Consider the following 60,948-nt stretch of genomic DNA (forward strand, 5'->3'; position numbering starts at 1 on the left):
ATTACTATTTGTATTAAGGAAGCACCTGTAGCTGCCTACCAAAATTAAAGCCAGGCATTTTTCATACTCATGCTTAAAATCCACAGCCAGGATTTAGAAACTCAAATGCGTACACAACATGCATTCGTAGGGATTTCTGCTACTGATGAAGCAACAAGGAGCTTAAGCGTTTGTACCAGTAGACATCAAAAACCTTGACCAAATCAAGTTTCAAAGCAGATTAACGACACGACATTAACAACACAGCATTAAACCCTGGTGTGGACGACCTCAGCCAGGGCTAAAGGAGGTGTTGAGGCGCGGAAGCAGGAGCTGTGTCCAAGACAACATTTTCCCTGCCCTGAAAGGGCTCCGAGCACACCAGCAGCTCCTGCTTGGTGAAGGCAAAGTAACTTGATTGCTCTCTCTAGGTGGAATGGAAATCGCTTCAGCTATGAATGTGTGTGTTGTTCTTCCATTGTATATTGTAGTATTTTGGAATCTGAGCCTGTTATGAACAGAACATAAAATGAGAAAAGAAGGAAGAAAACAACCCCATCGAATACTTCAGGCCTTCCATGCAGCAAGCTGTGGCTCGAGGCCTGCTCTGTGTCCCATACAGACACAGCAACTGGTTCTCACTTTACCCCAGGGTACGTGGCCCATCCCTGGGTTCTGGTGCTTATTTTTGGCCATGCCACTGAGCACAGCTGTGCTTGTGACTTTCCCAGAGCTGTCCCCTCTGCAAGCACTGCTGCTCAGCCCCAAGCTGCTTGGCACTGGGATGCTGCCAGCCCCATATGCACTATGTGTGTGGAGCTCTCTCAGTAACGGTAAATTAGGCATCGCTGTGAGCCCACTGCTGTGACAATCTGGGAATAGTCTCAGGGCTGCCCTGTCTAACAGGAGCTAATCTGTCCCGGCTAGAACACTGCCTGCTCGTTGCTGGCTGGTTTACCTCAACAGAGACCTCCACATACTGACAGGGCCGCGTTACTTACAGCAAATTAGCTCTGGTAGCACTCGTAGACAAACACATAAACAGGCTCTGAAGGAGTTTAGCTGCTGCTTGCTGACTAAACCCAGGTGGGACGGCGGTGGATCCTGTACCTTGATGCAGTACCTGAGCTATTTCGGCTCCAAGCAGCAGCTGCAGGGCTCAGGCTGGCCTGATGAGACACATTGCTCAGAATGGAGACGCACAGCGCGACGGACTGGGTAATTGCTGAAGAAAAGGAATTGCAAGCCAGAAGAGTAATTCTTTGCCTCTTTTGCAAAAATACGTAGGAGTCGTTTCATTCTGAGTTATTACAGCGTGTGCCAGTCAAAGGGAGTGTGCAAAACAGGCTGGCGCGAGGCATATCTCCTTGCTGTTAGTGCTGGTGTTGCAACCAGCTTTCATTAAGCAATTCCTCAATGGCTTCGCTATCTACCTGCCACAGGAAATTAATGTGTGACTGAGACAATCTTCTGGGGAATGTGGGTTCCCATCAACTTAAAAATTAAGTGTATTAGGGAGAGTTTAAACTTCATAAATCTTACGTACCGGATGGTTCCAGACATGCTTTGCTTAGAAGGCAGCTTAGAACTGAGGTAACCTTTACAGAAGTGGATTTGGTTGATCTTATAAGCATATGGGGGCAAGGACTGTTGTTTTCCTTTGTCTTCATAACATAATCTTCTTGTTACATCTCTAGACGCTGCCAAAATAAACACAACAGCATCCAGGCATGCAGAGCTCAGAGTGCAGGGGCTGCCCTGGGTCAACTCTGAGGTGCAGCAGAAGAGCTAGGAAGAAAAACAACTTTCCTTGCTTGAATAACCATCTGATGCATATTTGTTACTCAGCCCTGCAGAGAAGCAGTATGTGGAATATCACTGGTATCGCTGGGCCAAAGTGAGTGTGTTTGAAGCTGAATGTTAAATCCCGAACATAATCACGCACTGATAATCGAAGGTGCTGTGTACATGTGTCAAAAAGATGGCTCTAATGAAATTGGCCCCAAGAGCATAATTCATAATTCAGTGTTCATTAGCCTCCTTGCTTTCATGATTACACTAATCCCAGGAAGGAGACAGAGAGAGATGGCTGAGGTAATCCTACAAGTGATCTTTATTTAAAAAACAAAAAAACTTTACAATCTCCTTTATAATTTAGGGCTAACACGAAACACAAGTATTAAATACAACAAACAACCCCAAAGCAAACCTGAAATGAATCAAAGCATTTTGTTTTTCAGTTCCTTCTCTGGAAAGCCACACTATTTGCTTTTCATTCTTCCCTTATTTAAATCACTTCAGGCTTCTAGGTAGGAAACAGACCTGTAAGGCTTACAGCAGCCATCTCCCACCACCACCAGCAGATAGCTATGCAAAATTTACGGAGCGAATACTTCTTGGATTGCAAGCTTTTAAGGATAGGCAGGAGATATTCAAAGTCTCCAAAGGGATTTATAATGTTGCCAGTTTTTGTGATTCCATCAGTACAAGTCTCTCAAATATTTACTGTTTGCTCTTAAGGCTGCATTTGTTGCAGAGATGTGATTACATGTGAATCTCAGCATTATGCACTTGTTTCTTTATAAAAAGGAATGTTTCTAACCCTTGTAGATTTAGAGGAAAAAAATGGAAAAGATGCCTTGCTTATACCCTGGGGCAAATAGAAAGAAATCCAAACTCCAAGTCTAAAGATATTCCATAAATTTAATCAGACTGCATTTTGAATTATGCCTTTGGCGCGTGATAGCCATAGTCGAGCTGTGTGCTGCCTCTGGATCTCACTTTCCCTATCTTTATCATGCCCAAGGCAGATTGCTGGCTTGATAGCGCCGTGACCACACCAGAGGAGAAGTTCTGTTAGTTATTAAAAGTCACTCAGATGTAAATTCTTAATTCCTAATGGTTTATGTATGTTTATAAACCTGCACCAGGGGAATAAGGTTCTGAATCTCCAGGACTTGTTGTTTGCTTCTGAGCCGTGATGGGAATGGGATGCAGCAGGGAGGTCTCAGCCATTTTTGCTCCTTTGATGCCATAAGTGCTGCTGTATGGAAGCTTCTTCAGAGATGTGCTCCCCAGTCCATATTTTTTACTGCCACGTGGCCAAGGCAGATCCCCTCCTGGCTCCCAGTACCCAGCCCAGTAGTGTACCAAGCCACAGAGCTTTTTACCCTCTGGCATTCTAACTATCTTCTCTAATGTAATTAAACCGATAATTATTCCTTATCCAGAACATTTTTGCTTACTTATAGTCTGTGGAAATATTAAAGTTGATTAAACACATATGCTGCTGGTAGATAGCTCCTCCAGTCACATATGGAGTGATAAAAGGTTAGCTGAGGGAGGACAAAATATAGCGCAACGCTCTGCTAATGCAAAGGGGAGGGCAACTGGAAAATGCTGAGTCTGTCGCAGTGGGAAGAGCACCGACATTCAACAGGAAGACCTCTGCAAAAGGTAGGGCTAAGGTGGGGGGGAAGAGCAAGCCTACAAAGCTCTGAGGCAGCTGGGAGATAATTTCTTTCCTCTTTGGTAGGGGCCATGCATTTGCACAGCCAAAGCTTGTCACCCATCCAGGAGGCTGTCGTGAGGCTCTGTCCTCCCCAGGTTTCAGAGCACTTTGCTTGGTTTCAGGCTGCCCATCAGGTGCGTGCTCCTGGTTTTGAATGAAGTGCAAATGCAGGGAGATGTCAGAGCCAGGCGGATGCCAGATAGATCTGATCTGTCCATCTGTCTGTGTGTATCCATATGTCTAGCCAGCCATTTATTCCTCTATTTATTTGCTCATCTTACATATGTCTTCTCTCAATGCTGATGGAAAAATGGACTCGGGGAGGCAATATTGCTAACAAGTCAGCTTCCCTGCATGCTGGGGTCATTAAGCAAGGCCTGGGTGTGCACACAACCACCACCCTGGCTGACAAAGCTGGTTTGGGGCTGAAAGCAGTTCAGTACTGGCACCAAAGGGTCCTGCTGCTGTGATTTTTTAACTCAAGAGCATCTGTGTGGGCGCTGGCAGCAGTCCTGCACCCACCTCAGGTGCTGCAGTGTCCCAAGCACCCATGGGCTGCAAATAACCAGGAGTGGAAGTTTGTTGTAGCTTTGGGCCTGGAGATAATCATAGGGAAAAGTTTGTGGGCTTTTGTGGATTAAAAAAAAAAAAAAAAAAGAACTTCAGCCTCGTAGGCTTTCACAGAATTTTATTTAACTAGTACAGAAACTAATACAAAGCAAGGCTATTTCCTCGTTCTCTGATCTCATAAACTGGATGCAAACTGCTGAAGGTGGCCACCTTCCTTACCACAAATATATCTGTATGCATCTTAAAAGCATTAGGAAGACTCGGAGGTGAAAGGGACAGAAATAGCACTTGCTTTCACAGTGTAATTGCCTGTATTCTATCTGGGGAAGAAGTGTGCTTTTTCTAATTTGCAGAAGTCACAATCTAAAATGCTTTAAAATGTGCTTCTTTTCTCCCCCTTTCCTCCCATGGAAAAAGTGCTGAGGTAGACTTTTCTTCCCCCATAAACAGGATGCGTTTTATCATTGTGGTGGGTACACTGCAAGCCTGAGCAAAGAGAAGAGTGCGAGTCAGAGACTGACAAAAGCTCCACAGATTGAATTTGCTCCTCTGTATACTGGAGGGAGAGAATAGGAGCATGTTGGTATGGAATGAGGTTTTTGATCGTCTGAAAAAACGGAGGAAGCTGCAGAGGTAGGGGCAAATTTTGAAGAACTAGCAAAAATAAAAGTTCTTTGGCACATGCTCTTTGCTCGGAGCTTATTCCCTTCTAACCACCACCTCCAACTACTTGTTTGTCTTCTGCTGCTGTCAGCAGAGTTTCACAGGAGACCCAGGTTCCCCCTCCTGCCTTTTCAGGCCCAAGGACAAGTTATGGGACCGCATTTTGTAAAACTCTGAGCTGCTGAAGCATGAGATAGCCTGGCTGTCCCTCGGGGCTGTTTAGCTTTTAACATTGAATTCCTGCATGGTGCCTAGTAGAAGGGTTAGGTCCACGGCCTGCAGCTGTAACTAACAAATCTCTAGCTCTTACAGCCTACCTGGAGGATTCCCCTCTTCAAGATTTACTTTGCCTTTCTAGGAAAAACCATGGAGGATTTTCCTCCCTACAGAAGGCCATGGCTATCCACGAGAAGCTCAAATGTGGGTGTCCAGCCTGTAGGTTGGTTGTATTTCCAACATCTCCAGGCCTGAGCCAGCTCTGCCCTCCCTGGTGCCTGGCCCATCAGTGGCCACAGATGAGTTTCCCCCTTTCCTGCAGATGGGCCCTTGCAGGACCCATGATTTGGCTTTGTGACTCAGCCTGTGGTTAAATTGAAAACTCCTCATGACCATCTATCATGCTGTGGTGCACGAATGGATGATGAGTAGATCCTATTCTGGTTCATCCTCTGCCCATCCATCATCCGCTCTGCCACCTGCTGTCCCCGTAATGAGGGGAACAGAGACAGATGGGAGAGCTGTCCCCACTAATGGACAACGACTGACAGACAGATAGACCCCTGGGCTTCACTGCCTCTCAGCACCATTTGAATAAGGGATACGTGGAGGTAATTGAGCCGGCTACAAGTCGGAGAGCCTTGTAGCTCCATGTCGCTAATGTATTTACAAGGAGCCCATGATTGAAATCTGGGCAAGGCTGCGGTGGCCTTTGGATCGAGCTTGTGTTCACAGGGTGACATCTGCAGCGTTAATTGTGCTCAGAACTTGTATGGCAAGTGAGATCTTAAAGCAGGTCCTCTGGTATGCTGTCCCTCGTGTCACCTTGGTCTGTCACCCTGCGCACGCCAGCCATGCAGCGGAGCTGATCAAAAATCTCTGGCAACTTCTTGTTTGTGATCTCAGATCAACGCTGCCGACAACAGGGAGAAGCTCTGCCGTGATCTGACTGTTGTCAAAGAAACTGCGACAGCTCTGCTTTCCTGACAGCTTCTTATAACCCAAAGGCTCGCTCGTGTGCCAAGAGAAGATGTAGGAGGAAGTGTACGGGCACCACCTGCAGCAGAGTTGGCAGAGCCGTCCAACCGAAGTGACTTGCAATGCAAGCACCATTTGGTTTTAGGAGGAACACTGGAAATCCATTGATGTGCTGGAGGGGGAGGTGACACTCACTAATCCTTGTCCCAGATGCCAGCTCCAGCAAGCAGTGGTGCCGAAAGCAGAAGTTCCCAAATGTTTGGGTGGATTCAGAGAGTTGCAGCAGGAAATTCGGCTGGTCCCCATCCTGCCACGTGTGGCTTTCTCCTCCGGTGGCATTACTTCAGGTCAGCTCCCAGCCTGAAGAAGCGCTCTGCCAGCTGCATGCAGGACTGCCCTGCCTTCATCCTGTGCTTCTTACCAAGAGGATTTGGTACCAGCATGGATGCTGAGGGATCTGAGAACAACCTGGTGAGATGGCAGCTGCCATCCCTGAGTGCGCACAGCTCGGCTGCACATCGCCAGCGCTCCTCTTCCAGGCAAGCTCTGCCCAGTGCCGCTGGCAGCTTGCTCCGTGGGATGGATGTGTGGTCAAGGCAGAACAGAAAAACAGTAAAAATCCCTTGCAACCTGCTGAGCCACCTGCAGATCGCAAAGTGTGCCTGATTATATATAAAGCCAGGCCTGATGAGAAGCTATGGCATTCAAGCTGTGCTGGGTCCATTAGAGACATGCAGCCGCCTCCCCGGGTGGGAGCAAATACCTGATTAACTCTGGCGTGCTGTTTGGGAGAGCTGCAGAGCCCTGGGAAACAAGGGAAAGACAAAGAAAGGGATCCATGGTCAATAATTAATTGCCATCCTTGGTGTTTTACTGCAATGTGATTACACTGTTCCAAAGCTGCCTCTTTTTCTCTCCTTGTTCAAGCTTTTTCAAACTCTGTCCATCAAATCCTTTTTCCTGCGAGCGTCTCGGCGATGGCTGTTTTCAGTCCTGACTGAGTACCCAATGCTGTAATAAACACAAATATCTTCCAGCCTTCTGATCGCATCCACTATGAAAGCCACATGAACACTAATTGTCTCCCTGTGTACTACTTCTGGATGCTTTACACAGGCTGTGCTGAACTTACCAGCTTGTTTGGCACCAGCCAGATGAAGCAAGCGCACTGCCAGTTATGCCTCTGTACATCTTTTGCCAGCAGATAATTAGACCTGTGCAAGATGGTCCTGGCAAATAATGATGCTCACCTGATTTAGCAGGAGACACAGGTGATTTTCATCGCAAGATCCATGAACTTTTCAACCTACGCAGATTCTCCCCCAGCCTAGCTGAGGATAACATCCGAACGTCTCAGCAGCGTGAGTGCTTCATTCCACCTATGCTGCCGCTATCCAGCTGAGGATTGTTCCCATTTTATAGGCAGATGTGAATCATACAGAGATCAAATGACTTAACACAGGGAGGAGGTGGTGGGACCAGGAAGTGAATCTAGTTCTTGTGATGCCTATCAACTGTTTTTATTAACTTCTCTGAGTCTGGATGTACATGGTTATTGGTAACCTTTGAGGGGCTTTGCCTCAAAACCAAGTGAAACTGGCAATTTGTCAGTGTTTCAGGCTAAAATCAGGTGCAGTTTGTCATTGGGTCCCATTGTTTAGTCCCACAATAAGACTTCATCATCATTTAGGGACAGTAAATTCCTTACACATAATGTCCCGTAGGCACAGAGGACAGAAAGAGGCAAATTTCCCATTGCTATGATGTGAATCTCTCCCAGCCCATCTTGCAGCACCAGGGTGTTTGAAGAGCTGAAAGCTCGTTCAGATCAATGGGAACCAAGGACAGACCTTGTAGGGAAGGCTGCGGTTGGTTTGATATTGTGTTATGAATAAGGGAGGAGAAAGGTGCCTTTCTGCCTCAGCCGAAGGGAGGATGGGAAGAGACAGCTCTCTCTTTCCCTAAACGAACCCATCTGCAACACTTCCAATTTGAATCCAAATAATATCTGAGGTTTGGGATTCAGCAGCAAACTAGCTTTGAGTCCTTAATCCCAGCGCCTGATGTTTGGGGGTGTTGGGATTTGGAGCTAATTAATTCAGCCACCTGTAATTTTTGCTCAGATGTTCTGTCTGCCTCTTCCTTAGATATATCATATGGTTTGGAAGGCTGCAGACAATGCTGGCCTGAATCCTAATCCCTAATACCTCATTTTTCTTTTTTTTTTTTAATCTTTCCCCTTTTTAATGATTTTTCTTGTTTCTTCCATCTTTTTCCTACAGCCATCTCACTCTTCTGGGTGCCTACTCAGGGGAAAAAAAAAAAATCTGATATTTAGTTAGTGGTTTGGCTCTACCCATATGGAAGCACTGTGTTCCCTTCAGGGCTGTCTGCAGAACGATGCTCCCAGTGTCTGTCCTGGTCTCCCTGGCTGGTTTCATTTAAGCACAAAAGATTCGGTGCTGCCTGTTCCTGTTGGGAACAAGGCTTCAGGTGATAAATATTGCAAGATCTAGAAAGCCCAGGAGTGCTGTCCTGATTTCTTTCCCTTGGCAGTGAAAGGATGGAAGAAGAATGAAAAGATAATTAGTTTGGAGTTTGCAGAAATGAAATGGAAAAGGTTAGTTCATTGCCTCCTAACGCCAAGTGAAAGCTTGGGCTCGCACTGCCCGGGCTGCAAGCTGCTGCAGCCAGGGAATGTCGGTGTGCGTGTTCACAAAATGCTCCCCGCTCTTTTGTCCCTGTAAAAATAATGCCTTGCGATAACCAAAGCTGGAGTCGGTTTTCCCACATCTGTAGAGCCTGGAGCTGTTATTTTTTATGACTGCTTTTCATAGTGCATTAGTGCCAAGCCAGCCCGGCTCTGCCGGGTGCTGCAGGCGCGGGCAGCGGGAGGCAGCTGCAGCCCGGGGCCGCCGGCCAGGAGCAAGCTCCAGGAGCTCATGCAGGGGTTTAATGGCTTCAGCAGCAGCTAAAGAAGGAGCCTGTCCCTCCAGATCTTATCCAGGACCGGAGCCTAATGGGTACAGGAAAAAAAAAATGAAGAGGGATGGAAGATGTCAGAGCAACAGGAACACGATAGCGTTATCGGATGGGTTACCTTCACGGCTAGCTTTTAGGTACCTAATGGAGATGCACTAAACCAATCAACAGCACAAGGCTCATCTCATCCCCTGCCCAGCCGCTATCAGCAGCCTCGTGAGCTTCTGTGCTAGTCGGTCTGAATCCCCAAATCCCTCCCTCTTTTACCTGGGTTTTGTCAGGACAAAGAATTAGGCGTTGTGGGGCTTCCCAGTTCAATCCGTATTCTCCCATGCTGTTAAAGATGATAAAACATCCCCTGACTTGTGTTTGTCATCTCACTTTATATAAATTTGTATCAAACATAAAATCGTACAGCTGCAAGCCCTCCACGTGGGTTGGAAGTCTCTCCTGCAAATTTGTCCTATTGCTCTTCCCTGATTTTAGGTGTGCCTGGTGGATTCAGGTGTGTAAAAAAAAACGCTTTGTCTCCTGCAATCTTAGCAAACGTAAGCTTATATTCTTGTCTCATGCAATCAGGCAGCAGAGCCATGGTTCCTGGTGCTGGCAGCTGTTCATTAATATTGTCATCCATGCTTGGATCTGTCATGAGGACTCAGGTGGAGCACTTCAGTTCTGGTTTTGTCAGACTGCTAACGAACATCGCCCGCTCCCCGTGCAGAAATCTTCCCTTGGAAGGTACGGGGAAGCCACCTGCCTCGTCCCGATTGAAGGGCGAGGGACATCTGCAGTGGTAGCAGCAAATAGGCCAAAAGGACCCTGGAGCTCCTGGGCCACGGCTGTTGTGAATGAGATAAAGTTATAACTATTTAACATTCTTGGGTGGGAAATTAGAATGATCACTTAATCTCCTTAGTCTCTGACTACGGGTCCAGCATGGGAATATGGATCTTAATTGGCATTTTCTTATCAATAAACTCAAGTTGAGGGATTAAGGATAAGGCTCTTAATACAACCTGAATTTTTTGGAAGATGTTTCTGATCTCTGTGTGGTCATCATCGCTGGTGCAGAGAGTGCCTGGGGAGGAGGAATTTAGGAACATGAACACCAGTTCTCAAGGTTCAAGTTCTGTGGGCAAACAATCACACCCGTGCTGTTCTGTGCCTGCACACCGAATGTGTAAAATTGTGTAAAATTGAGGCTGTGCAAAATGACTCAAAGAATCAGCGGCACAGCCAGGTAGGAAATGCAAATGCAGCGTTGCTTCATCTCTAGGTAGTTTGTAGGCATTTTATTGGTATGACAGAGCTTTAAATGATGTTCCATAAAAAGATCCGTGACCGTGTGTATAAATACACAAAGGACTCCTGCTGATGGCTCTATTTTTATTTGCTATTTAAAGTTAAGGGTATGGTTAAAAACTTTGTGGAACAGTGATGATAAGATGAATCCCCTTAATGCATACCAAAGATGCGTTACTACCGTGCACTGCATCTCCTCTGTCTTCTCCTGAACACGGCCTCATGAATTACCCTGCTAATGCAGAACTCTTGCCATCCCAACAAATGAAGAGTGGCAGGTATAATACACCAGCAGCCCGGTCCCAGAGCCCCAGCTGCTGGCTTTGTCAGGGTGACCTGAAGCAACAGCAGGATATGTGGATTGGTGTATTTTTCCTCCGATTAAGCACAAACTCAGGGTTCCTCGGAGTACATTAGTGTGCAGGAATGTCCTCTGTGCAAGCCCGCCTGCCAGCGCGCATCCGCGTCCATCTTCATTTGCGGTGAAAGGCAGAGGTTTGTACCTTCCGTGGTAGTAAATTGGCAAAGACGACTGCAATAACCAAATCTGCAATTCTCTTCTGCTGTGGGAGCCCTACCTATTTGCTCCCTCCCCGTCAGCTCCAAGTTGCTTTTCTCTCCCCGTTATGTCAGCTATAACAATGCATCTCAGCTCCCCTTCCCCGCTGCCCCTTGCTCCCTTGAGCTTTTCCTGTGAGGTTTTTGTATTTCATCCTTTCTCAACTGCGCTTCTGTCCTCTGCCTGACCATCAGCCTTAGAAGCTGAACGGATGCAAGGAAACACAGCTGCAGAGGGGGGCATTGCCATCGCCTTCCTCTCCCAATTGCTAAAATGTCTGGGTCCTGAGCACGACTCCAGTGACCCCTCTCGGAGCCCCGGGATGATTCCTCTGTGAGCGCTGCAAAGCCAGAGCAGCGTGGGGCCGACCGTGGCTGTTTAATGATCATCGCTTTGCAAACGGGAGCTGTGCAGACAACCCTGAGAGCAGGGGTGAGAAGCCAGGCACCCTCACTTGTTTTCATTTTTCATTGCTGTCAAGCAGGAAGATGAGAAGATTTAGCTATTGTATCGGAGCATATTTGCACGCTGGGCTGTGCCTTCTCCTTAAAACACGCCATGCAGTTGGGGACTGGAAGGGCCATGGAGTTGTGCTTGTTTTTCTTACCTTCAGTGGCTGGAAGATAAGATGGTGAGGAGGTAAATTTTATGCCTAGAACTCAGAGCATTTGCCATTATCCTTGTTATACAGGTAGAAGTGGGGACACATGGATAGGCATGCTATGGAGATTGATGTTATTTATTAAGTCAGTGGCAAACCAGGAAAAGCTCTAACTCCCAAGACCAAGTGGTATTAAACCTGGTGGCTTGCAAGGGCTTCTGCTGGGTTTATTAAAAATAGATACATAATTGAGCTAGGGGATGACATGCTTAAAAAGGAAAAAGTGACCTTTTTTCCCCCGTACCCTTGCAATTTCTCCAGAGCTCACTTTTTACAGCTGCTCTTTCAGTGTCCCCCAAATCAGTCTTTCAAATTTTGTTTGCGACAAGAATTTTGAGAAAAAAAATCCCAGACAGGAAACCTCTTCCAGATAGCCAAAACCCAACACATCTTGCTACCTATCTAATTGCCAGCAAAATTAAAGGAGGAGTTATTTGCACTGATACACCGTCAGTATTTACAAGATAACCCATCCCCTGTGCTTCCCGACACCTTGCAGAAAGCCACAAACCCTTTTTTCCAGGCAGTCCAAACCCAGCTAGCTCAGCCCCCAGCACTTGGCTCCGCAGCATCAAACCTCCTGAAATTGCCCTGCTGCTTAATCCTCCATGCCTAGCGTAACGTGGTGCTTAATTAAATATACCGCTTCCTCTTCCAAGTAACGTTGCAGGAACAAATGGAGCCCTTGGCCTGAATGAACAGCCCATTTTGTGCGGTTAACAGAGTCAGCTTGTGTGATGAGCTTACTGTGCTGCGGAGATGGCTGGAGAACGGAGCTGTCAGAGTGTTTTTGGGCACAGAGGGCAGCCTGGGCACCTCCCAGCTCCTCTGGTGCATGCATACAGCACCCAGCCCAGCACCCAGCCCCAGTCTCTCAGCTGGAGCAGGGCAGTGGAAGGGGATCTGGGAGGCTCCGGGTGCTGTCCTCTGCTCTGCTCCTGGAGCAGTTCAGCTCAGGAGGCTGCACTTCGTTAAAACTGTGAAACTGAACAATTAGCTGGGGCTGACAATTGCCTACAGCCTCAGCTGAGTGTAACGGGCGTCTTCTAATCTCTCTATTTATCTCATTGTTAATCTGGCTATCAATTAAAACAATTTTCCAAACTTTGATGGGTTCATTTAGAAACTACTCGGCTAACAATAGAATCATTTAACTTTTCTTTTGTGAAGCTTAATTCGCCTGCACCTTCTTATCAACGCTTGTCATTATTAAAGGGAGTTTGTGCTGTGTTCTCAGAGCTGGGGAGCTCCAGACGCTGAGCTGGGGAGCCGGCACGGGCAGGAGGGGCAGAGCATCGTTTGTGGTGGTCTGCAGATGCTGCTGGAGCTCCTGGCTGCTGCTCCTTTGTCAGATGAGGAAAAACATGCAGCAGAGGCCGAGGCCAGGAAAAAACAGCTGAGGTATGGAGCCTTCAAAGACTGAAAATTGCTTTTCTTCAAAAGGAAAAAAAAAAAAAAAAGCAGCAGTGCCTTTCTCCTGTGGTCACAGTTCAAACCCAGCCTCAGAGTTAAAGACTAAATAGCGTGTAATGCTCGGTCAGTCACGAGGCATTACTTCAGGCCCGTGTTCTGCTGCTCAGGCAAGGGGCATCTAATTGAATTGGCACCGCCGAGGAGCTGCACGGCCAGTTCAGGTGTCACAAACTTCTGCTGATGCGAGGAGGTGCCCGTGGTGATTGAGTGCCAGCCGCACCGCTCCTGCTGCGGGGACAAGGTGCAAGTGGTGGCTCTGTCTGCCTCGTAACGGGGCTGGCAGCTCTGGTGCATGTGCATCGGGTTTTTTTTCAGCCCGATGTGGACCTCATTCCTCCCGGCCATTTCGCACGAGCTGCTGGGCAGGCAGAAATAACCTGCAGCGTCTGCTGGCCTCAGGCAGCGCCCGGAGCTGCAGCGCGGGGACAAGAGCTCTGCGCAGCCTCCGCTTCTCCCTTAGCATTTGATTCAATAACCATGAATAAACTGTGGGAAGAGCTGACCTTCGCAGTGACCCATCCCGCACAAAGCTCGGGTTCTAGCTGAGAGCTGCATTTTTGTTTTTAGCATGAGTTTTAAGCACTCTAATTAAATCAGGGAGCTGGTTTAATAATCCTGGTTGGCTCAGGCAGCAGAGACAATTCGTTCACAGTTGCTTTATTAATGCAGCAGTAATCTCCAGGTTGGGAGTTCACCTCCTTATTCATTCATCCAAGTCTTCGGGAATGGGGAATAGGTTTTAAAGCAGCAGCTCAGCTCCTGTGCTGGGCATGCTCTGGCCGGGAAGAGCCAGCCTGCAGCACAGCGCACAGAAATAAGGCACTTGCCCAGAGAGGGCAGAGGAGGATGGAGCAAGGAAACCACACTGACAGTTTTCCATCAGCGTTTTCTGTTATGCCATTTTGTATTCCCACCTGGCATTGTCCAGGTTCATTAAGTCATGAAGCTGAGCTCCTGGGCACCCTCTACAATTAAAGCTCTATTTTCACCTGTCAGTGGGTTAGAGCAAGCCTAGCAAAACCCCGACCAGGCTGTGAGCTGGAAATCATATTCTGTAAGTCATCTTCTGTGGCTTTGGCTATCGAGCTTCCTGTATGTGGCCTGGATTAGAATTTATCCCATTATCCTCCCTGTAAAACTGATATATTCATCTGATGCTGTTTACATGCACTAGGGTGTAAACCAGGAGCCATCTGATTCAAATTGACAACTACATCACGTTAAATTTGGCATGAGCAAGAGGGGAATCAGTCCCCTGGGTATTTTCAAGGTGTTTCGAGATGCTGCATAATGTGCAAGCGAGCAAGTATACAGGACGGTTAGGTTTTTCTTAGTTCCCTAAAATATATAAAGGGATAGAGATATAAAAAGAAAAAATATGCATTGCTCAATATGTGCAGACCATATAAAAAACGACTCTCAGGCACATATATTTTCTTAGATGACACTGGTTTCTTAGTAAAATATCTGACACCTCAACTGCTGCAAATCACCATCGCCGTGCTGACACCAGTGGAGCTGCATTGATTTACACCAGCAATGATCTGCCCTTTATTATGGCCTCAAATTAATCCCCACGGAGAAAAACTGAAGTTTAGGAAGCTGGGCTAGTTTGTTGTGCATCTATAGCCAGTCGAGACAACTTCCCAAAACTCCGATAAAGAAAAGCATTGAAATGAGGCAAAGATGAGTAATTGACGATCATAACTGTGATTATAAGGTATAATTACAATTAGCTGCACAAGAGTGTTAATCATGAAAATAATTGCGTGTCAGCTTTTTCCAAAAGAAAAGGGAGTGTAATTATGTGGCCCAAACGGGTGACAAAAACACATCAGAGGAGTGCAGAGAAGATGTTGGCGGAAGGGGGACGGGAACGTGCTTAGGGAAAAAGTCCCCTGGATGGTAGCTAGCGCCTCTCAGCAGTTTTAACACTAGAAAATAGGGAGAAAAGGAATTTCTGGGATACTGCGACTGGATCTTTGTTAGGTTGGGGCTGTCTTTATCTCCCTTGCAAATGGCACTGAGATCAGACAGCCCTCAAGCTGCCTCTGCTCTTCTGGGCTCCACTACCAGATGCTTCTTGTTTTGCACCACAGCTCAAGGCTTGTGGCGGCCACCTAGAGTTTGGAAGACATTTATGTAGCTCGTCTCTCATTTCTTAGGGGTTTGTTTGAGCTGGCTGTACTGGGGGCTTTCTTGTGGCCCGTTCCCCCTCTTGCTGAGACTTGTTGCTCCAGCTGGCGCTGGGTGAATCAAATATCGCAGCTCCAGAGCAGGTCATTGTGCCACAGGATATCTGTCAGAAAAGCCAGCCGCCCATTCCCTTACACACACATTGTGAATTATAAAAAGCTCTCTTCGGGGAGTGAGGGTGGCAGGGTCCTGTAATTTATCTTGCATGAAATGAGCTTGTTTGAATGGACTGGAAAAGCCAAGCCATTAATTCAGAATAGCTTCTGGACTCTGCAGGGCTGCAGTTCCATTCTGCATATCCACTGCAGTAAAAATTATGGGATTTTAATACCATTTCCTTTATTTTCTTCCTTTTGTCCTGCTGCAGAATCAGTGCTGGCTGCTCCGGTTGCACGCTCCTGACTGCTTCTTCACCTCACCAGTCGTGTGTGAACAATTGAGTAAGTTTGTTCAGTGTAAATCCTCTTCTTTAAACTCATTAAAGTGTGCCAAGCCTCTCTAAGAGCCCTTTGACAAACTCCCGAGTGGCAAAGTAGTGTTTATTACGATTATTATTACTATTATTATTTTTCTCTCAGCTCCATCTGTAATGTAAACACCATTATGTTTTAATTATCTGTTTGGAAAGGAGATTTAAAAGCGAATCCCGCAGGAACCTGGCCAGCATACACAACAGAAATCCCCTCGAGAGCTGCCCTGGTCGGTGAAATCTGACATAGGAGGCATCGAGGATGCTCTGGCAGGAGCATCCCACACCCCCAGCCTTTTGTCCCATGGAATTAGGATGGAGAGCTGGTGGCTTGCCCCCTCTATAAGGCTGCTTTTCCAGGGCTGTTCCCAGCTCGATGTTAGGGGAAGGTGCTGGAAAAAGGGCGTTTCTCCACCTTAGCTAACGAGAGCATCACCCATTCGGCAGAGAAGGGGCTCGGGAGCTAAAGGAGCATCGCTGAAAGAGGAGAGAGGGAGCTGGCCGTGGTTGCCATGGCTCCTGGGCTCCACATGATGATAACGAGCAGGGATCGAGCAGGCAGCGTGCCTCTGCAGATGCCATGCAGATCACCAGCTGGAGACCTGCTGTTCGTGGCCAGCTTCCCAGATCCCTTTTTTCATCCCTCTCCCCTAAACCAGCTCTGTCTTGCCCTGCAAAGGCAACTGGGAGCCTCTCTGCTGGTTTTCCTCCCCTGTGTTTTAATGAGCAGGATCTGGAGGGGGACGCTTGGACTCACCCCAATAAAGGAAATGGGAAGGATAAGTTATTAGGACAGGTGACCAAAGGGCACGCATATGCGTTCATAAATTAAAGGTGCTGCCAGAAGGAAAGGCACGCTCGGGGAATGAAGTCATATCGAAAACAAGACAGGAATGAATGGTTGCAAAACCCGGAAAACATTTCTCTCGCTTCTTAATCTTGAAGTAAACTCAGCTTCGTGACCCCCTTTGCACACCCTTGCATTGGGACAACTCTGTTTGCCAGCCCTCCTCCGCAGTGCAATCGCTGCGGTGTTTAATGTTCTGCATTTTCCATTACTGCTAATCTCCCGAAATGAGAGGCAGGAGCCCCGGCTGCCTCTGTGCCAGAGCTGGCTGTGGCAGCGGAGCCTCTCCCTGCCCTTCCCCTGTGCTGAACACAGTGAAAAGCCCTGCAGGGAGGATGGACAGTAACGTGTGACAGTTTTCTGCTCTGCAAAACCCTTTTTTCCCTTCCTGAGCTCCAGAGACATCAGCAGTCCCCCAGGAGAAGCCCTGGAAGGTGACTCAGGTGGGACCTTAACGCCTCAAAACTAAAGGGCTCCTGCAGACTTGGCAGAGGTCTTTGTGCCTTGCAAATCCACAAAGCTCAGAGTTCCTCTGGGAGGAATGACACTGGGAAGATGTGAGATGAGAATATTAACACCCCAGGGTTACCAAATAAAAAAAAAAATTGATTTTTAATAACTCTAACCATCTCTTCAGCTTTCATTAGTCTCCTCTTTGGCTTTATAGTGCTGGGCATGAAGAATATGAGGATTTGAAGAATTAACTGAGTTAATGAGGGCTGATTATTAATGTTCAGAGCTCAATAAAAAAGGGAGAGAGAGAAATAAAACACAAAAAAATGAGCTGAAAATAAGGGTAATCTTTCATTCCCCCCAAATGAGAAACATTGAATTATTGCTATACTTAAAGCTGAAGCACCCAAGGAATGGAAATAAATACCTCCTATTAGCTATCGAAGGACCTGTGAAATTTGCTGCAAACAAATGGCCAAGTCGGGGGAAGAAGATGATCATCAGGAAAGGGAGCTGAAGACCGAGGAGGTTTCCCAAAGCGGCTCCTGCTGGGCCAGGGCAAACTGTCCCCATAGGGAGGTCCCAAAATCACCGGGAGCCCAGCATCCTGCCCTGCCCGAGGTTTGTAGGGGATCCTGGGCTCGGGAGAACCTGGGCTATCATCAGAAACTGTCAGGGACTCAGTTCCTCTGAAGGTTTTAGCATTTGGTGCTGTAAAAGACCCATTTGGCACCTGTGTGTGTGTGCCCATTAAGTCCTCATCTCTAACGAGAACGGTGCGGGCAGGACCATCAATTCTCCTGTGTGTTTAGGCTGCAAAATCTTCCTGGTAGGCATTGTTTGTGGGAATATGAACTCATTCCAGGCCTAACATCGCACCCGAGCACAGAGATTAGTGATGGCAACCCCGTCCTCAGCTCCATCCCTGGGTCCTAACCAGCTCCACCCTTCCGAGAAAGCAAAGCCCTCAATTATCTGCGTAGAAGGAAAGAAATACAGAATTGACTGTCATTGCTCCTTCTCCATGGGTGGGATCGTCCAGCATTGTCAGGGCTAATGGTAATTGATGTTTCCTTTCACACCTGCTCTCTTTCCTGCTTTATTAAGCCTCTGCAAACACTGCTGTCCCTGGGGGAACAGTGGGAGTGGAGGAGGAAGCCTGTGGAAGAGAACAATTCCGGTTGTTCAGCACGGCGCTTTGCTAAATTGCATTCGGCCTCTTTTGCAGAGTAATAAAGTGTTGTCTGAAAGGCGGCGTGGAGTTTTAATTTTCTCATTGTCAGTGGATGCTGTAATCACGTAATTAACAAAGTGCGGGAGATAGTCACTGAAGGCGAGCCGAGAAAGCCGGCGCATGAAGCAGATGCTTGGGGGAGTGGAACAACTTCTATTTGTGCTCTTCCAGCACTGGAGACCTTTTTATTACTTAAAAGATGGTGGAATCACGTTTGGATGGCAGGAGGAGTTAGGAGGAGGAGCGTGCTGTGTTCTGCTGTTTGCTCGGCTCTGTGGATGCTGAGCGTGGACCAGGCCTTGGTGCTGGGACAAGCTCCTGGGGCTGGGATCAGAGAGGATCAGACCCCACTGTGCCCAGCAGATCCCATAGAGCATCCTCCTCTTACCTCTCCTCTTTCTGTTCCTGTGCAGGTATTTCAGGGTGAGGAAATGGCATCTATCTGCAGGGAAAACTTTCTTCTCCGGTGGGGATTGACCAAAAAAAAGAGACAGTTTTGTGAAAGAAGATAAAGCATATTTTTAATGTGGAAATGCCTCCCTAAGCCCGGGAACCCAGTAAACAATTACAGCCATGGAAGGACTGCGGAGATTTAGTGATGCAAGAGTGCTGACAAAGGCCGAGCTTGCCCCATTTATCTCTCAGCCCCTCTCAGCATATTTAGCGGGAGCTAAGAAGCACCTTGCAGAATTGGAGCAGGTGGATTTAAATGATGGCCTCTTCTCTTCTGGCTTTTTAATTTCACATCCCGTGGATACTCCCCTCCCTCCTCAGAAACGTGGAGCCCTCTTCATCTCCAGAGATATATTACCTGCCTGTCCCCACCTCCACGCTGCTGAACTTGAGATTTTGTACTTAATGGGCATGATGGCTTTGCTAACTTTAATTAGGAAGAGCTACAACCCAACAGGTTGCAGGCAGGGAGTGCAGGCACTGGGAGGAGCTGGGGCCTGGGGAGCTGGTTTGTGGACCAAAGCGAGCTCAAGGCAACATTGCAGGTCGGTGTTCTTCCTCCAGATGTTTGCTGCTGTGAAGCTCCTTTGACTATCAAGCCCCTTTTAAACATACTTGTTTGCTTTATACCTCATTAACCGAGAAAGAAATTGCCCAGCAGAGGCCATAATTTTCTGCTCCTGACCTCTGGATGCTCCGTACTTCTGTGGCTTTGAAGAAACCCTCAAGGTTTGTAGTAGTATTTATGGTATGACAGCGTTTACAGCCCCCAGCTGAGAATAAGACCTACAGTACCAGGTCGTATCCATCCGTTGTGAGCGACTGTGAGGCACGAAATTTGGGGCTTAAAAGAGGAGGGAGCAAACAGGCTGCAGGGCTGCACAGGAGGGCAGTGCAGATGTGTGACCCCCTGCTGCGGGCACCCTGGTGCCTGGACAGAGGAGAAATGAATGGAGCAATGCTTGAAATCAGCCCCTTATCCAGGCTTTGATGTTTACTGGGATTTAATGGGAACAGCATTTGGATTATGTAAAGGTTTGAGACAGATCGTCAGTGGGACTGCCCCTACAGTCGGTGAAGGGAAGCAGTTGCAGTTCTGCATAAATCATCCCTAGCAGGCAATGCTGATACTCGATGTTACGCCCCTGAATCGTATGTGATGTGTGTCCCCCACCGAGCTGGTAGTTTGGCCGTGCCTCTCAGTGCCTCATTTAGTGTTTCTGGTGCAGGGCCAGGAACTAAAGACCTCCAGCATCTTGTTTTTACCCCTAAGATCACATCTGTGCAAAATTGATGCCAGGTTTACTTCCTAGCACAAATGCACAAGCTCACTGGAGCGAATCCCAGTTCGCATGGGTGTAAATGAAAGGAATGTTATTTCTGTGTGCTGCACATCGTCCTTGTTAAGATTTTTTCCAGGACTGTCCCTGTCTGCAGTTGCCCTTCCAGATGGGGGAAGAGGAAACCTCACTGGCAGCTACAGCAGCGCAGAGCTTGTTTCATCTGCAAGTCACTGCTCGCACAGCCCGCAGCCACCCACAACAGTAATTATTCACAGCTCTTTACATTCCTTTTGTACTTCTCCACTGCAATTTTAAATCACTCCATCAGTTGTGACAGTTTATGAGGGCTGATGTGGCTCATCCTCTGGAACAGACAAGTGTGGATTGGAGTGATTTTTCCATAAATTCCATTTTATTTTTCACCCTGTGTTTTCCATGACCCTCAAGCCATTATATATCAACTGCTTTCTCTCTTTCTCTCTTTCTCTCTTTCTTTCTTTCTCTCTTTCTTTCTTTCTTTCTTTCTTTCTTTCTTTCTTTCTTTCTTTCTTTCTTTCTTTCTTTCTTTCTTTCTTTCTTTCTTTCTTTTTCTTTCTTTCTTTCTTTCTTTCTTTCTTTCTTTCTTTCTTTCTTTCTTTCTTTCTTTCTTTCTTTCTTTCTTTCTTTCTTTTTTTTCTCTCTCTCTCTCTCTCTCTTTCTTTCTTTCTCTTTCTCTCTCTCTCTTTCTCCCTTTCTCTGTCTTTCTTAACCTTGAGGAACTTTTGTCAGCAGGGCTGGAGCCCAAGTTATTTTCTCATATCACCCAGTGTGTTCGCAGCTCCACTACTCCCCCACAAATGACAGGCTCCATATTGTACCAGGGAAAGGTAAATTGTTAAGTGCACAGACTTCTGTTAACACAATAGCTGACAGAGCGCGGTCTCTTTGAGCTGCCAGGCATCCATATGATTTTTAAACAGCTGTCACTTAGGTGCCTTGGAAGGATGAACAGCACTCCGAAAGCGCTTAAGATGCAGGGTAAGATATTTGCTTATGTAGCTCCTGTAAAATGATGAGCCCTATTAATTAATCACTCCCCTTCCTAGGTAGATGTCAGAATCAGACAAAAGCCAGTCAGTAGAAACAGGAGCATGAGTGTTGTGCAAGAGAGGAGCTGGCGGCAGCAGCAAGGAACAGGAGGAGGTGAAGGAGCAGTGCTGGGGATGGAGGCAGCACCCATGGATGAAGCTCTGCCAGAGCTGACCGAGCTCCTACAGTTAACCTGTGACAACTTCCTTAGCTTACCCACGGCAATGCAGAACAGAAAAAGCCCTACTGAAAGTTAACAGGCTATGCCACTGTAAAAATAACCAAGGCTGTGTCTCTGTTGGTTTCTTGTGCTGTTACCCTACAGGTGGTCCTGCTCTCACTGCACGTCTGCATAAGCAAATGCAGGACAGGGTTCCTCTTCAGACAAAGGATTATGTTCAGATGTAAAACTCAAGTAATAAATCGTTTCCAGATGCACGGCTAGGTCAAGGGAAGGAGTCAGCAATCCCTGGGCAGTTTTATGATCTAATTTAATTTCTCAAGTGTGTCAGTCTGTGGTTCGTATAGTCCCTGACATATGTGCTTGGCCAAAACCTAGAAATAGGAGTATGTGGGTGGCAGAATAACTCCAGCTGATACAGGAATATAGACTTTATCAGCAGAATGAAATCATTGGCCTCTTATTGGTTTGAATTACTTAAGCTGTCCTCTCCTACCAAGTCGGATCTCAGGCTGATATATATCAGGTGAGGATCTTCCTCATGGCAGCATTATCAGCAGAGAAGGAACTCCTGACAAATGTGCATTAATTATCTAGGAGGAAGTGTTTGCAGCTACACGCACAGCTGAATTTTGCCTTCAGGTGTGTCTGCTTGGTCTCCATTTAAAACGGGAGCTGCATCAGCAGAGCTGAAGGCAGAATTTGTGCTGGTGTGGTTAGGAGCAGCAAACCAGATCAAGGTGTAAATATGGCCAGGGCCTTCTCTTATCAAATTCATTTACAAAAATGTCTAAGCTGAGCCTACATTTTGTTCAATATCCTCCCTATATTTAGGTGCATAGAGAAGTATTTCAGGCTTTGTATTGAGGGTTTCTGTCCTCTTTTATCCTAGAAAACAGCTGTATGAGGCCACACAAGTGCCTGAGGAGGGGAATTATGCTGTGTGATGGCTGGTGAGGTCACATAACACCACAAAAGCTGTCATTTCTCTGCAATTGATTTCCTAAAGATAACTTGTGGTCTGTGTGCAGTGAAAGCTAATTTAAAATAGAAAGATGAGTCTTTCCAACACACCTTGATTGGCAATTGTGATAAATTCCTATAATTACTATTGACTCTACAGAGGGTTTTCATTTGTTAAAGATGTTGCTGAAATGACAGCCCAGAAATGGAATAAAACAAGCGAAGGAGAAAGTTGCAAAAAATGCCTGTCTTTGCAGAGTTCCCTGAGTAAATCTACAGCGAGCCACCAGTCTTCCTTCTCTCTCCCACCAGCATCTCACTTGTCATAGTCAGATAATGCACAGTGAGGTTTTTTTGTTGTTTTCTAGCCAGGTAGTTTCTAACATGGCCGTTTATTATTCAGTCCTTGTACTAGAACATGGAGCAATGTGCACTTAAATCACATGAGTTTTAGTCACAGGAATGAAATATTTACAAATGTGAACTATTTCGCAAGTTCCTCTAGTCTCTACCAAGCATTGAGAAATTATGAGCGTCACCCAGAAATATTTTAATCTTAAAAAAAAAAAAAAAAAAAGAGGTTTAGCAATGCTATAATACATCATCTTCTGATTTCTGATTTTTCTAGTTGCTCTTGCTTCGTGTTTTCAAGCTTTTGTCGTTCCCTCTCTCCCTTTTTAAGAAAAATCGAAATTAAGATGTTATGGTCCTGGCTCTGATGCATTGACTTTAGTGAGACTTGGAAGGAACCCAGGAGGGAGAGATCTCCAGAGCTGTTTTGCTGCCATTAAGGGACCAAAATATGGGCCAGGTCACTCAAAGAGCTCACGCTGGATACCAAGTTCTTTTAACAAGCAGACCACACGTCTGTTAACTTGATTATTCCCTTCCCTGCTCTTTGGAGGCACCCTCAGAGCCTGTGCTGCTTTTTAACCCCTTGCTGGTTAAGCTACACAGGCCTGGAGCTGCAAAGAATGCCACTAAGCACAAGCAAACCAAAGGGGCTGGATAATTTCCCTCTGAAAAGAAAACTACGTGTTTACATCTGCTATTTGTTTCCGAAAGAACAACAGTTTGTAAGTGACAGACAGAGGCCGTATCTTCTGCGTGAAATGCTCAAAAGCAAGCGGGAATTGTATTGGCCACACACAAAACAGCACCTCTGCGTTATAAATTTCCCTTCCCTAAATTGGGCCAATTGTGTGGGTGTGGAAAACTCAGCCAGAAGCCGTGTTTCTTGGAGTCGAGAAGGGAGTGAACACAAAGCAACAGAAAGGGAAAAGAACAGCAGGTGAAATGAGCGCCTTGTAGGAGTCCTCCTCTCATTACCGCAACAATGCTTTGGCTTGTGCACTTCTGCTGTTGGGCCTTTCCCCTCCTTGGAGACAGAACACTTAATGATAAAATACCCCCTTTGTTAAAGCAGAAGTAATATTTAACAGCTGCAAAGCAACCCGTTCGCACTGGAGTGAGCTTCCTCTGCCGCGAAGGAAGGGGGAAAATGTCAAGGGCACAGCAGGTGCCGCGGGTGCCTCCCGGCCTGCGCCTGATTGCGGCTGAGGGGAGGTTTATCGATCGCTTGTGCCCAGGTCTGTGGGCAGACTGCACATCCAGCTCTACACACGTGCTCTGTGGCACGTACAAATCATGGTACGTGGCACGTGCAAGTCATGGGACATGGTACATATGAGTCATGGCCAGGAGAACATGGGCTCCCGAGAGGTAGGGCCTAAGCTCTCCTCTCACCAAGCAGTCCTGGAGCTGGGGCAGGTGTGTCCCCATGGCCCAGTGTACATAAGTGGTACATCTACTAACGCAGACACTCATTATTACCCACTTTAAAAAAGAAAAAAAGAAAAAAAGCAGAGAAGCCACTGTAGTTCTGTGTTCTGTAAGAGTTTTGTGGGCAGAGGAAGTGAACTTCTGGCACTGATGGACATTTCCAAATCGACTCTGGTGGGCCTCTGCTGGAGCGCTCAGCACAGGGATTTCACAGACTGAGGCTTTTTGGAGGCTGGGTTACTGTTCCCAGTCAGGGCCTGCATTCAACACTAAAACCTCTGTGCTGAAGAGGAGAGGAAAGCTTCCTTTACCTCCCCAGGCCTGTGCTTGCAGACCCAACTGTCTCCTTCAGATTTTCGCTGGTTTTGGTGGTCTCAGGTACCTGCACCATCGAGACCAGCCCCTTTCCACTTCTTTCTTAACCAGCTCCCAGCCAGCACAGCCCCACGAGTCCCAGCAGAGTTACTGTGCTGTCTGCTGGTGTAGGGAACGGCAGAATTTGGCCTGTCTGGCTGCTGACGATGCTTCCCTATCGTTCCCAGTTCCTAAGTAATTACAATAGCTCTGCATTGCTGTCAGACATAATATTGGCCCTGTTCTCCTCCTCCTCTGGGATTCCAGGAGCATATCCACGGGTTCCAGATCCATTCTGCATTCTGGCCAAAGCCTGGCGAGCGCAGTGTGTGTATCACACCGGTTACCGCTACAGCATGAGTAATTTGGGGAGGAGGGAGGTGAGGGAGCAGAAAAAGAAAGCTTCTCCAAATCCTTCAGCTCTTCACTTGGACACCGTGAATGAGATATTTAAATACGTTGCCGTGGAAACAATCAAAGAAGGGGGTCTTTGTGTGTGTGTGTGTGTGTTTTAGTAATCCCAAAGGGGGTGTTTAATTGGAATCAACCACAGCTTTTTAACTGTGTTTTAAATTGGAGAGAAATAAAAAGAAGAAGCTGCCAGAAAAGGAACATTAAATAAAGGGGGGGAAAAAAGCCCACATGAAACAAGATGGGGGGAGAAAGGGAAATCAAAAGAATAAATTTACTGTAACTGGCAAAGGATTCATTAGGGTTACAACAAAGCTCAGTTCAATTTCCCTCCTATTGACATTAACGAGTTTGATGTAGGTCTAGCCTGAAAGGCAGCAAGAACATCTTTCTCTCTCTCCCCCTCTGCCTGGTCCCAGGGGACCGAGCAGCTGTCTGAAAATTGCTCCACACAGGGGAATAAGGTTTCTTTTCTTCCCTCCTCGCATTTTTCTTCGTCCAACCGCACCCGCTCGGAGCGGCGCCCTAGGAGCCTGCCTCGCCACTTGCACTCGTTGCAGCATCTCCTCCCTCCTGGACTCTGACATGGACGTGCCATTTTACTGCTGATGGATCCGAGAGGTTATTTATTGCTATCCCCCGGCTTGAATGCATTGGGCTATTACCATGGTTATTTTTGGTTCCAGCAACAGCCCCTCTGGGCTTGTAATTAACTATTATTATTGTTAGTCCTGGGGTTACTATTTCAGCTAAAGGACGGTGTTAGTACAAGAGCAACCTCACTGTGAGTAAGCTTATGCTCAAAATTTGGGAGATTTTTGCACATTGAAAAGGCTGATCCTGAACTAAGGGCAGCGGCAGAGGAAGCCTAACAGTTTCAAGAGAAAATGTGATAGGGTATGAATGAGATCTTATCTCAGAGAGCTGAACTTCATGGTCCAGAAGGTCTTTTCCAATCTCTGGCTCTTATGTTTTATGCTTTTTGTATTAAAATGAGGTGTCAGAGGGTCAGAATTACAATGCACTGTGTATTCACTCATTCAGACACAGAATAGAAGCCGGTTCCTGACCCTTGTGTAAAAAGACAAGATTACATTTGGGATGAATTCTGCGTGGCTGGAGGTGCCGGTACTTGCACACCGAGGAAGGGGCACTGATTCCAGGTGCCAGGATCAGGCTCTTCTGCCCTGCTGCAGGGAGCCAGCACGAAATTAGCACAGGAGACAGTCACCGGGAGGAGTCCAGAGGCACAGCACGAGGAAGGGACTTATTCAAGGTCCAGTTTTACTGTTATTTTTAGATTGAGCATATTTTACCACCCTCTAGAGAGGAAATGGGAGACTGCTGCTTGGTCCTGCTGTATTTTGGAAGGACTTGGAGCTGACGTGACAGAAGTTACACGTTTTTGTCATTATTAATAATCACCTACTGTGCTCATCAGCGCAGTTGTTGGAAACTGGGAATGCCCAGGGAGGTGAGGAAATCAGCCCAGGACCAAACTCAGCCCCAGCTGTGTGTAACTTTGCTGTTACTCCGAGAGGTCTGTGTGAAGAGGCCGTGGCTGAGATGGAGCACCTGGTGCTTGGTGCCATCCCAAAAAAAGCCGTCCACTTGGAGACCCTGGCACACTGTCAGGAGCAGCTTTACCTTACAGACTAGAAATCAGGGCATGCTGAGCTGCCATCAGCTGAAACAATTCTGTTTTGGCAATATTTTCCCTTCCAGCTTGGCCATTCCTTGGCTAGAGCTTCCAGTTTTCAACCACGGCAGCCCCAGGTCCTAGCTCAGGTGCACAAACCTCTGCTTGCTTCTTCATTTTCACCATAAACCAAACTCCTTCTGCCAGCTTTCCCCCTCGCTCCCCGACTCTTTGCAACTGGCACCTTCCTTGAAGAAGAATAGCAAGAACGAGAATGTATAGCCGTAATAGATTTTCCCCACCGGAGTGTACGCGAAATTTAAGGCTTTGCTCTGGACACTGAATGGTTGGTCATTAACGCACTTCGAATCAGCAGCATAAAACAATCCTCATAAGTGCTCCTGTGAAAAATGGTGGCAGAGATCAGAAGTGATCAGAATGCAGACGGGAGCTGCAGCTCTGGGCGTAAAAATGATTAATGAAAAATCCCCGGCATCCTTTCTTCTCTTTGCAAGGGAGGAAGCGAGCGAGCTTGACAAGAACAACGGCTCCTCGTGTGAGGAGGATAATAGCAGGAATGATATGTCTCCAGGAGATTCCCAAGGCCTTGCGCACACGTAATAAATTGCCCTTGTCACTTTTGGGAAACTTATGAAGAAAGATCACCAAAGCCAGCGGAGGCAATGAGGGAAAAGAACAAAAGACTCAACCCCAAAGAGCCCAGCCTTGCCTGGGAGGCGCACCGGCTCCGCTCACCCCTCGCCTCCGTTTGCTCAGCAAAGTGTTTCTGAAGTGAACAGAAGGAGTTGGGTCCCCGGGCTCATAAAGTATCTGTCAGCGTGTGACAGCAGTAAAGGCAAGGCAGGGGCTGCGGGATGCAAAGCTGAGCATCTCAAACCCTGTTGGAGAGAGCAGGGGAGCTGCTGGCAGGCCCCCGGTGCTGCCGGGTGGGCGCTTGCAGCCAGGGACCCAGGAGGTTGCCTGGGATGTCCTGGTAGGTGAGGGCTCTGGCTTCACAGAGCTTCCTTTCTTCCCAATTTCTGTCATATTCCTTACATGAATGGTGTAAATCACTTATTCTCTTCATGCCTCAGTTCTCAGTTCATATGAGTTTGCATAAACCCGCCGGTGAGGCACGGAGGGATCCAGAGGCGGGGGTCACACTGGGAAAGCTGCTTTAATTTCCTGCTCTGCCTCCAGCTTCCGTGTGCCGTCGTAAATCACTGAAAGCAAGAAACATGAAGATAGATGGACTTTGCAATGCTCGACTGGTGCTGCCCAAAGCACACGGGGACTATCTAAGAGAGTGCAATCAACATATCTCCAGGCTGCTATTTGGGCATATGCAGGAAAGGCAATTTAGCAGAGCAGGGGTCCTTTAGGCAGTGGCTCAGAAGTGAGATAGTTTCCCTTTGTGAGTCATTCTGGTAAGACTTAGGACCCTGCAAGTGATCTGTGTGGATTTTTCCCTTAGTGGCTCAGTGTCACGATCTCTGTATTTTAATAACGGGGATGGCAGCACTCGCTGTTAGCCCTCTTTCCCCTGGGCATTCATTTGAACACCTGCTGCAGGTGGCTCGTCCTCCCTTGCTCCAGCACCACCAGCCTCAGCTGTGAGGATATTGCCATCAGTGCCTGCCAGGTGCATGGAGAAGATAAAGGCAGGTCCTGCATTAATGGCTGCTTTTGGGATTTCTGCTGTAGCTTCAGGGCTGGCTGTGAACGGAGGGCTGGATGGCAGCAGGTAAAAGCACCCCTTGGCAGAGCAGCGTGGCCACGGTCAAGCAGATGCCCCCAATTCTGCTTTGTTGTCCCACTGAGAAAAATGAAGGGGAGTGTTTTTTGCTCAAGCACCGGGTCTGTGTGGGGAGATAACAGCCTGCTGAGGCCAGGCTAGCACTGTTGTGAGTGAAAAGCTTGTTGCGGAGGTGGAGGAAGAGCTTTGCTGCACCTGGGCAGCATAAACCAGGCAGGAGGCACTGCACGGTGCTGACTGCCCTCGCCAGGATGGCTTCACCTGGCCACGCTTATTTACCTGCTGTCATATCCCATTCATCCCGGCACTTTATGGGGGGCAGGCTCTGCCCTCTGCTCCCAGCCTCAGCCAAGTTCTTTCAAGGTATTTGCCTTCCTGTGAGCACGCAGGAATAATAGCGGCCGGGAGCAGGGTCATTTATTTGGCCTTTCATGCTCCAGCGTGATGGATGAGGATGCTGATAAATAGCTGCCTCCACCAGAAGGACTATTTTTGGTCCTTAGTTCCCATACGTGGCTGTGTAAATCGTCTTCCTGCTCACCTGCCTCATGAACAACTGTTAAAGATCTCTGAATGCCAAGCCCAGGGTTAAAGCTGTGCCTTAGGATGGGAGCTGGGGGTTTTCTGCTCCCTTACTGTAAATAAAAGTGAATTTCTTCCCTGCTTGCAGTCAGCTCCTTCCCGTGGGGCAGGGACTCCAGGGGAGCACCACGAATGCCCTTGGGGGAGTTTCAGGGCTTCATATTCTGGCTGCAGCAAATCCTGGGGGATTTCACAGCCCGTTAAGTGCCTGATCCCTTGGCACCTCCCAGCTCCCGAGGCGCCCTGTTCCTGAGGGACCCAGAGCTGCTGGAAGCACCAGGCCCAGGGATCACAGCCGCATATCCCCAGGAGAAGGGCAGAGGGGAAAAATAAACAGGGAAAAATCAGAGAAAAAATTGGAAAAGGAAAGCTCTGGCATAGGAGCGGTGTGCAGGAGGCTTAGTTTCAGGGCTGATTTTCCTTCAGCTCCCTGCATGACTTTGCAGCAGTCAGTGTGCAGAAATATGTGCTTTAATTTTCTCTCCTGTTTCTAAGCATATTTTCCATTATTTTCTGTCTTGTCTAAGCCAGACAGGACTCAGGATAGATTTAGATACCTGCATTCTGTGACTGTACGTTTCCTAGTGCCATGGGACACTGATTTCATTTGGATTTCTAATTTGTTTCACAATACTGTGGAATAATTAGAATTATTAAAGCTAAAATGTTCTTTGCTGCCTGTTTCCACTAGGCGAAGCAGCTCAGACTGTCACGTCTTTGGGGAGGGGAGAGGAGGAGGTTTGTTTTTTTTACTGCCTCACAATCTTTTGTCCTTCGCGACCTTTACTTCTTTTGCTAAAATTAACATTTCTGCTAAAAACAGAGGTGGGAAATTGGTCCCTCTTCCCGCTGCACCAAACATTCCTGCCGAGGAAATGTTCCTCCTTTCATAGCCGTGCTACGTGGCATATCGGTCGAGGTGATCTGCCCTTTCTCAGGCTAAATCATCGTCTCTAATGTTTTTCTTCTTTCATTATTACTCTCCTCTCCTTGAAACACGAGTACCTTCTGTGTTGACTGGAGCATTACTGTCTCTGCTGGTAGCAGATGGAAAGCCAAGCTGGAGGTACAAGTCGTGTTACCATAAGAGCCAGCAGCAAAATGTAATGGTTTCTAATGTAACCCTTCAAGTCATTGACAGAGCAGTTTCTCATTTTTTGTTAAGAAAAAAAAAAAAACAACAACCCTGAGGCAGAACTAAGTGTGCTGGTAAAATCCTGCCTTCAGATGTTGGGAGTTTTACAACTGGCATTGATGGATCTGGGAATTTTTAGCCCTTTTATTGGAGTAAATCAATCACTCGAGAGATTTCCTGGGGATAGGCAGGAAAGGATTTCCATACTGCAAAATCAAGCAGCAACATTTTCAAAAGGAAGACTACTTCTGATAGTCTAATTAGAAACATCAGTTTGGGGTCTAATTGGCGGAAGCAAATCAGGCCCAAGTCATCTTGAGCGCATGCAAGGAAACTCAGTTTCTGTTTATTGGGACATTGTGCATTGTGCCTGTGTTTGCTGCAAGAAAACAATTAAATGACAAAACATTTTTTTTTTTTTTTTTTTTTGCTGTTTATTAATTTTAAATATTTGGTTTGGGTTGACCCAGTGTGTTTTTTTCCTCTCTGCTGATGTTTTCTATTTGACCATGAGCTGAAGTTCCTGGGTGGGTGTGAAGCTCTCATGGGCAGCAGTGGCATCCTGCATGGTAACCTGTGTAAGGTTTCTACAGGTTTTTGGGAGCACCTCAAATAGGGGATGCTCTACAGGTTTTTGGGAGCACCCATGCTGGGGCTGTTCTCCCCCAGCTCAGATCTTCCATCCCTCGCTTCCCTGTCCTGTACCACCAGCTGCTGTTAGAGCAAACCCAAACTCAGGAGCCGAGAGAGGAGCCGATTCAAAGTCCTTTCATTTGCAAATTCAGTGCTGTGTCATTGGTACATCTTTCGGAGCCCTGTAGCCAGCGTGGGATTTGGGAAGCTCTCTGTATTAGCTCGTCCCACACCCCGAGCCTCCTCATTCCCTATTCAGAGCTGCGGCGAGCCTTTGTGCTCCCAACGCCCAGCAGCCGCCGTTGCATCTCCGTTCGTCGACAAAGAGAAACCTTATCTTCTGATGGACACATACAGCACGGGCTGTGTGACATTTAAATCTCCCTTTGTCGCCAGCTCGGATATTTGTGCTGTTAAAAGAAGACCGTGCAGCCGGGTGATTTCATTACTGCAAATGTTATTACAGTGAAAGCCTGCTTGAGACGTAATGTCACTGAAGGGAAAATATGATCTAGCAGCGAGTGTGGCCTGCTAAAGGGTGCTGGGATTCATCACAGGCTGAAAGAAACCTCTCCAACATCAGACCTGTTAATGGAACAGCTTTTTTCTTCATCAAATCAAACCAGCCACTTCCTCAAAGCCCTAAGGCTAGGAATTAAAAAGAAGATTGAAAGGAATTAGGCACCCAACTCTCGCTGGCTTTCTATTTGAGCTCCTAAGCTCTTCTCCCTGCTTTAGAAATCGTTGCCGGGCTGTTGGGGCGCTTAGTGCCACAGACACAGTGAATAGAAACTCATTGTGTTAAGAGTAGCTGCAGACCTCAAAAAGACACCGCTGCTGCATGTCGTGCTCACAGCGATTAGTTCTTGCTCCAAGAACACCAAGGAGAGAAATAATCACGGATGGGTCCTGGCCTCTCTGAAGTCAGCACGAATTTACCAGGGACCTGCCCCCAGCTCCCACCCTGATGCAGATATAATTCCTTGTTTTTTTCTCCAGAGCAGATTTCCCAAAGGCTTTTGGATTTGCAAGGGCAAGAGTGGAGCTCCTGGAGGCAGAGGTGGCGCAGTGAGGGCTGCAGCTCTGGGAGCGCACAGCTCGAGGTGTGCGGTGCAGAGGTGATGCTGGTTACAGAGCGTGGCCGTCCCAGCACACCTGCCTTCGAGGTGCAGGTTTCCAGTGCTGATTGGCTCTATTTCAAAGATCTCTTTGCTATGCAAGATAGATGTGACCTTCATCTTGAAAGATTAGCCTTTAGAAAGCGCGAGTAGCTCAGGCTCTTTGCTAATGGGGATCGTGGCTGGCTCAGCCCTGGGTAGTTCTCTCCCTTCTGACATCTTTCCGAGCATTTAAACACAACGAGGAGCAGGTCAACAGCAAACCTCCCACCAGCTTTAAGAAGGTTTGGACTGTGCCCCAGCCTGCTCTCCTAACAAGATGTGACAAGCTGAAGTGAGCAGTTAGACAGAAAGCATCACGATTTCACAGCAGACTTTGCCAGCAACTTGCTGGGCTTTTCGACTATTTTTTTTTTCTTAGTGATTTTTTTTTTTCCCCTCTGTATGCTATAGCAACTCAGATCCATCCCAGGCTGCTCCTGACATTAACAAGACAGGGGATGACAGGCAGGATGCGTCCACGAGCAATTCAGAGTCTCCCCGCTAAGTAATCATAAACACTGCAAGTTTGCAACAAAGCCAGCAGCTGTCTCCCTCCCTCTGGACAAGCGCTGCTTCCTCGCAAATTGAGGCTCTGCAGGTTTTACAGCTGTCGGACAATGAGTCTGGTGCTGTTATTTCCTCTTCCTTTTTTTTTTTTTTCCTTCTTCCTTTCTCTTTCTTTTAATGGAAAATATCTCAGCGTTGCCAGAACTCGAGTGGCCCCCTCCAGCAGTGAATCGATAGAGCCAAGTGATGAGGCTTTAACTCCTGGCTGGCGCTGCCGCAGTGGGCACGGAGGAGTTGTGTTTCCTGCACATCCTCCCTTGCAAGGGTTTATTGCCTTCGATCACATTTCTTACAGGGAAGCAGGCGTCTGTTTTGGGGCTGGGAGAGGATTTTACAGCGCTCGAATGCTGCCCAAAAGGTGCTGAGACTGGAGAGGCTTGGGAGAGCCCCGGGAAGGCTGTAACCTCGAGCTTTGCAGTTTGCTTCCAGATTGCTGGAGCCCCAAAAGAAACCTTTATCCCTGCCCTAAACTCAGGCAAAAAGAGAGTGAAGATTATTACTTTATTGCTTTGATCAAGAGTTGGTGCTACCTTGGATATACTGGCCTCATGACCTTAGAAGCCTTTTGTGGATAAATTTTCAATGATTTTTTTTTTGAGGCAGCCTGCAGCAACCCCCATGGATGCAATGCTGCATCCGTGCAGCTAGGGAAGAGTGTGGTGGATTTACCTTCAGTGCCAGGAGAATCATGTTTGTCCAAATCCTGTCCAGTGCATTGCTGTAATGCAGCTCTGCCATCCTGCACGACCCCTTTCAACAACGCCACCTTCCCACCCTGACCACTAATGTAAAGAGGTTTAATTTTCTGTGGTTATTCCGCAGCTCTCTCTGCCCTCTGTGCTCCCTCCGTCTGCCACCCTCCTCTGCGGCGGGTCTATCAAATGGCACACGCTGGATGAAATACATATTCTTTCTGTTTATGATTGAGTGTAATAAACTCTGGCGCCTCTGCCTTCCAGGTGGCTTTTGGACATGCAGCATTTAGTGCGTGAAGTGATTGATCTCTGATCTTTAAAACAGAGCTGTGAAGACCGCGGCGAATTTGCATGCGTGTGGAGTGTAAAGCCAGGAAATAGCAGCTCTGAAACTCTCTAACCCCTGCCCTTTATTTCCTTGGGCTGAGTTTTCCATGTTTGACAATGTGCGTGGTGGTGATTTATGTATAACCAGAGCAGCCTCCAGTGGTTGGAGCTGTGAACTTTTCCGAGCTGCCCTTTATTGCAGCTCGCTTGCGGGTTTTGCAGAGCCCCAAACCTCGATTTCTCCCTGCTCCGAGCTCTGGCTCGGTGAAAAGGGACAGCTGGGAGCAGCGGGTGCCCTGCTTATTCTGCTGGGAGCCGATTCCCCTCCTAATGGAGCTGAAAGCAGCTGCTCTGTCCTCGCTGCTGCATGCAGCAGTTTCTGACACTAGATGAGACGTGGGGACGTGGTGGCTGCCTGTGCCAGCATCCCACCCCTGCTGTAACAGCAGCACCCCGCTGCAAGCCAGTCTGCCTGCTAGGGGATGTAGGAAATCCATGCTGGTGCTGTCCTTAAGCTGTCCAGCCCTACAGCACTCGGTGGTGGTGCCCGTGGCTGGGGAGAGCTGGTTCTTACCTCTCCTGGGTGCCCACAGCTGGGCTTTAGCTGCCCAGCACCAATGGCCCTGCTCAGGGGGCTCAGCATCACTGGGTGATGAAGCCCAGAGGAAAGTGGGGTTGCAGGATGTTTTTGGGGCTGGTTCTGCAGCTGGGTACATCCCTGGGGAGCAGCTTTGAGAGTCACCGCTGGTAGGAGAGAGGTTTCAACCCCCCAGCGGTGTTTGTGCCCCCTCCAAGCATGCAGACCCATTGCTTCGGGTCGCCTCCTGCCTTCAAGGAGAGATGCTTCAGAAGGGAGAAGGGACACGCCGAGCCGATAAATGCTATCAGGGAGCAAAGAGTGAGTCAGTCTCTGCTACAACACCGATGTTTATGGAAAACAAGGAGAGGAGGCGAGGCAGGGAGGTCAGCTGCGTGTCTGAGAAACTTCCCTTATAAAAAGCCCGATTGCTGACACCTCTTGCTGCAGCTGCCCAGGCATTCCGAAGTGTCTGAGACTTCATTATCTAAGAAGCTGTCACTGGCTTTGCTGGGGACTTCTGGCTGCTTTACAAAGCAATTCCAGTATTATTATTGGAATAAAAACATACCAACTACTAATCCTCTGTTTAAACGGCCAGTAAGTTCCCTGCGGGCAACTCTCTGCCAAAACGTTTATCCAGCTAATTTTATTCCGTGTTGTTTTCTTCTTACTCAGATTTAACCTTTTGTGACGAGGGTTGTAGGCGCTTCTGTGTAGAAGCGTGTTTTTCAGACTACTGGGACCGTAATTCCTTGGTGTGTGGCTGAGGGATGTGCAGGCATCCATACCCAGTGTACGGGACAGGGCAGGTTGCTGGTGATGCTGGGTTCGTGCCCAGAGCTTCTGAGGTTGCATCTGAGACCATTACAGATTCAGACGAAAACAAGACAGAAAATGTTCCCGTTTAATTGAACAGGAGGGAGGCAGGGAGCGCCACAAACCTTGGGATGTGGTGTTTGGCCTGGAACAGCGTGTTTCGACTCTTCCTCAGATTGTTTTTCCCACCACACTCCTACTTTCTGATTTGAGTCAAACTTTTAAATCGAACGCCAGCACTTCTAAGGGGATGGAGAATATTCTGCCTGGAAAATGCTTAAGTGAAATATTGCAGCGCTTCTGAAATGAATGGTGTCATTTAGAGAATGTCAAAACAAAAAGCTTCGATTTTTTGAACTTTTTATTTTTTTTTTCTAGGGGGAAAAAAGGTATTCCCTGACTTTGACGTGAATTTGTAAATAGATACCACGTATCTACACACACACACACACACAGGCTTATTTTCTTAGCAAATGAAGAAAATGTCACCAAGCCCTGGCTCTGCCAAACTGACCCTAAGCGAGGGGGTTGGACGGGGTCGATTATAAAAAAGAAATGAGGGAGCATCCCCTGGAGAGAGCCACAGAGCTCCGATGTAGGTAACCATGTCATCGGCACCACTTTGTCAGCTTTTTCTCCTTCTCTGCATGCCTGTGGCTTTTGGTTTGCGGGAGGAGGAGTGAAAGCAAAGCTGGCAGCAGCGTTTCGGTGTGTTGTTGCTGCTGCTGCTGTTTTCGTCCGCATAGTGATGGGCACCTCCGTGTGTGCCTCTGCATGCCTGCACGCGGTCTCCGACTCCGTGCCCGTCTCCCTCGTTCCTCCCTTAGCCACCCATGCACGGCGTGCTATAAACAAACCTGCCTCTGGACATGCCACGGCTTAAAATAGATGTTCATACATCAGCCGTTCTCCAGCGGCGGCGGCAGCAGCAGGAAGACATGGCCGACTGGATCTGCCTGCCACCCTCGCTCTGAGCAGGGGAAGCCTCAGCCCTCGCTAAGGTAGAGTACGGGGAGGGCGTCTCCTTCCTCCCCGTGTCTGTCTGTCTGTCTCCCTGAGCCTGTGCTCGCTCGGCGATGCCTCTTGCTCTGCGCCCAGGCAGCTTCTGGCTGCTTCCCCCCCTCCCTCCGAGCCCTGCACGGCTGCCAGGGGGGCTCGGGGACAGCCAGGAGCCTGCTTGGGAGAGCAGGGAGCGAGCCCCCCCCCAGGCTTGGCACCCACAAGGGGGGATGCAGGTGGGGTTTGGGAGGGATTTGGGTGCTGGGGGGGCTGTTTGGAGGACATGGATGGGGGCAATTTCTCTTCCCTGCAGCACCTTGTGGGGCTGGCACAGCGGTGTGCTGGGGGGGGGGGGGGGGATGCTGGAGGCCAGCTCTGGGCCTGAGTTTTGTGAGCTACATCCCTCCATAGGTGTGGGCTGCTGTTTTACCAGCCGGCTGTAGCAATCCGAGGGGCTGTCTGGCTCTTTACAGCCTCGTGCTGGGGGTGTGGTGGTTTTTCAGACCCCTCTGCTGCCCATTCCCTAACGCTGCCCGGGGCTGGTGGCGCGTGGCTGTGCTGCAGCCAAGGTCACCCAAGGTTTAAGGGCCCGGCACGCGGCCGTGCCAAATGCCATTTCCAGGTGGGTTTTGCCAAGTCGGGATGCCCAGCGAGAAGGAATCCAAAATTCATCAGGGCAGAGGGGGTGGCCCGTGCTCTGTGCTGGGGGCGAGCAGCATGGGCAGCACCCCAGGGTGCCAGGCAGCAGGGTCTGAGCTGCTCCCCCCGCAGAACAGGGAGCGGGGAGGGAGACGTGCAGCGTCTCCAGTCTCCCCCTGAGCTGCCTCATGCCCTTGCAATGTTTTCCTCCTCCGTGCCTTGCCAAGAAATGGCCGGAGGCTGCTTCCTTCTGCACTGTTGGCTGCTGGCCGGCGCCTTGGGCGAGATGTCCGAGCAGGCGGGCTGAGGGCAGCCAGCCCCGCACAAGGGTGCCAGCGCTGGGTGGCTGCGGTGGGACGCATTTTGGACACCTCCCAGCCCCTCCAGGGCAGAAAGGGAAATGATCTGCTCGATCTGCTCGTGTAGGGGGGCTCTGCAAGCTGGTGAGGCAGCAGCCAGCGAGCAAAACCAGGGGGCTCTGCCTGCTGCCTGGCTGCAGAGATTGTCACTGCTCCGAGGCTGGCCAGGGAGGTTTCCTGACAAATATCGGCATCATCTAAAGGGCTGAGAGCAGAGCCATGTCCCAGAGGATGGGCTCTGCAAAACGAGCTTTCGCATCCCCTGAAATTAACTCTTACCCACCCCAAACCTGTCCTGGGTGTTCAAATGCAGCAGCAGGACTGCTGTGCTCGGAGGGGTTAAGGCTGCCTCTCCCTCCCCGCAGGCTTTTGTGCCTGGTCCGCAGGAGTCTGGGCCCCAGCCAGACCCCGCGTGGTGCCATATGGAATCCTCCACCTGTTTGGGGCTTTTCCTCCCCGATCCTGGTGGCTTGCCCGGAGCTGGCCGCCTTCCGCTGCTTCTGATCACAGGTTGGCAGCCTCAGTTCTCGAGCTGGCATTGTCCCGCTGGCAGGCAAAACCCCCGAGCCAGCTCAGGAGGGAAGGTGGTCCTGTACAGAGCATCTCCTGCCAATGTGGCCTCAACCCAACTCGTGGGGCTGGAGCAAAACCTCAGCCCGTGGAGACTCAGCAATCTGGCTGCTTCTCCAGCTTCCCTGGCACCGCAAGCTGCTCCCCAGCAGCATCCCTTCTTGGAAGGGAGCGCAGGTGAGCGTGTCTCACAGCAGGAGCTGCTGGGAAGCTGGCTCGACACAGCCCTCTCACCATGAAGGTCAGGTTTTTGGCTGCTTCGGGCCAGCATTTCTACAAAAGGGCTGGAGCGAGAGGTCCCCGGCTCTTCTAACAGCATCTCCTCTGCTTCTGTGCCAGGACCGTGGGTGGCAGCAGCAGCAGAAGAGACCTCCAGGCCCCCCGCCGGCCTTCACGACCCCACAGGTATGCCTTGTGGGTCTCGGCAGCTCCCATGGCTTTCCTGTCCAGGTTCTCCAGGAACGGCACCAGGTCGCCGAGCCGGGGCTCGCGGGAGGAGCGCAGCAACCACCCCATCCTCAGCGTCTTCGAGCTGGAAAGGCTGCTGTACACGGGGAAGACAGCCTGCAACCACGCCGACGAGGTCTGGCCAGGCCTCTACCTGGGCGATCAGTATGTATCGGAGGGGGGCAAGAACGGGGGGCTGAGGGGTATTTGAAACGCGGAGGGCCGGGAGAGGAAAGCTGGAAGTGTGAGGGAGAGGAGGATGCGATGGGTTGGAGGAGGAAGGACGTGAGCACAGCTGTGCTGAGAGATTGGAGAGCTGCTGTGGGAGGAGGTGGTGTGCCCATGGAGTCTGTGAGATTGACTCTGATGAAAATGGACAGCCCTTACACCATCTTTGGGATTTTTTTTTTTTTAGCGTTGGACGTTTCTAAACTCGCACACCTCTTCTCTGTTCCTCCCCGCAGAGATATAGCAGCCAACCGCCGCGAGCTGGCCCACCTGCGCATCACCCACATCCTCAACGCCTCGCACAGCAAGTGGAGGGGGGGCGCCGAGTACTACGAGGGCACGGGCATCCGCTACCTGGGCATCGAGGCCCACGACTCGCCTTCCTTCGACATGAGCCCCTACTTCTACCCTGCCGCTGACTTCATCCACCAGGCGCTGAATGAAGGTCAGCGGTAAAGATTGGCGGGGTGAATTGGGGAGGGGAGAAGCTCCCTTTGGTGGGTGGAAAGCTGGATCAACATCCTATTGCTATCCATCCATTGGAGATGGGCAAAATTAGAGCACTAGCCCCATAGATCACAGCCTCAGCCTGTGTCCAGTTCCTATTCAGGCTGTTTTGGGATATCCTGATGCACTGACACCCTTTCCCAAGGGGAGGACCTCAGTGCATCACGTCCCTATTAAATTTGGGGCCCTACATCTAACCCTGGAGGCTGCACACCTGCAGTGCCAGGCTGCACCATGGCAAACGGTTGGGTCCTCTTTTATTTATTTATTTGTTAATTGGGATGTTTGGTCTGCTGTGACACAGCCCCTGTGTTTTGCCCCCTCCCCAGGAAGGATCCTTGTGCACTGTGCTGTCGGGGTGAGCAGGTCGGCCACCTTGGTCCTCGCCTACCTCATGATCCGCCACCACATGCCCCTTGTAGAAGCCATAAAGACGGTGAAGGACCACCGCGGTATCATCCCCAACCGGGGCTTCTTGCGCCAGCTGGTCGCCCTGGACAATGCCCTGAGGCTGAAGAGGAGCTCGTGAAGGAGGATGAGAAGGGGTTGTGCGGTGCTCCCCTTTCCCCCGTGCCCGCTGAGTGATAGGGGTAGGCCTTTCCTCCCAGTGCAGATGCTTGGCAGCTAAATAGGGTCCCGTGCAACCGGCCCCCCCCTCTCAGCTGAGGGGGTCCCCAGACATGCGAGCTATTCCTAGTGGTAAAGTCTAGGCCCTCAACCTGCAACCTCAGCACCTCGGTAGGCCTGATGTATCGCCTCCTTCCCAGCCTGCTCGCTCCGAGATGCCTCTGGAGGGACTCAGCCCCACGTTTCAGGTTTTTCCCTACCCCGTTTGGCTCCAGGAAGCCTTCAAGGGTTGGCTCTCCCACGTGGCAGACGCATTTGCCAAGCCGGTCCCGTCCCTTCCTCCCGGGAGACTGAAGCTGTGTGTGTTCCTCGTCTCGTTTCCCATTTGTTTTCGGTCTGTGTAGCAATGTGAAGTCGGTCTGGTGTGTGGGCTCTGGCAAACGGGCCTTTTGTCATCGTGTTTGGATGTCCTCCACGCCTAGTGTTAACCTGTGAAAATAAAGACAGCGCTAAGGAAGAAGCCTGGCCGTCCCTCGAGTGCTTTGGGACAGACTTTTTGTTCGGGCCAGGATCTGGCTTGGTGGAAAAGCCTTGCCTTGGGTGGCACCCTATGGTGCCCACCCTATGGCCCCCACCCCTCGGGGTCTCCTGCAGGCTCCCCGGCATGGCTGGGGGTGCTGACGGTGTCCAAAATCTCCTGCATGAGGCTGAGAGACACTGGGAGCTTCAGCAAAGCTCCCAAAAGGGCTGGTGAACAGGGCCACAGGCTGCTTTGGGGTGGAAGAGCCCTTAAGGACCATCTCATCCCAACCCCCTGCCTGAGCCCAGCTCACCCAAAACCCACACCCAGCCTGACCTTGGGCACTGCCAAGCATGGGGGGGGGGCACCCCCAACTCTTTGGGGCACCCTGTGGAGCACCTCACCGCCCTCAGAGTGAAAAAATTCTTCCATAAATCCAACCCAAATCCCTGCTATTTTAGTTCAAAGCCCTCACCCAGGTCCCAACCCTGCACCCCAAAACAGAGACCCTCCCCAGCTTCCCTGGAGCTTTCCCTTTTGGGGGCCACACACCCCCAGGGGAAGCTGTTTGGGACCAAGGGGGGTTCTATAGGGCCGGGGGGGGCTCTATGGGACCACGGAGGGCCCTATAGGGCCGGGGGGGGGGGCTCTATAGGGCCGGGCTCCCCACACTGCGTGCGACATGCAGCCCCTTCACCATGCCCGGGGGGGGTCCCGGAGCCCTTCACCGGCCCCCCCTTTAACTCGGGGGCGGCCCCGGGCCTTGGGGGCTCGGCTTGGGGCGGGGTTTGGGGCCCGGCCCCGTTCCCCGGCTCCCGGCCCGGCCCCGCTCCCGGCCATGGCCCCGAGCCGCGCACGGCGGAGCCGGCCCGGCCCCGCGGAGCCGCTCCCGGATGCCCCCGTTCCAGTGGTGCCACGGTGAGAAAAGGGTTTTTTTGGGGGGGTCAGGAGGGGGTTTGGGGGGTCCTGGGGGGGCTGCGAGGGGTTTAGGGGCGCCAGGAGGGGGTTGGGATAGGGTAGGAGGAGTTTGGGGGGGGTACAAGGGGGCTGGAGGGGAAGGGGGGGGGTTGGGGTCAGGAGGGGTTTGGGGGCGTTAAGGGGGAGGCAGGAGGAGTTTGGGGGGGTACAAGGGGTTTGGAGGGGGCAGGAGGGGGTTTTGGGGTCAGGAGGGGTTTGGGGGGTCAGGGGGCTGCTGCTCCTCCTGGGAGATTTGGGGGAAGCAATGCCTGGGAGCAGGCAGCCCCCCACATCCACCCCAATAAGTTTTGCCCCCCAGGCAAGGGGTGCCGTGCTCTTTGGGGTCACCCCCCTGGTGTCACCCCCCTGGGGCAGGGGGAAGCGCTGCTGAGGACCCTGGCAAGAACGGGGGCCGGTGGTTTCAGTCCGATACCCAGTAAAGAAGTGAAGTTTTCGCCTCGTCCCAATTGCAGCTCCTCTTTCACATCACGGCTCCTCCTGTTGCTCAGCCATAGTTTGGGGCATTTTGCAGGTAATTTGGGACCTGGCTACCCCCGCTGCGAGCTGCCTGGCACAGGGGAGCCTTTTGGAGGAAGCCCCTTCCCGCATCACAGCAAACGTGACCTGGAAGCTGCATTCAATTTTGCGATGCGAAGCCCACGGCTTTTGTGTGGGAGGGGAAAGAATGGGTTTTATTTCATGACCTGCTGAGTTTTCCATTCCTTGTGTTGAAGAAGAATTGGGGTGAGGGAGAAGCTCGGCTCAGCAAAAACCCAAAAACACAGTGCCCGTGCAGAGCTCGTGTCTGTCCCGGTTTAAAATCCTGCCTGGAGCTGGGGGGTCGCGGTGGTCGAAGGTGTGCTGTTTGACCCCAAATGCTGTGGGGCCTGGATGTGGGGGGCATTCTTTGGACCGTGCATCCGTCCTTTGGTCGTTTGGTGGCAGAAATTATCCCCGGGGCTCTCAGAGGCTCAGCTCAGCACCGAAATCCACCAGGCAGCCTGAACCTGCTGGGGTTGGAGGTGGCGCAACCCCCAGTGCCCCGACAGGTCGGGCTGCACCTTTCCTGCTTACACAGGGGAGTTTTTGGGGTTGGCATGAGAAAACACTCCGCTGGCAGGGCGCACCGCCTTCCCGAGCAGCCCTCGGGTAGCGAGAAGGGTGAGAAAGACATCGTGTGTCTGCAGCCCTTCTGCAGATGTCCTCTTTGCTCCTTTTTTTCACCTAAATAATTGTTGGAGCAGCTTTCAAGGCTCCTGGCTCCAGGTGCAAAACCGTCCCCGGGTGGACTGAGGCTGGTGACAGGGTTGTTTCGGTTTGGGTTTGGTGCCCCTCAGGCCTTCATTGTATTAAAACCAGCTGCCTTCTGTTCCTCCCGAGCTAAAAATATGGAAAGCCTTTGTCAGGAGAAGGGGGTTGTGCTAATTAAAACCACAGCCGAGCCAGCGCCCAGCCTGCTGCTGGGGGAAGCTGGAAGGGGCCGGCCAGGGTTGGGGAGGCCCCGGATTTGGGGAGGGGGTCGCATCTCCCCCCTGGGACCTGGCAGCAGCTTCGCCTCCCAGCCCGTGGCTCTGCCTGGAGCTCGTGGGGGCTGGAAAGCTTCTTTAGCAGGAATGAGCCCGGCTGAGCTGGCGAGCCTAAAATTAGCCTTGCCAGCTGTGCTGCGGCTGGCGGGGACGTGTTGGACCGGCTCCTCTTCGGTACAGGGCCGGGACTTGGGGCTTCTCCTCTTCCACCTCGCCTTTTCCCCCTGCTGCTGCTTCTGCTGCCCCTCGGGTGCCCGTGCAAGGGATTTTTAATGTCCCATCGACAGCTGCTGCCAGCCCGTGTCCCCCCACCACACACCAGCATTACCTCATTGACTTGTTTGTTTTTTGTTTTGTTTTGTTTTTCTCATTCTATTTTCCGAGCATTTCTCAATCATTTCCAGTAGGGAAATGGAAAAAAAAAAAAAAAAGAAAAAAGAAAAAAGAAAAAAGAAAAAAAACCAGCTTTCTTATTGTCCTTCCCTGCACCTGGTGGTCTCGAGAGCAGGAGGCAGGGAGAGCAGGACCCGGCAAACAAATCCTCCCTTTCCCTGCTGTGTGGGTGAGGAGGCAGAGGTGGCGTGGCCAGCAAAAAAAAAAACCGTTTCCTACAGCCCAGACGCCTCTCTCCGGCCACGCAGGGTTTGGCCAGCACACCACGTGTAAACTCTGAGTAAATTCCGCGTGCACGAGGACGCAGACACCCGGCAGAAGCCCAGCTGGGAGCACCACGGGGCCGGGGGCATCGGTGTGCGTCCTGCTGCTCCCCAGGGACCTCACCACTTGTGCAGAGCTTTCTAACGCCGTGCCCTGCCTGTCTCTGCTGTCCCGGTGGAAAGCAGTTTTCCTCCTCTCCTGAGAAGCAGGCGGAGGATTTTAGCGGGCTGTAATTAAACCCAGAAGTGTTTCTGGAGGAGCTTTTTGATGAGCTGGCCCGGCACCCTCTGTTCCTGCGCTGCGCCTCGCGGGCAGATGCTCCGCAGAGCACAGCTGGGGCCTCCGCTCTGCTTTGAAGTCCCGTGTGAGCCCGATCTGCTGGGAAATCAAAGCTCTTGTGGGGTCAGCACCGTTTCGAGACAAGCAGCAGCGCTCACCCACTGCCAGACCCCGACTTTGCATCAGCCAGCAGTGGGTTTGGTGTCACCTCGCTGGGTGGGCACCCTGCTGCCCTCCCCGTGCTGCCACCACCCCGTGCGGTGCCCTCCTGCCCCGTTCGGTCTCTGTGCCACCCAGCACAGCCCCGGGGCTGCTCCTGGCTCCCTCCAAGCACTGACAGGCACCAGCTGCTCCGGCTTTCCGAGCTCCATCCCTCCCTAAATCCCCTCCTGGCTCCCCTGGGGCCTCTTTTCCTTCCAGACACCGGGACTCTGCCTCTCGTTTGTGCTGCTGGAGAAGGGTTTTGGGACCGTGGAAGCACAGAGGTGGCTGCAGCCACTTCAGGGACTCTTTTCCATTCTAACCGCTGACTTCTCTTTCCTCCCCCAAGGGTGCTCCTGCAGTCTGGGCCTGATTTATACCCCTAAACCCTGCACGATGCCCCCCATCACGTTCCAGGACCTGCCTCTCAACATCTACATGGTCATTTTCGGCACCGGCATCTTCGTCTTCGTGCTCAGCCTCATTTTCTGCTGCTACTTCATCAGGTGAGCCGGGCAACCCCCTCGGGGCCATCCCAGCCCCGTAGATGCCTCCGCCTTGCCCTCCCCCGTGCCCCATTGTTCTGCCCCACACCCCAGGAGCCTTTTGCCACGGGGATCTGACCCCGCAGCGGGGCCAGGCACGCCTGCAGCCCCCGTGGTCCCCGCGGTGGAGCAGGGCAGGAAGCGCAGGAAGGGGCTCCTGTTTTCCAGGGGACGTTTCGGAGGGCTGCATTGTGTCGGGCAGGGGGAGGAGCGGCGCTGCACGGCAGAGGATGTCTTTACATTGCCCTCCCTGCTCAGCCAGGGCTATTTTTAAACTCGGAGGCAGCAGCTGGCCTTTCTGCGGGCCTCCAGCCCTTCTCTGCGGGATGCCCCAGCTCTCTGTTGCCAGCCTCGCATCTCTCAGCCTCTCAGGGGCTGCAGAAGGACATTTCGGGGCTTGGCGTGGAGGAGAAGCGAAGGCAGTGAGGTCCCCTGCCCCCTGTGCCTTGCTGGGGCTCTCTCCGAGGGAGCTTTCCCTGGCGCCCTCGCCTCGGCCAAGGTCGTGGCGGGGCTGGGAGCTGCCGGCGGGCGAGCTGGAAATCGAGCGCTTCCTGCGCCACCAACGACTTCCTAAGGCAAACAATCGGGGCCGCCGGCTCTTATCACTCCCTGCTGCTGATTCCTGATGGCTCCCCAGCGCTGCGGGACCAGGTCCTGCCCCAGCACGGCTCAGCCCTAAATCCCATCCCCGGGCTGGGCAGCGCCGCGCTGCCCTGGTGCCTCCTGAAATTTCGGGGTTGTGCTGCTCCCAGGTGGCTCTTGAGGGTGTTGTAAAGCTCACGGTGCCTTTTTCTCCCCCCTTCTCCAGCAAACTGCGGCACCAGGCTCAGAGCGAGAGGTTCGGGTACAAGGAGGTAAAGTCATGGCTGTTTCCTACACGCACACATCGCTTTGGGGCCAAGCGGGAGGCGGGGGTGCAGCAGGGACCGATGCTTCTCGTCCCCAGCTGACCTGAGATATTCAAAGGCAGCGTGATGGGACACTGCTGCTGCTGTGCATGAGCTCAACCTGCCCTTTCCTGGCTCATTTTGGATCCCATTGGCAAAATCCCAATGGGATCCAGGCCTGGACACGCAGTCGCTGCCCATCCAGCCTGGATTTTTGCCAGCTCAGTGCTTGTTTGCAGTGAATCCCACAGCCCAGCTCGGTCCCAGCTGCTCCTGATCCTGTCTCCTTTTCTCCCGCAGGTGGTTTTGAAAGGCGATGCCCGGAGGCTGAACGTGCACGGGGTGAGCGCAGAAACCCCTCTGGGGCTGGTGGGGATGGTGCTTTGGGTCCCCATTGCTCGGCGAGGCAGGACAGGGACGTGCCAGCACCGCATGAAACTGGTTGGAAATTGGGGAGGGAAACTCCCTGCCAGAAATTCCTGGGAAGAGACCCCACCACCCAGGGCTTTCCCTGGCCACAGCATCACAGCAGGAGCGGGGCTGTGCGTGGGCATTTTATAGGGTCCTGTGCGTTCGCACCATCCCTAACCCCACTCTCATCTCCCGCAGCAGACCTGTGCCGTCTGCCTGGAGGATTTCAAGGCGAAGGAGGAGCTGGGGGTGCTGCCGTGCCAGCACGCCTTCCACCGAAAGTGAGTACAGCGCAGCGGGGAGCGGGGATTTCCTCCCCACGGGGGTTTTTCAGCCTCACGTTTCCCCCCCCTACACCCTGCAGGTGCCTGGTGAAGTGGCTGGAGGTGCGCTGCGTGTGCCCCATGTGCAACAAGCCCATGGCGGGGCCGGCACAGCCCCGCGCCGGCATCGGGACGCTGCTGGACGAGCTGGTGTGAGCGGCCCCGTGTCCCTGGGGGGGACGAACGCTTCGTCTCGGAGGATTCGGGATTTCGGAGCTGGGGTTTTTAACTCGTGGGGGCGCTGCGTTGGTTTGGGGGCGGTTTTTATGCTGCCCCTGGATGCTCTCTGCCGGGACCCCCTGGGCTTGCTGACGGAAGGCAGAGCCCACGGCACTGGCAGGGCTGTGCCCCCGCTGCTCCCCGCGTGGGGGTGTTTTTGTAGCTGCCCCTTCTGGACTTTGAGGCTCCCGTTTTGGGGAGAGATTGTGCGGTTTTGTGTAACGCCATGATTAAAAGGACTGTTTCTCAGCCGGCTGTGGGCACTCGGGGTTCCGGGGTATTTTGGGGTGGCCGAGGAAAAAAGCTTCAAAGGGTCATGATAATCAACGATCTCAAACCACCCTGATTTTGGACAAAAAAGTATTCAAGTGACGCCATCGGTGACGGCAGCGACCCCCCGGCGCTCAGAAGGGACTGTGCCACGTCGTAACGCAGGGCGCACACGTCACGCAGCCGCGTGCCGCTCCCATTCATCATGCGCTATGAACCGGAAGGATCGGGCTTTTGTGTGCCGCGCCCCATCCCAAGGCCGCGCCACTGATCCCTAGGTCAGGGCGAGCTGCGACATCCCAAATTTTCCACCCTTTTTTAACTCATTCCGGTATCCATCACAGCTCTGTGCTCTCTGCTTCTCGTTTTGAGCCTTTTTTGGGCCAAAAAACACCCCGTTTGTTGCCTTATTACCCATGCTAATTTATTCACGCAGCGCCACGCCCACTCGCTCCCGCCTTTACGACAGTTGTGGTTTTGCGACGGCTGCGAGCTTGGCGGCGGCGGCGCGCTTTACGGCGGCGGGTTGTGTGTGAGGGGAGCGCTGAGGAGCGTCGCGGCTTCTCCCTCCTGGGGGCGCCTTAAAAGACTTAGGGGAATCTTAAAGGGTTTGGAGGGGGGGCTTAAAGGATTTGGGGAGCGCTTAAAGGGCTCGGGGAGCCAGGGAAGGGGTCATGGAGCTCGCCGGCTTCGTGCCGCCCCCTCAGGTACCCGGGGAGCGGCCGCCCCCAGCCCCGCCGCCGGCCGAGCGGGCGCTGCCTCAGCCCCGGCCGCTCACCCCTGAGGGTCCCGGGGCGCTCAGCGAGCTGGGGGCGCTCCTGGAGGCCTCGGGCAGCCGCCGGCTCTTCGGGGACGTGAGCCCCGGCACGCTGGGCGAGCTGGTGGCCTCGCTGAGCCGCTTCGCGGCGCCTCCCGAGCAGCAGCAGGAGGCCGCCGAGCTGCCCGCCAAGGACAGCGCCTACGAGGCCGTCGCTGAGCGAGCGGTGGAGGTGGGCGCCGTGCTCCTGCGCCTCCTCGCCAAGCTGGAGGCTGCCAGGACTGAAGAGACTCCGGGTGAGCCCGTGGTGGGACCGATCCTGCGCCGTGTGGCAGCGCCCATCTATATCTTCGCTGTGACACACGTCGTGGACCAACCCTGGACAAACGCGAGGTCTCGGGCGGTGGCCAGGGAGCTGCTGGAGTCGCTGGTTCGGGCTGCAGACTGCGGGTCGGTGGCGGAATTCCTGCGGGGGAAGAAGGAGGACGAGGAGGGGAGATTCGCGGCTGTGATGGGGCTGCTGAAACAGGAGCTGACCAAGTGAGTAAGGAGGGGAGGGCTGCAGCGGAGAGGGTGGCGTGTTTGGCCGGTCTCCACGGAGGAAATACTGGGAGCTTCGGGGAATTGTGCTGGTGCAGCTGTGAGTGCACATGGTAGGAGCACTAGGTGATAAACACGGGACCAAGAACTTTGCAAACACCCCGATAATGGGGCAAGAGAAAGGGAAATCCTGTGACTAGAGGGACGAATTACAAGAAATGAGAGCTCTGCAGTTCCAGCATTCACTGAGTTTGTGCTTCTAGAGACACGTGGAAGCGTAACCCTGCCACGAAGCACGTCTTCTCCTGGACGCTGCCTCACGTCACGCGGCCCTGGCTCAGCCACTACCTGGAGAGCGTCCTCCCCCCGTCGCTGCTCATCTCGGACGATTACCGTGAGGAGAACAAGATCCTGGGCGTGCGCTGCCTGCATCACCTCATCCTCAATGTGGTAAGGGGCTGGGGAGCCACATCCCTCTGTGGGTGTTGTTTGAAGGAAGGGGGTTGGGTGCCTGTTGGGTTTCCGAACTTTTCTTTCTGGTTCTTGTATTAACCTTGGGATTTTGCCCTGTGCTTAATAGCATGAGGCACGGGAATGATGTTTCTCTCTCTCTTGTTGCAGCCAGGTGCTGATCTGTGCCAGTACAACAGGGCTCAGGTCGTGTACCACGCGCTCTACAACCACCTCTACTCACGAGAGGCCCCCCTCCTCCAGGTAGGGCAGCAGAACTGAATTTTTAGCAGCCTCACAGTGCTGTGGATCAATCCTACACGGGGGCTGCAGGCAGTAGCAATCTGCCAGGTGAACTGGGGGGGTTGTGAGGGGACTTTTAGGGGATCACCCAGGCATCCTGTCCCGCCCCAGGCAGTGCTGCTGTGCCTGCTGGACTTGCTGCCTGTCCTGGAGCAAGCTCAGCACCGGCAGCAGCATCAGCCCAGAGCTCCCAGCCGCTATGACGAGGTGCTGCAGCTGCTGCTGACCCACATGGAGGCCGAGCATCGCCTGGCACTGCGGCGCCTGTACGCCAGGAGCCTGCCTGCCTTCATGCAGAGGTGAGAGCAGCCCCCAAAACCCACAGGGATGTGGTTTAGCCCTGGGGTGTGCCCCCTCCCTCAGTTTGTGCTTTGTGGCATCAGGCTGGGCATCCTGGTGGTGCGGCACCTGAAGAGGCTGCAGCGAGTCATCGTGGGCTACCTGGAAGTCTGCGACGGCCCCGAGGAGGAAGCCAGGCTGGGAATCCTGCAGACGCTGCGGTGCACCATAGAGCACGCCTGGCCCAGGTGCTGCTCTGGGGGTGAAAGATCCTTAAGGAAGCTTATCCTAAATGTTACGTCTCTTCCAGAGCCAAAGTTAGTGTTGTTTGAGGGAAAGGGCCCCAAAACCTTGAGGGGAAGCTCTCTGACAGGGAACAGTTGTTAGCATTGCTGCTTTCCTGGGAAAACCTTGCCCAAAAGTTAAGCTGGGCCCTCATGCTTCTACAACAGGAAAAAATCAGGTGAAAATAACTTTGGCTAAGAGCTGAATCTACATTCATGCACGGCAAAGCTGCATAATAAGCCCTATGCTGCTAATTAGGGCCCTGTGCTGGCAATTCTCATTATTCCACCTCCGTTTCCCTCCCAGCCCAGCTGCAGTTTAGCTTCACACATCACTGGCTGGTACTGGCTGTGCTTTACCCAGCTCACAAAGAGCATTTCCAATAAGCTGCACGTTCTTGATTCCCTTCTCAGGATGCCCTGCAGGCTCCCCGAGCTCCTCCAGGCCCTGCTGAGGATGATGTGGGATGTCCACACCGACCAAGGCCTGACGCCGGAGCCGGTGAAAGCTGCCCTGCTGCAGGGGGCCACCGAGTGCCTCATCCTGCTGGATCGCTGCTGTGCGGGACAGGTGAAGGTGAGCTGGGGACCTCCTGCTTCATTTCTGCTCTCTGCCCCCTTAAAGGAAGCAGCAGGACACTACATGCAGGAGCCTGCTTCAGTAAAACAAGATTTCCAAAGATTTCCACCCACCCCGGGGTTAGTATCTGACCTAACTGATGGGTTAGTGACCTAACTTCTGTTCCAGATCCTGCTGGAGGGCGTCTACAGCAGCTGCGAGGAGAGCTGCATGCGGGACTGCCTCAGGAAAGTGCGAGAGAACACGTGAGGAGGCACGGCTGATCCGCTGCTCGCCGGCTTTGTACAGTAAAATATTTATTTTTAAGTTGCCTTTCACATCTCTGCCCCGTTAGCCTCATACCTGCCCCGAACGAGGTTTGGTTGTGCCTCTCTGAGCTGCCTGCGGGTTGCAGCAGCGGTGTTCTGAGGCCAGGTTCTTTCCTGGAGCACCCTGAGCTGAGCCTCCTGTGGTTTTGGGGAGCCTTCTTCCTAAAAATTGCACTTTGTGCAGAGCTGTCCAAAGTTATTGCAACTGCCTGGGGTCAGGACAGAAACCCGGACATCCTGAAACCCTCCTTTCCTTTAAAAAAAAGAAAGTTTTACTCTAAAATATTGGAGAAGTAACTTCTGATGGTGCTCAGAGGGGTGAAGCTGGAGCAGATCCAGAGGACAGATGTGGGGTGTGCTGCTGTTCAGTAAAAAAATACCAGTCCGGGAGGCAGTCAGGAGGCTTTACTCTTGGCGGCTGGCTCTGTTTCCTTTTCATACTCGATTTCCAGGTGGGGACGTTTTCTTCTAGTTGGCCCTTTCAGGGGAGTTTTCCCTTTGGATTTGGAGTGCACTTTCTTCTCTGTTTCTTCCTCTTCTTCCTGCTCCTCTTCGCTACTCGTCTCCAACTTATCCATGTCCTGAGAAAGGAAGAGGTGTGTGTAGTTCCAAAACCTCCACTTTCTGCAGAATTACCCAATCCCACTTCCTAATTCCTGGTCCCAGCCAGAGAGCCGGGGTGCAGCAGAGTAGCCTGACTCTGTCTTGTGCTCCTCAAACCCGCTTCCACCAGCTCTGATCCATCACCAGGCTGGTGGAGCTCACTTCCAAACAGCTCACAGCTGGTGTTTTATTTACCTCAAAGTCACTGATGTCGCTGTCATCTGCTTCCACAAACTCTCTTTCATCTGTTTCCTGTAAGAAACGAAGCCGGGAGCTCATCACAGCCCTCACCAGCAGGGAAAGATCGAGCGTGACGCTGCGGGGGGAGCGTTACCCTTACCTCCTTGTCTTCGTCTTCTTCCTCTTCCTTTTCCACGTCGGACTCGCTCTCGCTTCCTTCGTCTTGCTGCTGCAGAGCTTTGTCGAAGGCGTGGATAGGGAAGTTGTAAATGTCCCCGTACTGAAAAGGAAAACGTTCGGTGAGGTGCTGAGGGGAAACAGCCCGCGGTGCTGGGGTCGTCTGAGGCCTGCATCAAGCCAGGCTCAACTGGAGGTTCCCCCCTTCCTAATTCTGAAACATGAGCTTCATAGAAAAGACAATTTTCTATTCTAAAAAAACAAATTCACATTTCAGGGGCTCTGCCTTTTGGGGAACAAGTTCTCCAGGCTGCTCCAAACCCCCTGCCTTCCCTTTGTACCCAACCGTGCCCCCTCCCCGCAGAAGCAGCGGGACAGAGGGCAGTGGGAGCACTTTTCCTGCTGTGCTCTGACGGGGGTGATCCCTACCGTGTCCTGCTTCAGCCTCTCCAGCAATTCCTTCTCGATGGCGTTGTCCAGCTGAGCGGCGATCAGGGCTTTCTCCTACCAGAGCAAAGAGGCCTCGTGTCAGCGCGCTCAGAGATGCGAGAACAGAAGCAACAAGAGGAGATGGCAGGGAACAGTCACGTTACCTCTCTTCTTTTCTCTCGCCTTTCAATCTTCCTGCTTAAGGGAACGATTTTCCTCCTGCAGGGAACAAGAACAATTAGGGAATCCTTCAGCCTCCTCTGTAGCAGATGAAAAAATGCTCACTCAGGGCAAAAACCACCGGCTGCATCCTCCGAAATGGGGCTGTTCTAGCTCAGGTGCACCTATCACGGCACCTCACACCACAATTACATCGCTTTTAACTGGGTTTCTTTACAAGCCTGCCAAAACCTGCACCCTGCAGGAAAACAGCGAGTGCCTGGAGGGGCAGTAGAGCCAGGGAAGGGCTCTGCAGGCAGCAAACCAAGGCGGGGGCTCGCTCGTAGCGGCGCTTACTGTCGCTTCAGCGTCAGCTTGCGGATGCGGATGAGGTACTGCGTTATCTTGGTGAAGCGCTGCTTGCATTTGTGCCGGATGAAGCGGGGCCAGTAGATGAGATTCTCGTCTATCTCCTCCAGGGCTTTCTCATAGTTCTTGCTCAGCAGGACCTGGGAGGGGGGGAAAAAAGGATTAGGGTTAAAATGCGGAGCAGCAACACCCCAGGAACATCTCTGTGCTTGGGAGGAGGTCAGAGCAGATGCGGGCAGCAGCCTGCTCGCAGCTCACCCGCTCCCACAGTCGGCTGGGAAAAGGCGCCCGCTCGATCGTCTTCATGTAGAGGTAACAGCGGCCTGGAGGGAAGAGGAGAGGAGCAAGGTGACCCCACAGAGGCACCGAAGCCCCATTTACGTGGGGGGGGGGACAGAGCCAGGCGCTCACCTTTCTCCTCCCTGACGGTGGCATACTGGCTGTTGGCCAGCGGGCAGGAGGAGCGGTTGCAGAGCCCGGTCAGGTTGTACTCATTGCGGCAGAAGCCCTGCGTCTTCGTCCTGCAAATGATGAGGGAAACGCAGCTTGCAGGGAGCGCGCTGGCAGCTGGGGGCACCCAAATTCCCAAATTTGCCCCCCCCTCCCCGCCCCGGAGCACATCACCCCATAGACTCACCTGATCTTGTAGGAGCAGAACTGCTTGTTCCCCAGCGTGTCCCAGACAACCTGCGGGGACAAAACCTCAATTAAAGCCCCCCCAGCACCCTGCACCCCCCGACCCTATTACCAACCCTATTACCGACCCCCCCCCAAATCCCTCTTTCCCCCAGCCATGCTGTAACACAGCACCCCCCAGCCTAATGGGGCAGGGAGAGGACACGGAGGGCCACCCCCTGGCTGCCCCCAACCTCCCCTTCTCCCCCCAGCCCCACTCCCGTTAATCCCGGTCCCCCCCCCCCCCCAAAATCTGCCCCCACGTGGCTGGAATGGGGCGGGGGGGGGGGCGCTGCCCCGGCCCAGCGGCGGGGCGGGCGCTGATTGGCTGCGACGCGGCTGCCTGGCGGCGCCGGACGGAACCGAAGCAGGCGGCGGACGGGACCGAAGCGGGCGGCGGACTCACATCGTCCGAGTGCATGCTGCCGGCTCCGCGGCCGCGCGGCCATTACCGGAAGGGGCGGAGCCAGCAAAGTCTCGCGAGAGCGGCGAGGCGGTTGCCATGGCAACGGGGGGGTGTCATGGCGGCGGGTTGTTATGGCGACGGGGTCGGGGTGATACAAAATGGCGGCTGGCGCTGCTGAGGACGAGGGATTTCCTTTGGGTCTTGGCGAGGCGGGGAAGCAGGTGGAAAATAAAAATAGCCACGTTGATTTAGGGCAGGCTTAGCCTTAGTCATTTCCAGTCAGCCTAAGAAATATAATTTCATCCCGTACGTGCAGGGCGAGGGTTTCACATTCTCTACACAGGGTTCTCTGACAATAGTCTTATGACCTTTGGTAATGAGTCATGAGGTACCAAATGATGATTAATTTTAATTATTATTATCCTGTTTCCCCCTGGCAAAAGCATTGTGCTGCTGGGGCTCTAGAGCAGAGATAACTGTTCTTTTTTGGCAAGCGGAGTCACCTTCCATAAACACCTGCTCCTTCAACGCAGAAATGAGTTCATAAACTGCCAGCTGTGGAGCTGGAGAAGTTACAAGTTTTGAGATTTCACTGAGAAAAAAAAAATAATAAAAAAAAAATCACGTGAATTCCTTTGACAGGTTTATAATTATTTGGTGACTTTTATAACCTAATTCTCCCTCTTTACATCACTTCCGTATTAAAGATAATTTATTACACTTCATTTAGTATTGTAAACAGTGCAGCTGCTCTCTTTCTAAACTCAGGGCCAGGAAATTGAAAAATGGCAATTAAATCAACCTACTGTACTGCTTATTGCGGTGGCTTGGGGTCACAGACAGCCTGTTACCCCATCTCCTCTAAAGGCTGAGATTTAAAAGTGCTCTGTTAGTCACTCGTACAAGTGAGCTAAGTAGCTTTGTTGAATCTCTGTCTGATTTTAAAACTGCTTTCAGCCTTATTTCTACCTGAATTTCTTAAAGGGTTCTTAAAGTTCATGAATGGTAGAAGGGACACACATGAAGCCATAAACAGCAGATAAACGGCAAAACACATAAAGCTATACCGAGACAACAATGAACTTCTTTTTTAGCTGTCTTCAGACGAGCACGGAGCACATTAACAGTACGAAGATATCTTTATTGGCAGTCTGGCAGTGACACAGGTGAAAGAAATGTTGCTAATTATTTCATTTCATTTTTCTCTGGTGCTTTTCTTTCAAGAGCAGTAAGCACCTCAAAGATATTTACAAATGCCACTGGACTCATCTGGGAGAGGTGTTGGTCTTATCCCTTACTACGTGGGCAGACTGTGCCCAGGACAGTGTTGTTTTGCAGGACAGGATGATGCAGTTCTTTTCATCCTCCTAACTTTTTTACAGATGAGATGTGATTTGGGTGACTTGCCTGGAAATCACGCAGCAAAGGAGCAGCACAGCTAAACAGACAGAGCCTCCAAATCCTGGGTCCCTGGCTCCTGATGTTCTGTAAACATAAGCTTCAAACAGGACACGCATCCTTGCTGCTGCTATTCCTCATTTTCTGCCTCCACGTCACTGTCATCTGTGAGAGGGAAGTCTCGCAGGGGCTTCTGAGTGGTATAGCTTTTGGTTTGCATGGGGCATTCCTGGTTTAGGATGGCCTGGATGAAGGAGAGAAGTCATGCTTCAGTGAGAATGGTGATTAATAATAAATGGGAGCATCACCGCTTTTAGAGAAAGCCAAAGCAGCCAACGTTTGCCCAGGGAACACAAGCTGTGAGTTAGAAGGACCATAGCTCCAAACGTTTCTGGTTTTGTTGTCTGATTGTTCTGTCCCTTCACTAAGGGCACAGTAGAGCCCAAAAGGGAAGACACAGACCCTGCCAAATTCATTCTGATCTGCCACAAGCCTCTGGATTATCCAGCCTCTATGCTTTAAGGGAATAAACCAAACTTAAACTCACGATCTTCTCCTCCCTAGCAGGAGGGCTGCGCAAGTACCAGCAGAGAGGGGCGTAGGCAATGTTGAGAACTCCGATGACGACCATCAGCCAGGGAAATCCCACAGCTCGCACAATCGCACCGCCTGTGGATGGACCTGCATGTTTAAAAAGTAAAAAAAAAAAAAAGCTCAGATGACAGAAAAAGAGCAAAATTTGCCTCTCTGGTTTGGAGGGGATCTGTTACTGTGGCAGACTCAGTTGCTGCCAGCGAACAGGGGGTGGAGAGAGGGTGGAAAATGGGGTGAAGGTGCACGAATTGGGCCATACCAATCGCAAAGCCCATGCAGAAGGCGACGTCGGCTATGGCGTAGACATTGCCATAGACCGAGGTGTGGCGAAGATCCACGAGGTAGCCCATGAGAGGCATCATGGAGGAATCCACCATTCCTGCCCAAAGCAAGGACAGCCTCGGCAGTCATCGCCTCCTCCGGGCTGCCTTTGAAACCCGAATGCTGGCAGCTTACCTATGGCAAAGCCCAGCCCGCCGTTGGGGCCGATCAGCCCGTAAATGCTTTTGGCCAGAGGCACCTTGGAGAAGAAAGAGAGAAGGCGTGAATGGGGCCAGAAGGGCTCTGAGGGGAGGGAAACGCACCCACGGGTGCGTGCTCTGAACGTCTGGTTGCAGATTTGGGGCTTTGCTGTCCCCTCCCTGTGGAGGGGATCGTCCATGCGCTCACCCACACACCCCTGGTGATTCTTCCACAGAATATTCTTAGAATTTTCTTGTGCTACTCACACAAAGGAGACTGATCCCCACCACGGCCATGCCGATCAGGGAGCACAGCCACCTGCAAGGAGGCCACAGTTAGCACACGGTGATGCTCTCGGTGTCGCAGCACCACGAACAGGGTCCGTGCCAACACAGGGCCAGGCCGAAATCTCCACCTTCCACTTACCGGCCCATTTTGTTAGCCAGGACCCCAAAGAGGTTGGTGCCGATGAGGTAGGATATGCTGGCAGGAAGGAAGGCCATCCCTAGGAGAAAGAAGGAATAAAAAAAGAGTGTGTAATCCTCCAGGAAATACGGGGAATTGGCAAGAATTTGCAAAAGCTTTCCCTTCACTGACTGCCTCTCTCATTTGGGGAACCAGCAGCGAAATCAGAACTGTTCACTGCTTTCAACCTCCTCTCCTGTCAGATCTTCTTCCTCTTCCACCTCTATCTCCCTGCTTTTGGCTCACCAAATACAGCAGAATAAAACTGCTTTAAGCGTAAAGCTCAGTGCTCATCATGTAGCCAAATGTAAATATTTGAACGGCGTGCTGATTTACCAGTTGTTTATTTTTAATATAGTCTCCCACCGACTGGAAATAAAACCAACCAGCTGTATTTCACTAAGACAACTTCCTTATGGAAACACCCAGATTTAGGTTTAATTTTCTTTCCCCTCTTTAACAGGACACAGTGAAACCTCTCACCCCAAAGATTCCCCTCGAGCTCAGCTCAGCCCTGGGACGCTGCTCTGCCATCGCCCACCCTTGCCCCCTCACTTGCTCAGGCGAAGCATCCCGAGCTCTTATTGGGATGGATGCTCCTTCCTGAGCGGAGAATAACTCGATTAGGGGCTTTCTCAGCCCTGCTGCTCCCAGGCTGCAATTCAATTTGGGATCTAAGTGTAGCCTGGGGCATCCCCCAGGTCATTCCCCAGCCAGTTGGGTTTTATAACAATCCGTTTTTATTTTTGCAGCAAAGACAGACAATGCTATCTCCAGATCACATTTTCGAGGCAGCTGGTAATTCGCATGTACCATCCTGCCCTCTGTGGGACTCTCGAAATGGCCTTGTTTTACTCAGAGCTGCCTCTGCAAAACCCATCTGGCTGCCGTGACTCCAGCCCAGCATGGCACAATTCTCTGCCCTGCAGAAGAGAGGATTCAACAGGCTTCATGTGCACAAAACTGCCTTTCTTCTGCTGTTATTGCTGTTGTGGGGAGCCCGATTCTATACAATTTTTTCAATAATAGGGAAAAGCACATTGTGCAGCTACCACTAAGGACACTTCCAGCTGAAATTGGAGCAGCGCACAGCCTGGTGTCGCTCACTCCGTGCAGCTGAGGGTGTGTGTTGGCTTCTTTTTAAAATGATATAAGAGATTACGGCGTCCATCTCGCCGTGCAAAATGATACAGGAGATTATTCAAGCCGTCTGGCGGTGCCAAAGCCGGAGCTGCTCTAGCTGAACTCGACCGAGCAGCCGTCGAGGAGCGAGGCCGGCAAAGCGAGGCGCCTACCGAGCTGCCATTTCGGGGAGCACATGGTTTGCATCATCCAGATGGGCAGCGTGGGTTCCAGCATGGCCACCCCCATGTTGGAGAAGCAGAGGGCTCCTGGTGGGGAGAAAAAGGAGAAAGGCTCTGATTCAGGCTGCTCCTGCTGCTGAATGGGGCAGGCAGGAGCCAATGGGGAGATTTGGGTGCGGAGAGACCTTACCTGCAGCCACCAGGATGTAGGGATCCCGCAGCAGGGTGAGCACCGGCGTGCCCTGGGTGCTCTGGTGGAGATGGAGGGGTCACGGGTGCCGTGGGCAGGGGGGACACGAGCTGCCCTCCCACCTATGTGGCTCACAGTGCCTTTCCCCTCTTCTCTTAGGAGGGAGGAAAGCGTACTCACCTCGGGGGAGATCTTGGAGGGCTGCAGGATGCAAAGCTGCAAAGCTGGGAAGAAAATGCTGCTGTTAGCATAGTTCTGGGAGTGGCGGCACTTCAGGCCACGTCTCCCGCTGGCTTTTCAGCAGCAGAGCCCCCAGGGATGAGGGAGCTGTGCCCGTGGGACACTGTGGGGGGAGCTGGGTGCCAGCGCTGCCCCTGAGGGAGCGCAGCAAAGCTCCCGTCGGCTGAAATAGGAGCAGGAGCCAGCCAGCGTGCTCCAAGTGGTTTATCCGGGCACAAAACGGATCTGGAAATGCTCGCTGTCGGGCTCAGAGCTGCTCACCATCGAGCCACAAATGGAGCATGGCAGAAATTAGACGTGGAAAAGAATAGGATGAAAGAAAAAAAAAAAAAGGATTTCAAGTGTGGGGAACTGATATTTCATTTTCCTAAGGCTCTTACACACTTCATTAAAGATGTCTCACATTACATGTAGGCAAAGATGGTAACTGTGACTGTAATTTAATTAGCGTAATGCTTTCCACTAAAAATGCACATTTCTGCTATCTCTAACTTTGCTGTTGCACTCTGAACGCTGTCACGGCCTGGATTTATAGTACCTCTCTCTGAGAAAACACAGATCCCTGTTCGCACCGGCAAAGTCTGATCCCTGTGTGGCACGGTGGAGAGGCTGCAGGCAGCACCACGTGTGCCTTGTACAGAGAGCACTCTGCTCGCAGAGCTTTACTGAGCGTGCTATTCAAGCCATTAAAGCAATCAAAGGGTTTATTAAGTAATGAGGGACTAATTCTTCCTGTACTGCTATGTCATGCATCTGGCGGTAGGAAACATATGATTTAGCAATAACAGAATAACCCGTGCTGGTGCTAGCACCCATGCTGCATTCATCTCCCTCTGCCTTCACATGAGCCCTGTGAGATCCTTCCCAAGACGGCAGCGTTTGTATCTGCCACGGGCTTTGTTTTTTTGGTTGGATTGAACCACCCGGCTCCTCACCTCCATCCAGCAGGGCTAAGAAGGCCAGGACCAGGAAGGGAGAAGCTTTCCCCATGAATTCGTACATCACGCTTCCGAAGGGGGCCCCGACTGCAAGGGAAAGGCTTCGTCACACAGCAGCAGGGGCCAGGCATGGCCGTGGGGCTGAAGGATGCTCAGCCCACCAAAAGCAGCGTGTGATGGAGATGCTGCGGGTGCAAAACCCCTCGGGAGCAAAATATCCTTACTCAGCACACCCAAAGCCAAGCCTCCGAGAGCGATGCCCATGGCGTTGCCCCTCTCGAAGTCGTCCGTGTAGATGCTGGCCAGCATGCCCAAGCCTGGGGGCAGAGGGAACCCAAAATGCTCACTGAGCTAACGCAGGCACTGTGGTGTAGGGCAGGAGCCGAGGCTGGGTGTAGCAGCATGCAGGGAGCTCAAACATTCACCTGCCACTGATGAGAACGAGGAGCCGACGCCTTGGAGAGCTCGGGCAATGAACAGCAAGGTGTAGGTGCCGGAGAAGGCAAACACTGTGGATGAAGGAGAAACAGAGAATCAGGCAGAACCACAGATCTAAAACCCTGCCAAGGGTGACAGCAGCCTCTGTTTGCCCCCAGCCTGGGTGCTGCTGGTTGCTCGTCCATTCCTGCCTCCAGTTTCTGAGGCAGCTGCTCTGCTGTCTCTTGTTTCTCATGCCTGGGCACACAGCAGGGGAATTTGCTCTTGTTCTGCTTTTATTTCGGATCGGTAGCCTGGGAAAGAGCCCAGCATCCTGCTTTGTGTGAAGGGCAAACCGCAGGGCAATACTCACTGACTGTGGAGAGGAACATGATGATGAAGCCGATGAACATGGGGATGTGGTATCCGATCCTGGAACGGGAGAAAAGAGGCAGGATCTCACCGGGGGTTGCTCGTTTCCCGGTGGAGACCTGGCCTTGCTGCCCAGCCTTACCCCACACATCTCTGAGGGGCTGTAAGCACCTCCTGAACGTGTGGCTGGGGACAAATGCCACCCCTAAAGGGCTGTGCTGAGGGGGTCTCGGATGTACCTGTTGGTCAGGAGGCCCACAAAGGGGTTGACCATGAGCTGGACGAGAGCCTTGGAGGCAAAGAGCAGCCCCACGCGGACGTTTTCGTTGGCGAGGAACTCCTCGCCCTCCAGGCAGCCCCTCGGTGGTGGTGAGGGGGTTGTGGGGGGCGGCAGCGTGTGCCCGTTCGTGGTCCCATTCAGCGGCTCTGTGGTGCTTCTGGAGCCCAAAATGGTCACGGTGCTGTTGTCAAAATAGGAGAACACGGAGGAGAAAGGAGAAGCCTCCACGGCTGGAGGAGCCGACTCAGGCTGGCGAGGGGCAGCGGAGCTGTTAGCACCTTTGTACTCTGTTGTGTAAAGGAAGGTGGGAATGATCGGTACTGGGAAAAAAAAAAAAAAAAGAGGGGGTTGTTAATGATTTTAGTTGGTTTTGTGCCAGCTGAACTGGATGCTGGCTCAACGATGATGCCCTGGCAGCCCCCTCACCCATCCCTCCCCGTGGCTCTCCCCTTCCAGCACAACCGCAGCCGTCCCTGCATGCAGAACCCCCCCGAGGTGGCCCGCAGCCCTACCCACGACCGTCAGCAGCATGTTGTCCAGCAGCAGGGCCACGAACACCACTGCCAGCGCCAGCCTCCGCGACGTCCTGCCCTCCGCCAGCCAGCGCCGGGGCGTGGGGACGGCACCCGGGGTCATCGCCGGGGGGCTCGGTCCTCTGGCTCCCTCCCGGTGCTCAGGGCTGGGGGCGTCCCGACACCTTTGTAGGAGATGCAGGAGGTTAGCACCTCCCGAGGGTTCAAGGCTTCTCCCTCCTGCCTAAGATCACTCAGTCTTTGTGCCCTGTGAGCGCTGGTTTTGCTATGAAAAACCGTATTTTCATCAATCTCACATTTAAAGGCATCACGGCCAAGAGGCGCAGCGCTCTCTAGCCCCTTTCCACTCTCCGGAGACATCTCGTCTCTGCTTCAAGGCATCACTTAAGTCATCTTTCAAAGACTCAAAGCACAAATCAGGCCAGTAGCTTATCTGTGGTAATCTCTACATCTTTCCTTCCCTGTTTGTTCTTTGGAGATTAAATTAGGTCTCAAAGAAAATTCATTTACCTTGCGTGTCTTTTCATTTGACCTAATTGAAATGTCAGGGCAAGATACAGGACTTGAAAGCCTAACATATGTGATTAAGATCAGGGCTTCAGAGGGGCTGAGAGAAGATCACTCGCTCGGTCACACCGAAAACATCAGAGAGAAATTTGCGCTAAGCCACCCAACCAATTAGCCCTTTACGTTTTTATAGCTGGTAGCAACTTGAGCGACTAAGCGGCAAAATGAACAGAGCTGAGCCTGAACTATCACTCTTGCCAGTACTCCTGTGGTTTCCTGAAATCCCAGGCAATGGTATTTATCAATTTTCAATAAAAAAAGCAAAACAGAGCAAAACCTCCAGACCCTCCATCATCTGACCTGAGTGCCACACGAGTCACTAAGCTGGTAAGAGCAAAGACAAAATAATAGAATGAATGCAGGAGAATAGAAATATACATGTGTAAAGAAACAGGGAGAGAGGAGGAGTAAAGAAAGTAGGGAAAATAAAGACAAGGAGAGTAAAGAAGCCCCCAGATCGCAAGGCACAGTCCTGTTGCATGGAGCAGGGTAAAACAGCCCCTTACCCCTGGGTGCATCCCGGAGCGAGGAGCTGGTGGCGGCGGGCAGCGGTGTGCTCTGGAGCTGCTGCTCCCGGAGGATTTATCGCTGCCTTTTATCAGAAGAGGATATGAGTGTCCCTCTTCCATGGAGATGTAATTAGGAGCTCAAACAAGTTTCCTTCAGCCCTGCAGCTCCCTCTGCGTCAGAGCAGGACCGGAGGGACGGGGGGGAGAGGCGGCAGCGTTTATCTCAGAAGCATTTAGCCAGGCTCTCCGTGATGCTCATCTCCCTGCCAGCCTGTTTCTGAGCACACCGAGCCCGCTGCCTGGGGACCCTCTGTTCTGTGGGGCAAGCCTGATCTGTCCCCATGGAATAACAGCGTGTGGAGTCACGGCTGGGAGGAAAGGATAACGTCATTAAATGACCCTGGGAAACGCAAACTTAAAACAGGTCACAGGGATTTTGGGTTAACTCATCTGTCACTCAGGGAGCCCGATGTGAAGAAAGAGAGGGGTTGCACCTTCTGTCCCACCAGGGATGTGGTGAAGAAGCCACACCAGCAGTGGGGTGAGGAGGGACTCCCTGTGAGGGTGGGAGATGCTTCTGCAGGATACCCA

At 51.7% G+C, this 60,948-nt stretch overlaps 5 protein-coding genes, 1 long non-coding RNA gene and 1 other non-coding gene across 13 annotated transcripts; 3 read left to right on the forward strand and 4 right to left on the reverse strand.

The window, feature by feature from the left end:
* Positions 1-9,934: 9,934 nt before the first annotated feature.
* On the reverse strand, positions 9,935-12,720 carry LOC137845331 (uncharacterized). Its single transcript, XR_011090170.1, has 2 exons — positions 12,065-12,720; positions 9,935-11,376 (listed from the first exon to the last, which is right to left on the reverse strand). It is a non-coding gene; the product is annotated as an uncharacterized lncRNA (long non-coding RNA).
* A 15,131-nt stretch (positions 12,721-27,851) lies between these two features.
* DUSP26 (dual specificity phosphatase 26) lies at positions 27,852-39,314 on the forward strand. 5 transcript variants are annotated; one of them, XM_068662307.1, is made up of 5 exons: positions 27,939-27,971; positions 35,306-35,479; positions 37,385-37,657; positions 37,957-38,165; positions 38,557-39,314. In XM_068662307.1, exons 2-5 carry the CDS (start codon positions 35,367-35,369, stop codon positions 38,754-38,756), a joined length of 795 nt encoding a protein of 264 aa, XP_068518408.1. In that variant the 5' UTR covers positions 27,939-27,971; positions 35,306-35,366; the 3' UTR covers positions 38,757-39,314. The 5 variants fall into 5 exon arrangements, with proteins under 5 accessions (XP_068518411.1, XP_068518409.1, XP_068518408.1 ...); XM_068662310.1 differs by lacking the exon at positions 35,306-35,479 and having other exon boundaries at positions 27,852-27,971; positions 37,496-37,657; XM_068662308.1 differs by lacking the exon at positions 35,306-35,479 and having other exon boundaries at positions 27,859-27,971.
* A 760-nt stretch (positions 39,315-40,074) lies between these two features.
* RNF122 (ring finger protein 122) lies at positions 40,075-45,568 on the forward strand. Of its 2 annotated transcripts, none has more exons than XM_068662312.1 (6): positions 40,075-40,232; positions 43,284-43,440; positions 44,288-44,333; positions 44,667-44,708; positions 44,976-45,058; positions 45,142-45,568. In XM_068662312.1, the coding sequence occupies exons 1-6, from the start codon at positions 40,208-40,210 to the stop codon at positions 45,254-45,256; spliced, it is 468 nt and encodes a 155-aa protein (XP_068518413.1). In that variant the 5' UTR covers positions 40,075-40,207; the 3' UTR covers positions 45,257-45,568. The 2 variants fall into 2 exon arrangements, with proteins under 2 accessions (XP_068518413.1, XP_068518414.1); XM_068662313.1 differs by having other exon boundaries at positions 44,979-45,058.
* A 78-nt stretch (positions 45,569-45,646) lies between these two features.
* TTI2 (TELO2 interacting protein 2) lies at positions 45,647-49,088 on the forward strand. Of its 2 annotated transcripts, none has more exons than XM_068662292.1 (7): positions 45,647-46,886; positions 47,150-47,336; positions 47,508-47,600; positions 47,751-47,938; positions 48,023-48,139; positions 48,617-48,779; positions 48,951-49,088. In XM_068662292.1, exons 1-7 carry the CDS (start codon positions 46,264-46,266, stop codon positions 49,029-49,031), a joined length of 1,452 nt encoding a protein of 483 aa, XP_068518393.1. In that variant the 5' UTR covers positions 45,647-46,263; the 3' UTR covers positions 49,032-49,088. The 2 variants fall into 2 exon arrangements, with proteins under 2 accessions (XP_068518393.1, XP_068518392.1); XM_068662291.1 differs by having other exon boundaries at positions 45,649-46,886; positions 48,023-48,166.
* LOC137845403 (small nucleolar RNA U13) lies at positions 45,722-45,816 on the reverse strand. Its single transcript, XR_011090210.1, has one exon. It is a non-coding gene; the product is annotated as a small nucleolar RNA U13 (small nucleolar RNA).
* On the reverse strand, positions 49,046-52,162 carry MAK16 (MAK16 homolog). Its single transcript, XM_068662294.1, has 10 exons — positions 52,089-52,162; positions 51,645-51,694; positions 51,419-51,528; positions 51,266-51,330; positions 50,996-51,147; positions 50,644-50,698; positions 50,480-50,554; positions 50,034-50,153; positions 49,889-49,945; positions 49,046-49,671 (listed from the first exon to the last, which is right to left on the reverse strand). The coding sequence occupies exons 1-10, from the start codon at positions 52,101-52,103 to the stop codon at positions 49,486-49,488; spliced, it is 885 nt and encodes a 294-aa protein (XP_068518395.1). The 5' UTR covers positions 52,104-52,162; the 3' UTR covers positions 49,046-49,485.
* A 1,413-nt stretch (positions 52,163-53,575) lies between these two features.
* On the reverse strand, positions 53,576-60,644 carry SLC18A1 (solute carrier family 18 member A1). Its single transcript, XM_068662290.1, has 16 exons — positions 60,355-60,644; positions 59,261-59,445; positions 58,708-59,068; positions 58,470-58,528; positions 58,105-58,188; positions 57,904-57,996; positions 57,677-57,766; positions 56,682-56,725; positions 56,502-56,562; positions 56,303-56,398; positions 54,969-55,047; positions 54,809-54,860; positions 54,537-54,600; positions 54,340-54,459; positions 54,034-54,167; positions 53,576-53,730 (listed from the first exon to the last, which is right to left on the reverse strand). The coding sequence occupies exons 2-16, from the start codon at positions 59,382-59,384 to the stop codon at positions 53,617-53,619; spliced, it is 1,575 nt and encodes a 524-aa protein (XP_068518391.1). The 5' UTR covers positions 59,385-59,445; positions 60,355-60,644; the 3' UTR covers positions 53,576-53,616.
* Positions 60,645-60,948: the final 304 nt, after the last annotated feature.

The sequence above is a fragment of the Anas acuta genome, chromosome 27 (assembly GCF_963932015.1).
Source record: "Anas acuta chromosome 27, bAnaAcu1.1, whole genome shotgun sequence".
Taxonomy (NCBI): domain Eukaryota; kingdom Metazoa; phylum Chordata; class Aves; order Anseriformes; family Anatidae; genus Anas; species Anas acuta.

Excerpts from the sequence above, each read along its gene's own strand:
- DUSP26 (XM_068662307.1), top strand. The coding sequence starts at position 35,367 with ATGTTCATACATCAGCCGTTCTCCAGCGGCGGCGGCAGCAGCAGGAAG. Across the intron at positions 37,658-37,956 it reads GGCCTCTACCTGGGCGATCA|AGATATAGCAGCCAACCGCC; the intron begins GTATGTATCGGA and ends TCCTCCCCGCAG. Across the intron at positions 38,166-38,556 it reads CCACCAGGCGCTGAATGAAG|GAAGGATCCTTGTGCACTGT; the intron begins GTCAGCGGTAAA and ends CCCCCTCCCCAG.
- RNF122 (XM_068662312.1), top strand. The coding sequence starts at position 40,208 with ATGCCCCCGTTCCAGTGGTGCCACG. Across the intron at positions 40,233-43,283 it reads CCCGTTCCAGTGGTGCCACG|GGTGCTCCTGCAGTCTGGGC; the intron begins GTGAGAAAAGGG and ends TCCTCCCCCAAG. Across the intron at positions 44,709-44,975 it reads GGAGGCTGAACGTGCACGGG|CAGACCTGTGCCGTCTGCCT; the intron begins GTGAGCGCAGAA and ends CATCTCCCGCAG.
- TTI2 (XM_068662291.1), top strand. The coding sequence starts at position 46,264 with ATGGAGCTCGCCGGCTTCGTGCCGCCCCCTCAGGTACCCGGGGAGCGG. Across the intron at positions 47,939-48,022 it reads CTGCCTGCCTTCATGCAGAG|GCTGGGCATCCTGGTGGTGC; the intron begins GTGAGAGCAGCC and ends TTGTGGCATCAG. Across the intron at positions 48,780-48,950 it reads GCTGTGCGGGACAGGTGAAG|ATCCTGCTGGAGGGCGTCTA; the intron begins GTGAGCTGGGGA and ends CTTCTGTTCCAG.
- MAK16 (XM_068662294.1), bottom strand. Across the intron at positions 51,148-51,265 it reads CCAGCCGACTGTGGGAGCGG|GTCCTGCTGAGCAAGAACTA; the intron begins GTGAGCTGCGAG and ends CCCCCCTCCCAG. Across the intron at positions 49,946-50,033 it reads AAGAAGACGAAGACAAGGAG|GAAACAGATGAAAGAGAGTT; the intron begins GTAAGGGTAACG and ends CGTTTCTTACAG.
- SLC18A1 (XM_068662290.1), bottom strand. The coding sequence starts at position 59,384 with ATGACCCCGGGTGCCGTCCCCACGCCCCGGCGCTGGCTGGCGGAGGGC. Across the intron at positions 58,189-58,469 it reads CATGTTCCTCTCCACAGTCA|TGTTTGCCTTCTCCGGCACC; the intron begins GTGAGTATTGCC and ends CTTCATCCACAG. Across the intron at positions 56,399-56,501 it reads CTACATCCTGGTGGCTGCAG|GAGCCCTCTGCTTCTCCAAC; the intron begins GTAAGGTCTCTC and ends TCTCCCCACCAG.